Below are 50,469 nucleotides of genomic sequence, written 5' to 3' on the forward strand. Positions count from 1 at the left end.
CCCAGAGATGCTAAATGCACCAGTAAACTCCTGTGTGCTAACAAAACTTTATTGAGAGACACTGCAATGTGAATTTCACAGAATGTTCACATATCAAGAAATATTCTTCTTTAGATTTTTCCCCAACTAGATAAACACGTAAGAACCACTCTGAGGGCCGAGCGGTGGCGCACTCGGTAGAGTGCTGCGCTGGGAGCGCGGCGACGCTCCCGCCGCGGGTTCGGATCCTATATAGGAATGACCAGTGCACTCACTGGCTGAGTGCCGGTCATGAAAACACGACAAAAAAAAAAAAAAAAAAAAAAAAAAAAAAAGAACCACTCTGAGCTTGCAGCAGGCGGAAGCTTTCAGTCTGCACACGCCACGCCACACACCTCACTAGATGTGGTAACAATTTCAGGCCTGAGCCTCTCCGGGAGCCTCGCCCTCTCCTGGCTACGTCACCAGGCCCCGCCCCCGAGGGCGGAGCCTGCGCCTGCGCGGCCGGCCCTCGGGCGGGGGCGGGGCGGGCCGCGGCTCCCACTTCCAACATGGCGCACACTGGTGGCGGCAGCAGTGGGGGCGGCCCCGCAGGCCGGGGGCTGAGCGGCGCCCGCTGGGGTCGCTCGGGCTCCGCGGGCCACGAGAAGCTGCCAGTGCACGTGAGTGGCGCCCTTCCTTCGGGGACCCCGTCCTCAGGCCCCCACAGGCCGGCGCCCCTTACGCCGGCCCCGCCCGGCCCCGCCTCGGCCTCCGCTCTGCGCGGCCCCGGGACCCCCTATCCCCTCATTTGTCCCCTCGAGGGACCGGCTCGTCCCTGTCCCCCCCAGGGGCCCAGCCCCCCGCCCCCTCTTCCCGCGACCCCGGCCCACTGGGACCCGCCCTCCCCCCGTAGGTGGAGGATGCCCTCACTTACCTGGACCAGGTGAAGATCCGCTTCGGCAGCGACCCCGCTACCTACAACGGCTTCCTGGAGATCATGAAGGAGTTCAAAAGCCAGAGGTACCCGCGGGGCCCTACCTATCCCCGGGGACCCCCTGGGCCGGAGTCGGGTGGAGCGGAGTGAGACCCCCCCCCATTCCACCTATTTCCGTGCCCCGCATTCCACCTGCTTCCCCTCCGCCCCCCAGCTGGGTGACCTTGCACAGGTTGTCGAACCTCTGGGAACCTCAGCTCCTCCTAAAAAAAAAATGGAAATGATAGTACCCAAACTTGTGGAGCTGTCCTGGGGATTCCTGGAAGGAGGGCAGGGATAAGGGGTAGAGTCGGGTACACGCAGAGTAGGATCCTGTCTTTATTTCAGATGTTGATTTTTAAGTAAGTTTTGTTCATGAAAGGTTGGGGGGGATTGATTTTGGTATTTTTCTTAAGCACTGTGTAAACATGTTGTTTGTCTTGATGATTGAGTTTTTTAGCACCGTCCCCTCCCCCTTAAATTTTGCCCCCCTCTCCCCTTAAATTTTGTCCCCAAGGTGCCTCATTTGGCTCCTTATTAGTTCCAGGCCTGCTTGGAAGTAAGGTGCATAAACACTTAGTAAGGGACCTGGCACGTGGAAAGCGTTTAAAATATATGAGCTGTTTTTGTAAGCACAGAATCAGGAGGGTTGGGGATAGATGAGAAACCTCAGGGTCATGCTCTTGTTTTACAGGAGGCTCAGAGTGGGTAAGGTACTTGTTGAGACCCACCTCAGTGGCAGCGGTGGGTCTAGAACTGAGACCCTCAGACTTCGATTCTTGCAGTTCACACCCCTACCATGCTGCTGTCCCCTCTTAGGAACCATGGTGGGGCTGGCCTGATTCCTTCCAGGAGTGTGGTACTAAGGCCTGCACTGTTGACTGCAACCAGGAGGAAGATCCCATCTCTCCCCTCACGTTCTTATGTGTTTACCATACTTCCAGGGCCCCTGGTATTTATGCGCTGTAGTCAGTTGCTCAGATCAAAACCTGTGTCCCAGTCATCCCTAATTCATACAAAGTAAGAGAATTTATCACATTGCTTGGAGGGCTTTAGCCTCTTGCCATTTTTTGGAGTCTAGCACTTGCAGTCAGCTCTCCTGACATTTTTCAGAACCCGGTGCATGTGCTTGGAGTGTTTGGGTAGCTGTGCTGTGTAAATATTCTGTCATTCTCACCAGGATGGCACCGGGAGCCCAGGCCTAGCCGCTCTGGAAGTAGATCATTGTCAGCAGATATCACGCCAGTCACGTTTTAAGTTGCTTTGTTGTCAGCTGAGAAGCCTGTTATGTGGCCATACCAAGGGAGGTGGGAGTAGATTTCACTTTTAATTTGCTCTTCAAGACCCTTTTGCTCACTTGTGTTCTGTCTTCCAGCATCGATACTCCTGGAGTCATCAGACGTGTCTCTCAGCTCTTCCACGAACACCCTGACCTTATTGTTGGATTCAATGCTTTCCTTCCCCTTGGATACAGAATTGACATTCCAAAGAACGGCAAGTTAAACATACAGTCTCCTCTGATGAACCAGGTATGCTGCTGCAGTGGTTTGGGTGCTCTTGGCCTTAACACAGCAAACCCTGCTACCCAGGTGCTCAGGTTGGGCAGCATGTCTCGTTTATGGCATTGCCAGAAAGCTGTATAAGGTCCGTTCTTTTCCTAGACATGCTAATCGCTTCTAGCACAAATCAAAATAGATTGAAACACCTACACAGGCAGCGTTTGCAGCCCAAATTGATCTGTTTGGAAGACCTAAAAAAGAGTGGATGTCAGGGAGGCAATCCTTCTAACACAGTTATATGTTGAATCCAAGCAACCGCATAACAGGTGCAGAGGTCTGGGCTCGAGGCCTTCATAGTGAGTGTCCCAGGCAGGCTTACCCTTGTACTGGGCTTGTGCTCGTCTGCATCGGATCGCTCTTGGTGCCACCAGTGAAATAAGGTGGCTGAAATGCATGTGCAAAGAACTATTTTTATTGTTGCTGGGCTTCACTTAATTGCTGGTAGGGTCATTGGCTTAGCGCAGGCTTGTGGCTGTGGTTCCTTCTTTCTGGGTGACAGATGCTGTTTCCTCTGTCTCTGCAGTCCCTTCTTGTGTGAGCTCATCTGACCCTCAGAAAAGGGAAGCCTGTTTCAGCTTCACTTTTATAACCATCTTAATCTCCATCTCGGCAGGGTGGCTAGTTAGGGCATAATTCTTTGCTTGGGGGGCGCTGTCCAGTGTGTTGTGGGATGTTTAGCAACATCTCTGGCCTCCGCCCACCAGATTGTCACCCAGTCATGACAGCCAAAAATGTCTCCAGACATTAAGCGTCTCCTGGGGACAGAGTCAACCCTGTTGCAGAGCACTGGTGTAAGTGAACCAGCTCTCCCAACCTCCTGTGGTCCTTTCCCTGAGAATTTTAGCAGGGAGTATAGAATCTGCTGGAAGTATTTGGTAGGCGTCTCCTGCCATGGAGGAGATTGCGGAGTGTTGGATCAATTAGGGAATTGGGATTTGGAAAGAGAACAATGAGAGGTAATGTGGCAGTGACCGGTCCCCCCCACCCTGGGGTGGCTGGCATGGAAATTCTGCCTCTCCTCTGCAAGGCAAGTTCCACCACCACCACCTTGTCTCATTAAAGCAGAGGAGTGCATCAGTTTCAGAAGGGAACTTGGAAGCCAGTGGCCACTGAATTCCCACGAGGTTCCATTTCCCGTTTGCCAGTGGAGCCCCAGGATCCGGATGTAGGCCTTGGGCCGCCAGACCCTAAAAGCCTTGGCGAGATTAATCTCTGGGACAGTCCTGGCTGGGTTGAGAAACCAAGCTCATTTGCTGCAGCGACATCCTGGAGAGTGCTCTGTAGAGTCTGCATGCTGTGTGAGTGCTTCATGAATGCCCGCGTCCTTCCCAGCCTTGCTAAGAAGGAACAGGAGTCCGAAGACCTAAATTGTGCCCTCTGGGTGTGGAAATTGCCTTCAGCAATCCCCAACCATGGGAGTCACTTGGCTTTGACAGGAACTGCACTGTGGTTGGACTCAGAGCTGCTCTTCCCTTACACAGCTGGGAGCCCCTTCTGGTCCCCACACATTAGCAAGACCAGGGGCAATTCCATCTCCCCTCCTCCCAGGTGGCTCAGGGGACGAGGAAGGTCCACTGGCTTGCAGAAAGGCTTGCAAGGACTGTCGCTGAATAGCTGCTGCACAGGGCTTTGTGCTCTGGCTGCAGCCTGGAAGCAGCACATCTGGGCTCTCTTTGCTCAGCTGGAAGGTGGGCTCCCTGCAGGGCTCCCTTAAGCCCACTCAGTTTCCGGTACAGACAGACCTGTCAGGTTTCCAGTCCCACTTCTCCACAGTCCAGGCTGTTCCTTGTGTGGCTTCACGACAGGCACATGCAAGGTGTCCTTTCAGCTTCCTGGAGTCCTCTGAGAGGCCGTCACAGCCTGAAAACCTTACAAGGCTCCCCACACGCAAATGCCTTGGTGGGGGTTCTTATTGGATTTTCTAGCTTCAAGGCTTTGAAGTATAGCTTTGTTGTACAGCTTTGTTGTTGGATTTTTTTTTTTTTTCATTTTTTATTTTGTCACCAAGCTGCCAACTCCACACAAGGAAAAAGTGGTTCTCAGGTGCCCAGGAAGATAAATAAGAGATTCTTAGCCTCTGGGGTTCCTTTTGTGTGGGGTTTCTCAACCTCAGCACTATTGCCAGGCAGGGCTGGGTCATTCTGGTGAGGGGCTGTCCTGGGCATTGCAGGGTGCTGAACAGCGTCCCTGGCCACCACCCACCAGATGCCAGGAGCACCCTTCCCCCAGTGTGACAACCTAAAACATCTCCCAAAGATGCCACATGTCCTCTGGGGGCAGAATCACCCCAGTTGAGAACACAAGTCTAAAGGGGAATACAGACACTCCGTGATGTGTAACCAGCAAGGCTTGGGGCACTTGGAAGAAGGAACGTGCTCCTGCTGGGGCCTTGGCCTCCCAAGTCAGTGGCGTTTCGGATTTGGTCACCTCCACAGAGACACCCCCCTCCCCGCCAAGTCCACCCCAATGTCATTCTCACACCACTCTTGGTTATAGATTTCAAAATAACAAAGCCAGGAATGGAAGTTGAGATTCCATTGTTTTGTGTTGGTTTGTCCTCCCTCGTAGACAGTGAGTCCTTAAGGTGAGGACTCGTCCCTCTTGTCCAGGACTGTATCCATGTGCCAGGATGGTGCCAGGGGAGCAGCATGCGGGGGAGGAACAGGAACTGGAGGGTGGTGGGAAAGTGATGACTCGGTCCCTAGGTCCCTCTCAGGGCAGACCCTGCCTTTGGAGGCAGCAGCCGGCTTGGACAGAGAGAGAGGGACCTTCATGGTGCATCTTATGATATAAGTGGCCCCTTTGCATTCAGAGGGAGGCCCACCTTCGATTCTTGGCTCCTGACAGGTGAGTTCTAATGCTTGTGTCTTACTGACTCACAGAGCAGTCAGCGGCCACTTGCTGTGAGTCAGGCCCTGGGGTTTATTCAGAATCTCAGCTCTTGGGGTGCCTGTGCAGTGATGGGGGCCAGGGGTGGGGTGTCAGGGTGAGAAGTCTGGGGTGGTCCTGGGATGCCTGATTGTCTGGTAAAGGTGGCAGCCCCTGCTGAGGTGAGCAAGGCAGTGGGGGCTGCTCTGTGTTGTCACCCACTGGAGACATCTGCGTGGGTGGAGGCATCGGCCGTGCAGGACGGCTCACCAGTGTGTAGGAGGCATTGCTAACTGTGCCCAGACAAGGCCACCCAGGGCGGAGAGAGGGAGTGCAGGCAGAGAAAGAAAAGACTGGGCTTGTTCCAGAAGGTTTAGAGCAGGGTCCGCTTACTGTGGCCTGTGGCCCAAACTAGCTTGGCTTTGTGTGGCTGGTGGTTTTCACATTTTCCAAGGATTGCATTCATTTTTTTTTTTTTTTAATTGTGATGATATTCACTTAACATAAAGTACATCATCATGACCATTTTAAAATGTACTATTCAGTGATTTTTGGTATATTCACAATATTGTGCATCTGTCACCACCAATTCCAGAACACTTCCATCACCCCAAAACACTCTACCTCCTAATTCTCCCCTCCCCCAGCCCCTGACCACCACTAGTCTGCTGTCTATCTCCATGGATTTGCCTCTCTGGACATTTCATGTGAATGGAATCGCGCACTACGTGACCTTTTGTGTCTGGCTTGTTTCCCTTAGTGTAATGTGTTCAGGGTTTGTCCACGTGGTAGCGTGAGTCAGAGCTTCATTCCTTGTGATGGGTGAGTGATACCCCACTGTATGGATGGGCGCACTGTTTATCCATTCATCTGTTGATGGACGTTTGGGTCGTTTCCACCTTCTGGCTACTGGGAATAGTGCTTCTGCAGACACATATGTCCAAGGGTTTGTGTGCACACCTGTTTTCGGTTCGGGGTTGATGCTTGGGAGTGGGATCGCTGGCTTACGTGAGAGTTCTGTGTTGAACCTGCTGAGGGGCTGCCAGGCTATTTCACAGTTTGTGCTGAGCGTTGCTCTAGGGGGTGGCCCTCCATCTCATCACAGTGGCTCACTTCAGGGGACCTGCCGAGATATGGGAAGCTTCAGAATGCCACCCTGCAGTGGCGGGGGACTCAGGTGAGCTCACAGTCTCCTCTGAGGCACGCCTTGGCCCCAAGTCTGCTTCCCCCCACCCCGCCTGGTTCCTTCCAGCTCCTTCCACCACCAAGACTGTGTGCCACGAACAAGCACGAGTGCAGACCTCCATCAGCTTGAAAAGAGAGATCGCCAAGGGCGCCCCCAGAGAGCCTTACGGTGAATCCCACTGCCAAGGAGCAGTGGCGTCAAGAGTAGTGGCCGCTCCAGACCTTGCGTCTCTGCTCTCCTCAGCTTAGACTTTCTAGAGTTGTTTCTGTGCCCACTGTTCCATGCTGAACTGTGCCCCCAGTCCATATGTTGAAGCCCTGTACCCCCAGGACCTCAGAATGTGACTGTATTTGGAGATGGGGCCTTTAAAGTGGTAATTATGGTAAAACGAGGCCATTAGGGTGGGCCCTAATCCAGTCTGACTGTGTCCTTATGAGAAAGGATGAGGACAGGCACGCTCAGAGGAAAGTCTCTGTGGGGATGCAGTGAGGGGTCGTCACCTGCAAGCCCAGGAGAGAGGCCTTGGTGGGAGCCAAGCCTGTGGCAACTTGACCTCAGACTCCCAGCCTCCAGAACTGTAAGAAGTATTAATTTCTGTTGTTGAAGCCACCCAGTCTGTGGTAGTTTGTTATGGCAGCCTGGCTAACACACCCATCCAGGTGACAGTGTGTGATGACAGTTCAGCAGCAGGGGGCAGCAGTGCTCCTGGCTTGGCCTGCCCCGGTGGATTCTTCAGGCCAGAGACTGGTGCGAGGTGCATTGTCAGGCAATGGAAACAGTGGGCAGGTCTGTCTGTCCCTTCATCTGTTCACCCGATCATCCCCGACAGCAGATGAGGCCCACTGTGGTCCAAGGACTGTCCCAGGTGCTGGGGATACAGCCCTGAACAACATGATGTTCAGGCCATTTGCCATCTGGTCAGGGTGGACAGACCATGAAATAAGTAAAATTTGTCACACGTAGGGCAGTAATACGTGCCGTGGAGAAAGCTAGAACAAGAAAGGGACTCGGGTGCTGGGAGACAGAGTTGTTTTACTTTGATGCAAGATGGTTCTGGAAGACTCGCCGAGGATGTGGTGTCCCAGCAAAGACCTCGAGCCGAGCTGGAGGGATCCCGAGCTGCTGGAGAACCAGCCCCTGTGTGCCTGGGTCTGTGTGGGATAATTCCAGGTTAAAAACATAACATCACCTTCAGGGGGTGGTCCTGTCCCACCACGAGTTAGGATTCTGTAGCGTGGGCGAGAGACATTTGTTTTCTATTTTTATTTGTATTTACAGGAAAGTACTCAAATAGAGGGCAATGCTTGATGGGTGGTCAGGGCCCATCTCTTTCAAGTGACTGATGTCCCTTCTCCAATTGGCCAGGGCTTAGCACCCAAAGTCTCATGTCCCTCCCTGGCACCTGGGTCCCCATTATCTACGTCCTGACTTTCCCATTGCTGCTGACAGCAGGTGGTTTTGCACCTGAAAACAATCTTGCTGAAATGGGGCCACAGAAGGTGTGGGAAGCCGTCTTTCATACACAGCCCAAAACTTGGCTCTAAAAATGTTTAAACATCACTTTTTGTAAATTTCTCCCAAATACTAATTTCTCCAAATGTAAAGTGCTCCTTAAACTTGCCTGTTGTTTGAAGAGATTCAGAAGGGTCGGGCGGAGGTGAGCAGGTGAGACTCGCCCAGGAGTGCCCTCAGGGGTGCGCAGACACTCAGGCACCAAGGCACGAGCCGTCTGCACGTTCTGTGTGCCCGGCCCACTTGTATCCCTCCAGGCCCCCTGAAGTGACCTTTCTCTGCATCTCATTAAAAAAAACTTGGCTGTCTGCTGGGTTTTGTCTGCTCTCATGCAGACAGCGGCTGGACCTGGCATTTTTCACAGTCTGTCCCCATGTTGGTCCTGCGGTAACTCACTGTCTGTCGTTGTCAGGAGAATTCACACAACCACGGTGACTGTGCAGAGGACTTCAAGCAACAGATGCCGTATAAGGAGGACAAACCCCAGGTGCCCTTGGAGTCAGATTCCGTGGAATTCAACAACGCCATCAGCTACGTGAATAAGATTAAGACCCGCTTTCTAGACCACCCAGAAATCTACAGGTCGTTCCTAGAGATACTGCACACTTACCAGGTAAGGGGCCTCAAGTCTGACTTGTTTGTGGGTTTTTCTGGCATTTTCCTCCACCATCAGGTGCACTGGAGGTGTTCAGGTTTTCTTGTCTGAGTTCATGACATTTTGATTAGTGGGCTTTGGGGGTTTTTTTTTTTTTTTTTTTTTGGCATTAGTTTTTCTGTTTAATGTGGTAAAATATATATAACATAAAACTTACCATTTTAGCCATTTTTAAGTGCACAATTCAGTGGCATTAATTCAGAATGCATTAAGTGCTTCCACACTGCTGTGCAACCGTCATCATCGTCCATCTCCAGAACTAACTCACCTTCTCAAACTGAAAGTCCCCCCATTAAACACTCGCTCCCTATTTCCCTCCTCGCTGTAGCCCCTGGCAAACACCATTCTGTTTTCTGTCTCAATGAATTTGCCTATTCTAGGCACCTCCTATAAGTGGAATCACAAATATTTGTCTTTCTGTGTCTGGTTTATTTCACTGAGCATGATGTCCTCGAGGTTCATCCATGTTGCAGCATGTGTCAGGACTAACTACTTTTTTGGGCTGAATAATAATCCGTCATATGGATCTACCACATCTTTTTTATCCATTAATCCATCAGCTGACACTTAGATTGCTTCCAGCTTTTGGCTGTTGTGCATAATGCTGCTGTGAACGTGGATGTATAGGTGCTTGTTGGAGGTCCATTTAGTTTTGTTTTTATTTTGTTCCTTGACGCACCTCTGCACCCAGGATGCGCACATGAGGGGAATTCAAAAAGAACCTAAGAAGACAGTCTGCTTTTCACAAGGAGACTTCGTTATCTCTTAGGCAGTACAACTACAAGCACTTTATTTCTGCTGATTACAACTGGGTTCAGCACCAGGAACTGGGGTGACAAAGGGGAATGGTTATCACTGCTTGAGAGTTCAGTCCAGTGGTGGAAGAAACTTAGAGACAGACTGGGGTGGAAAAGAGGGGATGTGCATGGGAGAGGTGAGGCAGGGTTCATGGTTGCCAACCCCATCTGGGCTTAGGGAGGGGGTGGTCAGGATGAATCCTGACAAATCAGGCAGAGCCATTAGGCAGACAGGCACAGAAGAAGGGTGGACTTGGTGCCAGGAATGCCTGTGCAAAGGTCCAGGGGCAGAGCAGACAGCGCCAGGGCTTCTGCAGGGGACTTGGGAAACACAGGTGGGCCAATGGCAAGGGACACCTATGTCGTGTGCAGGACTCAGACATCATCCTCACCCCCACATGGAGTTCTTGATGCTTATTTTTTTAAGCAACAGAACCTACTTTTATAAATGAAGTCTACACAACTTTTATATGTCAAGTAAAGAAGTGAGATTCTTTTATCGGAAATGTTTGAGATCGGATCGATGGCATTTGCTTCCTATGAACTCAGTGAGGCCATTTTGCTTCCTGTGAACTCAGTGAGGCCATTTTGATGGACCAGATGTTTGCCATCCTTGTCATGGGTGACGTGCAGTCTCAGCATCCATCTGCAAGGTGCTGGTACAGCCTTCAGAATTCCTGCTTCCCACAGATGAGCAGTCATGGGTGGCAGCTGTGAGCATGTGATCTGTGGGGAGCGATGCTGCTTGTGATGGTGGGGTGTACAGCTCCCTTCCAGGCTTCACAGGGTGTCACATGGTCAGGCTACAAGGATCCTCAGAGAGCAGGCTGTGCAGTGTCTCTTCTGTTGAAGGGGAAGGGGGAGGCAAAGAAGTTAGAGGCTCATTTACCCGAAATTGCAGCAATGGGCTGTCAGGGACTTACTCAGAGAGCACAGGGGGTGGGGGAATGGATGACGCAGTGTCCCCCAACCCAAACACTGTAGTTGGTTGGAAATGCAGATACTTGGGCCTTCCCCCAGGGCTGCAATCTATCAGGTTCTGCCTGGCCCCCTCATTCTAAACAAGACTCCTGGTGACTCCAACGTGAGGCTGTTTCTTGAATTTTTATGTGAATTATCCTCATTTTAAATTGTTGGTTCAGATTTTTAAAAGACACTGACCAAGCAGCTCTGGGGTAAATTTGGTTGCGGGTTACTATTTTCGATTTCCGTGGGGCCTCCCTTCAGACCTGAGTTCCTTGCCTTCACCTCCCTGAACTTTGGGGTTCTTATCTGCAAAATGGCCATAATGCTTGCAGTGCCCACCGGCCCCTGGCCTAAATGAAGTTAATGGAGGTAGTTAATTCACGCACAGTGCCTGCCTCAGATCACCCCTGGGCGTCTGTTACCCATTGTAAAATTTTGTACATGTCCCATGTGTGCTCGGAGGAGCACAGTCAGTCCTGCCCTGACCCGACTTGGGTGTTCCTGTGAAGGACTCTGTTCTCCACAGAACAGCACAGTCAGACCACAGGGCTCATGGGAAAACAGGGTCTGGGCACAATGCTCAAGGACTTCCTCAGTGGCACCTAAGAAAGAACAGGTACCTGCTCAAAACGGTAGCGCCGTTGTGCACATGTTAAGTGGGTAAGAAGTACATGAACACTACAGCAAATACGGTACTGACCTTGGAAGAGACCTGAGGTTACCTTGTGGCCTTGGCTGTTGGAAGGTGGCAGCCTGTGATATACATGAAGGGCTGGGAGGAGGTCATCTGAAATTGGATGGGACATTGTAACCTCAGGCAGACACAGGGTGGCTGCTAGCACAGCCAGGCACTGGGGGGACCCATAGATGTTGGCGGGGGGTACAGGCGTGGTTTCATATGGCCGTGGTCAGCCAGGTGCAGTTTTCTGTGATTCACCCAGTGTTTCTCCTGGATAAATTAGTGCGTATTACGCAAGCACAAAAAGCACATTGTGCTCAAATTGTTTCCTAGAACACATCTCATGTTCAAGTAGATTTGCATGTTCAAAACAAGTGTTACAGCAGAACTGTCTCCACAGGATGAATGCCCAGAAGGTGTGTTCCTAAGTTGAGGGTGTACGCTCATGACATGTAAATAGATGTCACCAAATTTCCCTCTGCAAGGTGGCGCCCATTTTCCTTCCTGCCTTCTGTGTTTGAGAGCACCCGGTTCCATGTCCTCGTTAGAAATCACCAGCCCTTTTCATCTGTGTCCATCTGATGAGTGAGAGACGGCTGTTGTGCTGTTTGAAATTGTGTTCCTGGGCTGGCCAGTTAGCTCAGTTGATTAGAGTGTGGTGCTGATGACACCAAGGTCAAGGATTCAGATCCACATACTGGCCAGCCACGCCACCCATGTGCATGCACGCACATGCATTCCTTTAAATTTTGGTCAGTTTGGTCATTGTTTCATCTGTATTTACCTTCTGAGTCATGTGGCCTCTGCTCATTTTTTATTTGGCCTGCAAGCATCGGGTGACTTTTAGGAGGGGTGGTTGGTTTCTCTTTTCTTCCCTCCCGCACAGGTACTACAGGTGCCTCCCTTCCCTCGGAGCAGCGGCCGGGCAGGGCAGGGTGGTTCTTTCCATTTGGAGCCTTGAGCGGGAACATTAACAGCTGTGCCCTGTGCTCTGGGAGGGCCCTGGTGCTGCTGCCTCTTCCTTGCTCTGTGACATTCTCGGGTGTACAGTAGACAGGGACCTATTTCTATCGGCCAGCTTCAGTTTTGCTGGCCAGTTCCTGCCCTCCAACCTGGGTCCACTTGGTCTTCCTCTTACTGCTGTAAGCTCCATGTCAGGCTGTCTTCCTTCAACACCTTGTGTCTTGGTGACTGTGGCCCACGGGTCCCTTGGCCTGGAAGTTCCTCCCTCTGCTCTTCACCTCCTCCTTCATGGCCCCACGCCACCTCTGCACTCTGCCTTGCCCTTGGGAGGGCCTTCGGTTCACCTCTGACCCCGTACTTTCCTGGCCTGCCCCTGATTTCAGCCAGCCTCGCACCTCCCCACTCTCTCAGTTCGTGGACACAACACACCCCACCCCTTGTCCCTTCCACACTCCTGCCACAGGCTGTGTCTTGCAGTGGGATCCAGTTGCCAGCACCCAGGACTCTTGTTGACTCCACCAGCAGGTTCTCTTCCTCGTGAGTCATCCCTCTGTCTCCTCCACGGTGGGATGCCTGAACATCACAGGCCGGGTGCCTTGTTCCTTGGCTAACCACTCATCTTCTCTTTCCCGAAAACCAACAGAAGGAGCAGCTGAACACAAAAGGCCGGCCGTTCCGAGGCATGTCCGAAGAAGAGGTGTTCACCGAGGTTGCCAACCTCTTCCGGGGCCAGGAGGACCTGCTCTCCGAGTTTGGACAGTTCCTGCCTGAAGCCAAGCGGTCCCTGGTAAGTGCAGAGGGCTGTGGCCCAACCCTGGGAGCCTTAGCAAGGAGGCACGGCCTCAGCCAGCTCAGCCCCAGGGCTGGGCCAGACTCGTCCACCCTCCAGGATGCTCTGGGTTTCCCCCAGTAGCTACAGGGGGGTGTGCAGACACTCAGGGGGGTCCCCCTTATCGCTTGTGCATGTTAAGCTGGTGACACATCCTCAGAAATGCTTCTCTATACAGACAGTACCTGAGTCTCAAGGGATGGCTTGGGAATCAGAGCGTCTCCCCATGGAGACAATAAGACCCAGGTGCTGGGGCCTGGTGTTCTACCTCCTGGGCCTGCCCTCCAGAGCCTCTGCCAGGACCGCAGAGCCACCACCTGCCTGGAACCCTGGTCCTGTGGGAAGGTGCAGGAGGGGTTGGATGCACCACCTCTCCCTCTCTTGGATGTGACTCTGGTCTGGGGCTCCCAGCAGGTTGCATCTGGAGACCAGGGTGGGGGTGGCCTAGACTTGGCAGGGACCTTGGGTGGTAGAGAGCAGAGGTGGGTGAGAAGAGGCCTCGGGCAGGGAGGCTGGGGGCTCAACTGCACGATCAGACTTTCACCCCCAGCCATGGCCTGAAGCCTGCCGGGCTGTCTTCTCCTTCTCCTCCTCTGTTTTTTTTCTTATTATGCACATAAAGCTTTTTTCAGAAATTGAGGTGAAATTTATAATATAAAATTCACCATTTTAAAGTGAACAATGCAGTGGGGTTTAGTGCATTCATAATGTACAATCTTCATCACTAGCTAGTTCTAGAACATTCTCATCACCCCAAAAAGAAACCCCACCTCCATCAGCAGTCACTCCTTATTCCCCTCCTCCAGCCCATGACAACCACCAATCTGCTTTCTATTTCTATGGATTTGCCTGTTCTGGACATTTCATATCAATGGAATCATACACTCTGTGGCCTGTGTCTGGCTTCTTTCACTCAGTATCATGTTTTCAAGGTTCATCCATGTTGTATGTAGTATGTGTCAGTGCGTGATTCCTTTTTATGAAATATGAAATAATATTCCTGGGTATGTATATACTACATTTTGTTTATCCATTCATCCATCCATAGGCATTTGGGTTGTTTCTGCCTTTTGGCTGTTGTGAATAGTGCTGCCGGGAATATTCGTGTGCAAGGACAGTCATATGCTTCTTAATGACTTTTTGTTTGATGACAGACTGTGTGTATGAAGGTGTCTCCTGAGGTTACAGAGGCCATACCATGTACCTTATAGCCTAGATGTGTCATGGGCTATGGCCATCTAAGTTTGTGTAAGTACACTCCACGGTGTTCACACAAGGACAAAATCGCCTAACTACTGATCTCACAGAACATGTCCCATGTCATTGAACTGTGTTTGAACACCTGTTTTCAATTCTTTTTGGTAGGTACCTAGGAGGAGTGGAATTGCTGGGTCATATGGTCATTCTATGGTTATCTTTTTGAAGAACCTCAAAACTGTTTTCCACAGTAGCTGTACCATTTAACATTTCCTTCAGCAATGTACTGCCGTTCCAATTGGTCCACATCTTGCAACAGTTATTTTCTGTGTTTTTTGTTGTTTTTTTGCTTTTTTTTTTAATAGTTGTCGTAGTCTTGTGAAGTTATATCACACTGTGGTTTAGATCTGCATTTTCCTGGTGACTGATAATGTTGAGCATCCTTTCATGTGCTTATTGGCCGTTTGTATATCTTTGGAGAAATGTCTATTTAAGTCCTTTGCCAATCTTTTAATTTATTTTTTTGTTTGTTTTTTGAGTTGTAGGAATTCTTTATATATGCTGATACTAGACCTTATCAGATGTGTGATTTACTGATGTCCTCCTCCATTCTGCAGGTTGTCTTTTCACTTTCTTGTTAGTGTCCTCGGATGCACAAAAGCTTTTAATTTTGATGAGGTTCAGTTTCTCTGTTTTTCTTATGGTGCTCATACTTTTAGCGTCAAATCTAAGAAACCATTGCCAAATCAAAGTCACGAAGGTTTTCCCTCATGTTTTCTTCTAACAGTTTTATAGTTTTAGCTTTTCTGGTTTTATTTAGGTTATTGACCCATTTTGAGTTAATTTTGTACATGGTGTGAAGGGCAGATATAACTTCGTTCTTTTGCATATGGAGATACAGTTGTCTAGCACCATTTGTTGAAGAAACTCTTCTTTCCCCATTGAATGGTCTTGGCACCCTTGTTGAAAGTCCATCAACTATACTCGTATGGGTTTATCTGTGAATTCTCAGTTGTGATTCATTGGTCTCTGTGTTTATCCTTATGCCATTGCAACACTGTTTTGATTACTGTAGCTTTGTAGTAAGTTTAAAGTCCTCCAACTCTGTTCATTTTTGAGATTGTTTGGGCATTCAGGGCCCCTCGCATTCCCATATGAATTTAAAGATCAGCTTTTCCATTTCTGCAAAAAACAGCCTCTGGTAATTCAATAGGACTCGCGTTGAACCTTTAGATCTCCTTGGGGGGAATATTACCCTTTTTTTTTTTTTTGTCTTTTTCGTGACCAGTACTCAGCCAGTGAGCGCACTGGCCATTCCTATATAGGATCCGAATCCGCGGCGGGAGCGTCGCCGCGCTCCCAGCGCCGCACTCTCCCGAGTGCACCACGGGGTCGGCCTGGAATATTACTATTTTAACGATCTTAAGTCTTCCAGTCCATGAACATGAAACGTCTCTCTGTTTATTTATGTCGTCTTTAATTTCTTTCAGCACCATTCGTTAGTTTTTAGCGTACAGGTCTTGCACTTCCTTGGTTAAATTTATTCCTAAGTATTTCATTCTTTTTGATGCTATGGTAAACAGAACTGTTTTCTTAATTTCATTTGGATTGTTCGTTGTTAGTGCATAGAAACACCACTAATTTTTGTGTGTTGATCTTTGTGTCTTGCAACTTTGCTGGTCTTGTTTATCAGCTTTAATAGTTTTTGTGGACTCTGTAGGATTTTCTACATATCACATTATGTCAGTTGTGGGTAGAGAGCGTTTTCCTTTTTCCCTTTCCAGTGTGGGTGCCTTTTATTTCTTTGTCTCGCCTAATTGCTCTGGCTAGGACTTCCAGTATGACCCTTGAATAGCGGCATTGAGCATGGGCATCCTTGTCTTGTTCCTGATTGTAGAGGAAAAGCTTTCAGTGTTTCACCATTGCGCTTGATGTGAGCTGTGGGCTTGTCATAAACGACCTTTATCAGGCTGAAGAAGCTCCCTTTTGTTCCTAGTTCGTTGAGTGTAGTGTGTCCTCTTTCCTTCCTCTTTGTCCAGATGACCACCTGGGGTGTGATCACATGAGAGTCCCCCTCCACCCACTACATTCTGAATGACAACGTGAAGGGACAGGTGGGGCTGGGGGAAACAGGCCTTGAAGGGAGGGGCTCAGGTGGTAACAAGTGTCCAAGTTTGGATGTTGTCAAGACCCTTGGTTGATTCTGGCAGATTTCCAGTGCATTTTCCTGGGTTTTCCTTCCCTCCCTGCCTTCCCCCAACCCTTCCTTTCTTCCCTTGTCCTGGCCCAAGGTCTATTCCAGCCTGTCTAGGGCAATGGGCTGGGGCTCGTCCCTGTGTGTAACCATCTCTAGGACATGGAGCACCATCCTTGAGCAGGGATGCCATGAGGAAACACTTCGCAACTCAAAGGCAGAGAATCCTGTGCTCATCGTGGAGCTGTGCTTGAGGCTGGGAGCTGGAATCTAACTTTCCTCCTGCCTGGAGCCTCGGTGCCCTAGAGGGCCTGGGGCACAGCCCTGGCGCTTCAGGCGGCTTGAGCCAGCCTTGTCACCTCCCGGGCCTGGCTTCCTTCTCTCTTCCATGGGAACAACGGTGCCTCCTATTCATGTGGGGACTCTGCGAACTGTTTGTCCTTCAGATGCTTCCCACAGCACCGGGCACATGCTCAGCGCTCCAGAAAGGGCAGCTGCGGTTGTTCAGGCAAAGCAGCTTAAATTCGGGGGGCTGGTCATCTCGTCCCCTCCTCCTTGTATCCCCAGAGCCAGCTTGCTGCCTGAACTGCAGGGAGTATGTGATGGAGGGCCAATCAGAGTCCTTGTCTGGAATCCCTCTGGTGATAGGGAGCTCACCTCTTCAAGGTGCCCAAACAGGGCCTCTCAGCTGAGCCTGTGCCTCAGGGCCCCTCTCTCGCTTCTGGCTTTTTGTCTGCCTGTGCATCTCTCTCAAGTTCAGAATCTCTACTCGATTTTATCCTCCCCTTTCTCTTTGAAACTTCAGTGTCCCTCCTGCCTTCCTGCTCATCCGAGACCCTCCTGCCGTTGGCCCTGGGGCCACGCAGTCTCACCACCTCCTCCTACTTCACACCCTTCTTGTGTTGGCACAGCCCTGGGTTGCAGGCTTTGGGCCTCCAAGTCCCCTAGCAGCTCAAGCTGAGTGCTGTCACCCATGCCAGCAAGTCATGTCTACCCCCATCATACACTTGGTGGCTTGTCTTTGGGTCTCATCCTCTTGGATCCAGGTCCCACATGTCAGCTCTGACCTCAGCGTCGGCAGCTCCTCTCCTGAACACCCCATCCCTGCATGGAAGCGGGGGCACGTGGTATCCCTGGTTGGCCTTCCCCGAGCCATCACTGATGGTGCAGAGTGATTGGGGGTGGCCACCAGAGGTAGGGACGTTCTGGCCTCGTGGCCTCAGTGAAGGCCTGGCTGAATCCAGGGCCAGCTTTTGCTGCCCTGGAGGAGGTCAAGGGGATCAAGGCTTGGGGCTCAGGGCGTGCCCTTTCTCCACACCCCAGGGAGCCCTGGATTGATGCTCCCAGTTCTGCCTCGACACACGTGGTGGGTGTGGTGCCTGGAGCAAGGGCATGAGATTGTGCACCAGGCTCCTGCCTTGCCTTGTCACCCCTCAGCCTTTGGCTCTAACACCCCAGTATGACCGTGCTAATGAAGCTGGTTCTGAGACCCCTCTCTGGGGTCAGTACAACAGTTGGGGAGCTCCATCTGCTAGCGTTGGGGGTGCTGTGCACAGCAGACACTGACTGATAAAACTAGGAGTGCACTACTCACCCAAATTCTTTGCAGTTTTGCAGCAAAGTGACCTTAGTCCCATGAGTTTTCATCCTGGTGGGAGTTCTTCAGGCACTGTAAAGACTGGTCCTCTTGAGGGGCATTGAGTGGAGCCCCTGTCCTCAGATGGCTGTGGCTGCAGCACCCCCTGGTGGACACAACTCAGCATTTACGAAGTTGGTCCTTGACAAAGCTCACCCTAGAAAAATAAGCATTCCCTTAGAAAAGAGTCTGCTAGCAGTTTCATTAAATGGCATTTGTTATCAATTCAGAAAAGCTTTTTAGTGTATATTGGGTGATTATAATTTTTAAAAAATTAACACCACTACAAAATCTGTGTATAGAGTGAGGTAGGCCTTCATAGTCTTTATATTAATTTTTGGACATCTATTGAAACTACAGGAAAAAAGAAACCAAAAGTGAAATTTGGCATTGTTCTAATTAAAATTGACTCTTTGGCCTAGATCAGGGGTTGGCAAACTTTTTCTGTAAAGGGCCATATAGTAAATACTTAGGCTTTGCAGGACAGTTGGTCTCTGTTGCAAAGACTCAGTGTTTTCCCTAGTATCTGGAAAGCAGCCATGGACTGCATGTCAATGAATGGCAGTGGCTGTGTGCCAATAAAACTTAATAAAAATAGGCCCCGCATGCTTAATTTGACAACCCCGGGCCCATGTGGTCTTTGGGGTCCTCTAGCTCAATCATTCACAAATGGGGATATTTAACTGAAAAATGAGAATCACACGAACTGTTGAGGAAGATTGGTGATATTGACTTTGCCCTCCAGCTTGGGCGAGCAGCTGGTCTCCCCTTGAGGTCCCCAGTTCCCACTCAGAGCTTGTCATATTGTCACCCAGCTGCCTCTTTTAGGAGTCAGTGTTTGTACCTATTGAGGGATCTACAAAAAGAAATACCAGTGGAGATTGTAAAGTGGATGCCAATTTCTCCACCCGTGGTTCTCAGAATAGCTTTGACTCTTCAGATAATTATTCCCCAAATGGATTTAATTTCCCAAGGGACAAGTCTTGCCTGTGGTACTTTATTATTATTATTGTAAAAATCGTCTAAGCATTAGTGAGGGCATCAAATGTGAAAAGTAAATCTGCCCTTTTGACTCCATTCTCAGGCATTCTTCTCAGAGATAAGCACTTACATGCATCTTGTATATCTTTCCAGAAATTTCCTCTGCATGTACAAACAAATGCTTATCCTTTAAAAACTGTAACAAATGGTATCCTGTTTCTTCTGCCCTTTGGGTTTTTGGGGTTTTGGGGGTTTTGTTTTTTCTTTTTTGCTTCATGTATCAGGTATGTCTGTTTGTCACAGCTAACCAGAGCCAGCTCACCGTATCTGATGGCAGCTGGCTGTTTTGTTCAGATGCACCAGGGCTGGTTCATCTTGCCCACGCTTTGGGCTAACAACATGCCCTTTGTGTGGGGTCTCTGTGTCCAGGTCCTGTGGTGGTTTGGGAATGGGGAATGTGGTAGGGATGATTGCGGTGGTTCCACAAACACTGCAGAGCCTCTCCGGCCCTGCCCATGAGCTGCAGAACAGCTGTGGTCTGTCTGCCTTTCCCCTCCCTGCTCTGGCTTTCTGGTACATGCATACAGATACAAATCTTGGATAGATTGTTCCAGACCATTCTTCATTCTTCACAAATATCGCCGGCAACCTGTAGACACCATGCTTGGGGTGAGCATCCCTGGCCTCTTAGTTGATGGCTGGCGTAGAGCCTGGGAGGTGGGCCCCGAGCCAGCTACAAGCCCCCAAAGCAAGTGATAACGTCACCTCCAAGATGTAATTTGTCACTCATAGAAAAGAATTCAAAGACTGGCTCCAAGGTCCCCCACTAGTGGCCTGGCGAACATCAGCCGCTCCCTCTTGCTGCTAGTTGTGCATACTGCCCATCCCTCTGCCCAAAATGCTTTGCATTTCTGTGGCGCTGATATGCATGTGGTTAGACACCCCGATGAAAGATCCAACTCAGGTGTCTTCCCTCCTAAGCCTCCCCGGCCCCTCACTCTCCCTCCTTCATCCATTGTGGCCTGATGCAAGCCATGTCCCAGCTATACAGTGTTAAGTCCGCGATGATCTTGGTACCTGGGTCTCTTCCCCAGTAGATGTGAACATCTCACTGGAGTCACCTTGTACATGGACAGAGCCCCTGGCCCACGTCAAAGAACCAGCCTTGATGGACTGGTCACATTTCTCCAGCTCTAACCACCTACTGTGTCTGTGTCCTCAGTTCACAGGCAATGGGCCGTGCGAAATGAACAGCGTTCAGAAGAATGAGCACGAGAAGAGTCTGGAACACAGCAAAAAGCGCTCCCGGCCCTCGCTGCTCCGCCCTGTGTCTGTGCCAGCCAAGGTAACTGTCAGCCATGAGTGTCGACAGCCATGTGTGTGGACACCCACCAGCCTGGCCTTCCCTGTTGGTGGCCAGGGAGCAAAGGGCAGAGGCCTGAGCAACAGGCCCAGGGCAGGGGCCAAGGCTGAACCCTGTTCTGTCTCGAAGGCACCAGCAGTGGGACCTTGGAATGTCGGCTCCCCTCTGCAGTGGCCGTTCACTTCTCTTCCATGTCTCACAAGATCATTGTGAGAAGGAGGAAGAGGAAGACTGTTACCCCCTTCCGAGGTTGGAAGAAATGGGTTGTACTGTTCAGTCTGTTCCTTTCCCCATCAGGACCCTTTCTTGGGCAGGGCCGTCATGTACAATTGGGCAGGTCGGTCACTGCACAACTAAGGGTTGAGAGGGGCAGAGATACAGGCCCTGTCCTGCTCATCACCCTTGATGGTGGTTTTCTAATTCCGTCATTCCTTGTGCACTTACTAGTTGGCTCTCTACTATAAGGAAGAACTCTCTCTTCCTCCCCGTTTATTTTGTTACGTATATCAGTGACTCCAGGTTGTAATCCCTCACTGTCATTGTTCATCTTGAGGCCCAAACTGTCCCAGATGTGGCCAGTAGGCTCCTCTAGGCTGGCTCCTGTGTCCTCCCAACACGTCCCCACCGTTCTTCAGGTACTCTGGAGGTGGTTTTGGCTGTGTAGTAACATCCTGCATGCCACAGATGTAATAGCCAAGTTCAGGGCCGAGTCCAGCTTAAAGGCTAATGTCTTCACAGAGATTTAAAACCTGCCTCCTCCAGGGTCCTCCCAGTGCTGGCCCCTTCCTGTCCCCTTCTTGTCACTGTCTCGGCCTGCAGGACAAAACGGCAGTGGGAAAGGTTTCTGGTGTCATCGTATCTGGTGGTGTGCACCCTTTGCCATTCTGACTTTATGGTGTTTTGCCTGTTACCGAAAGCCCGAAACTGCTGAGATTTAGATCCCAGATTGGCAGGGATGGTTGTGTGGCCTTCACCCCTCCCTAGGTCACAGAGGCTGGGGGACCTCCCTAAACAAACATGCCCCCGCTTCACATGGGGGACAGGGAGTACCACACCAATGTACAAGTTGTCCCAGAGGCATCATCTTAGGGGTCTTGGGTGACTGGGAGGTTCCTGCCTGTCATCTCATTGGCAGTTCCATCAGGAGAGCTCAGTGTTAGCATCGTTATGACTGTGACTGATATGGATGGGGGGGGGCCACCCATGGGACACCCAGAACGTTAACCACACAGAATTTATCTCTGCAGAAGAAGATGAAACTCCGTGGTACCAAAGACCTGTCCATCGCAGCCGTGGGGAAGTACGGCACCCTGCAGGAGTTCTCCTTCTTTGACAAGGTGAGGGGAGCCTTTGGCTTCTGTCCTGGGGATGCCTCAACCGGCTGGCTGGGATGATGCTCCCTGGGCCTGCCCCTACTAAGGTGGGCCCTGCTCAGCTCAGAGCTGCAGGATGGGGCTACTGGGAAAGGAGCTGGAAAAGCTAGCCCCCAGCTGTCACCACGGAAGGGGGTGTGGGCCATCATGGAGCAGAGAGCATGTGGTTGTGTGGTGTGGTAGGCGGGCAGGAGGAAGCAGAGCAGGCTGGAAAGGCAGAGCGTGGGGTCCGAGCAGGGTTCAAGGACACACACATCTGCCACCCTTAGCTGTGCAGATTTTTCTGGCAGAGCAGTTGAGATGGCTGCATGCACGTGTCGTCAGAGCCCAAGCTGCGGATTGCTGCAGGGGTGGCATTTGCTTACGGCCCACAGCTGGTTCCTTTAGAGCACGCTGTGTTGACGACTCGTGTGTGCATCTAATATCTGAACTGGCCTGGGGGCTGAGGAGTGGGTGTTCTCAGTGGGCCCCTGACGAGCTCTCTCCACAGGTCCGCAGGGTGCTGAAAAGCCAGGAGGTGTACGAGAACTTCCTCCGCTGCATCGCGCTCTTCAACCAGGAGCTTGTGTCTGGCTCTGAGCTCCTCCAGCTCGTCAGCCCATTTCTAGGGTGAGTGACTGACTTCCCGGGGCTCCCTGGGTGTTTTTGTGTATTAATTGAAATTTTTTTTTTTTTTTTTGATGGCTGCTCAGTAAGTACAGGGATCAAACCCTGGAACTTGGTGTTATCAGCACCATGCTCTAACCAACTGAGCTAACCAGCCAGTACTTGAAATTGTCAGTGAGATCACTGTAGATTGACACACATTCATAAGAAGTGATACAGAGAGATCCTGGGTACTCTACGCCCACAGTAACATCTGTAGTCAGTATCACAGCCAAGATGTTGTCACTCAGGTGTCCCACTGGTCTTTCAGACTCCCTAGTTTACTTGTACCCATTTGTGTGTGTATTTTCATACTTTCCCACCATGGGAAAGTGTGTCCACCACAGTTAAGATACCGGATGGCTTTAGTACCACAAGGTCCCTGCCTTGACCTTAGGTACCCACACCCACCGCACACCCTGCCTCAACCCCAGCTCCTTTCAACCCCCCAGCTGTCCTCCATCTCTAAAATCTATATAACAAAAATGTTACATAAATGGAATCTTAGAGGACGTAGCCTTTTGAGATGGGCTTTTTTTCCACACCCAGCATAATTCCCTGGGATTCACCTGACAAATGCTTTAAAAAAATTCTAACATTCAGAAATGGTACTTCTGCTGCACAGAGAGAAGCCCTGTCAGCAGGTTGGGTCGGGTCTCGGGCAGCTTCTGCACTGCCAGCCAGGGCGGCTGCTGGGAGGGGGCTGCTGGACAGAGGGGACTAACGGGTGACTTCGCACGCTCCCTTCCATGCTCTGAGTGCTCTGTGAGTCCCGGGAGTCAGCTGGGGCCCAGCAGCGATCTGCAATGTGAGGACCTTGGCCAGTCTGAACCTCAGTTTCCTTGTTGTTAAATGGGGATCATTAACATACCTACCGGTGCAAGGTTTTTGAGAGCTCCAGGTAGGCTCTGCATGTACAGCTCTTAAAATAGTGTCCCCCAAAAAACAAGGAGAAAATACCATTTCTCAAGGCAGAAGTCATAAACTTGGCTCTCCCTAAAGAAAGGAAGTGCATGAGAGAAAAATACAAGATTTTTTTCCAAAGCGTCTCTCACATGGTGAGTATGTACTATACGTGATCATCCTGTTCAGCCCTTAAAACAACTCTGAGGACAGGTGCTGTGTGACTGCTTTTTCACTAAATGAAAGTTTTTAAAAACTTTTTTCTTTTTTTTGGCGGCTGGCCAGTACTGGGATCCAAATCCTTGACCTTAGTGTTACCAACACCACGCTGTACCTGGCTGGTGAGCTAACCATCCAGCCCCAAAACATTTTTCTAATGTAAAATGATACTCAGATCCAGGAAATCACGTGACAGGTGAATGGCTTAATGAAGCATTATTAGGCGTCAGACTCCTGTGTACCCACCACCCAGCTCACAAACAGACCTTCGCCAGTCCCCAGGAGTCCCTCCTCCTACCATCCCAGTCCCCACGCCCCTGGCCTCGAGAACATCCTGACTTTGGGAGTGATCACCTGCTGCGCTGATTACAGGGTGGCCACCCAGGTGGGCATCGTGAAGCGCACAGCTCAGTCTCGCCCTGCTCTTCAGTTCTGTTTTCTGATGCATCTTGTAGTGTTTCTTCATCTCTAGGCTCCCCTCCAATCTTAGTCCTTACCGTCCTGTGCTGACGACCCCAGGTCGCGGGTGGGTCTTGCCAGCTGCATGCTCATGGTCTAGTCCCACATGTCCTCTACCGTGTTCTCTGTGAAGTCAGCATTCCAGGTTCGTTCATTCATTTATTCATTTCTTAGGGGTCGCAAAGGAGAGGGTCTCAACAGTGTTTATCTCCTGTGGGGGTGCAGGATAGATGCTTAGTTTCTCCTTTGGTTATGGCATCGTAGTGTTGAGTTGCTTTCATGTCCTCTTCACAAGGGGACCAAGTAGGTCCTTTTCTCTTTCTCTTTTTCTTTTTTTTTTAGCATTGTGTGAATGCATGGACTTAAACGTATTTGATGTGTCTCTGTGCATTTCCTAGTCCTACTTTAAAGAAGAGGAAGCCAAGGTTCAGGCTGAATACCTGTTACTTATCCCGGGACAAGCACCTATAAGTGAGCTTGGTGTGCCGTTAGGTGGAGCCTGGGCTGCTCACCCTGAAGCCAACCCTTTGCTTGTCCTCTGCCTTCCGGGCCTGCCTGTGACTGTTGGCTCTTGTGTAAATGGGATCACACTGTCAGGCTGGGCTGCAGTGTCCTTTTTAAAAAAAACTCAGTATTTCTTGGATGTCTCTCAGTCTTAAATGTGAATCCATGTCATCATTTGTAGTGACAGCATCGTGTTCCCCTACCTGTATGTACCATGATTCTCTTAGTGGGGTCTCTAAGGATGAATGTAAGCGGCGTTGACAATACACTGTTTGGGCTGTGATATGGGTGGAGCCGAGATCATCAGAAGGTTTTTCCCTGGTGGTCTCGATAGCATGCACACAGTACAGTGATCCTTTCACTCGGTTTACTTCCCGGGCTGCTAAAGACATGTAAACGCTCTAAAGAACACCCCAGAGCAGGAGGGAATGTTGCTGGCTTTTTGTATGACTTGGAAGTGCCTCTGCTGAGCTCAGAATTTGTGCTCTCTGAGCCTGATTCCTGGCTGGGGTCAGGGCATTGCTGTTGAGGAGGTAGACTGCTGTAGTGGGTAGGGGTCTTCAGGGGGCCGCAGGCACAGCTGGTGTGCAGCATATGGGCCTGGGTTGGAATTGGGGCTCTGCTTCCTACCAGCAGAGTGAGCGCGCCAGTTTCTTCTTTTGTGAAGCTACCATAACTCCCTCCTGGGCTTGTCGGAATTAAAGGAGAGGAAGGAAGGAATATGAAACTCGAGGTGCTGGGCAGATGGGTGGTGCTCGGACAGGATCACCTGTTTCCATTTTGCCATTCCAGCAGGAGTGAGAGATTTGTGGAGGCGGGGAGGGTGTTGGGGGGATGGTCTGTATGGAGAAAAGCCCAGAATGAAGCGGGCCTCAGATCCCTCATCTTGAAACAATGCCCAGGTGGCTCAGGAGCATTCGCCTCCACAAGGCCTTTCCTTGCACGTGCGAGCTTCAGTGTGGTGGGCAACTGAGCACAGCGGTCCAGAGAGCTGCCACCTGCACTTGGTGATGTGCACAGCCGGATTTGGGGCAGGTTGGGTTAAGTGTTCCCTTCAGAGTAGTCATGATTCACGTTTTTCCCAGCAGTAACCTCAGGCATCCTCTGTACTGTTTTTGTTGATATCCTTCCTTCCTACGTTTCTGTTTGCTTGTGGGTTTTCCTCGTGAGCAGAGTTGGTGTGGAGTCCTTGCAGGTGGGGCTCAGCAGACGGCCATATCACCGAGGGGGACGTAGTTACCGAGGGAGCTGCCTGGCTAGGTCATGGCAGGATCACCGCACCAGCAGTCAAGTAACTACACTCTTTCTGGTAGGATTTGATACTGCTTTAAACAGAAATCCAGGTGACATTGGGGGTCAGTTATATTAAAATAGCCCTGTTGATAAGCATGGTCGTTACATCATGAGAATGAGTCCACAGAGGGGCTGACAGGGAGGAGTCTTCCTCATGAGGGAGGAAGACCCTGGATCGTCACTTGGCAGACTTGACCTGCAAAGAATCAGACGGTTTGTGTGGAAATTACTCACTTCTGCTCTTGTGCAAAAGCAGCCACAGGCAGCGTGTAATGAATGGATGTGACTGTGTGCCAATAAAACTTTATTTACAAAAACAGGCGGGCAGATAGGCCATAGTTTGCCAACCCCTGGCCAAATGCTCTGCCCCTTCCAGTCAAGGGACGTCACTGATCTCACCAAGCTCCAGCCACCACCGTCTGGAGCCCCAGCTTCTGCCTTTTAGGTCATCTTTTCAGTGTCTCAAAGCCTTCCTGCTAGTGCTGGGGGTCAGTAGCTGCAGCAAGGGGCCTGATTGGTGATGGGTGGGAGACAGATTCACTCATGATGACTTTATCCAAATCCAATTCTCAGTTCCACCTCTCAGCCCCCTCCCTGACATTGAACTCTGGTCATCCGTAACCGCGGGCGTCCACATAAAGCCATCCTGAAATCTCTTGATCCTTCTCAGAAGGCCCCAGGGATGCTGGCTTACCATTTCTCTTTATCTTTGAAGAAAATTTCCAGAACTCTTTGCACAGTTCAAATCCTTTCTGGGGGTGAAAGAGCTATCGTTCGCACCGCCCATGAGCGACAGATCCGGGGATGGAATAAGCCGGGAAATCGACTACGCATCTTGCAAGCGCATCGGCTCCAGCTACCGGGCACTCCCCAAGACCTACCAGCAGCCCAAGTGCAGTGGGAGGACGGCCATCTGCAAGGAGGTAGCGCTCTCTGGGCTCACGTGCTGGCACATGTGGCACACGCACCCCCCCCCACACACACACCTGGTGCCCCATGTTACAGCTGGAAGACCAAGTGCTCAGCCCCAGAATGTTAGATAACAGCTGGTGCCAGGATGTGGCCAAACGCACACAGCCTGAGCAGGGATGTCAGCTTGAGACCCTCCTGGGAGGTCTGGCAGACAGCACACGTTGACAGTGTGGAGACCAGCTTACTCCTCCATTGTTAGACTGAAGTTTATTGCTCTGTGATCCTGTTCCGTCCCAGTTTTGCTGACTTCATTGTGTTTCTGTTTAGGTTGCCCATAGGACATGTACTCGGGGTTCATGGACAGACAGTTGCTCATGTCCAGAATTCAAGAGAACCTGCTAGATTTTAGGGGTCAGCAGCTATGGTCCAGGGACCCTGGCCTGCTGCCTGTGTTTGTGGGTAAAGTTTTATCAGCATACAGCCACATCCGTTTGTTTTCATGCTGCCTGTGGCTGCTTTCTCCCCACAAAGGCAGAGCTGAGTATTCATCCCAGATGGCCTGCAAAACCTGAGATATTTGTCATCCGGCCCTTTATAGAAAAAGCCTGCAGACCCCTGGAATATAGTCAGCCCTCCATGTCTGTGGGTTTTCCTCATCCACAGATTCAACTAACCATGGATCAAAAATAGTAAAAATAAATAAGTAAAACAATTTTAAAACTTCAAATGGAAAAAATACAGTCTAACAATTATTTATGTATTATTTACATTGTGTTAGGTACTATGAGTAATCTAGAGATGATTTAAAATATACAGGAGGATATGTGTAGATTATATGCAAATACTATGCCGTTTTACATCGGGGACTGGAACATCCAAGGATTTTGGTATCCATGGGCGAGGGGGTGTTCCTAGAACCAATCCCCTGGAACACCGAGATGGAGTGTAGTATAATGTGTTCACTTGACCAAAGTCCTTTCCCACTAATGTTAATTTTACTATTTGTCTGATAAGGTAGTTGCCTGTAACATGGTCAGAATGGTATTACTTATCTTTGTGTCTTCTACGCTACTGGCCTCTGCTACGCCTCACGGCGTTTCCTCTCGGTGCAGGTGCTGAATGACACCTGGGTTTCCTTCCCCTCCTGGTCAGAAGACTCCACATTCGTCAGCTCCAAAAAGACGCCCTATGAGGAGCAGCTGCACCGCTGTGAGGATGAGCGCTTTGAGGTGCGCGTGCCAGCACTGCCAGGCCTTCCCCAGCTGCATGGTCGTGGCTGGGGTGGTGGGGAGGCACAGGCAGGCTGTGACCTCCCCTGGATGTGAGTCTGTCCACCTTCTCCATGGCGATGTACCCTGATCCTCCTTCACCTCCCGTCTATTTGCAGGAATGGGGATTCTAGCACTTTCCAGGAGGGGGTTCCCGAAAGGGTCCTGTTTCCACCAGTCCTGGGCTGGCTGCAGGATGGCACCTTTTTTTTCTTCCATTTAAAATTTTTTTAGGGCTGGATGGTTAGCTCACTTGGGAGAATGTGGTACTGGTAACACCAAGGTCAAGGGTTTGGATCATTAAAATTAATTTTTTCCATTGAAATTTTTATTGTGATTATGGTAGAGTCACATGCAGCATAAGATATAACATGAAGAGGTCCTGGGTCCCCTTCCCCCGCCTCCTCCAGAGGGTACTGACAGTGAAACAACCCACCAGTCTTACTCAGCTCTCCCCAGGTGTGCTCGTACTTGCGTGTGTGCATGTATGTGCGTGTGTGCTTGCGTGTGTGTGTCATTCTGTCCAGTTCTCTCACCTTTGCAGCTTTGCATACCCACTGACACAGTCAAGGTCCCTCACTGCCCCAATTTACAGCTGTACCCACCTCTCTCCCGTCTTCACCCTGCCCTTAACCCCTGGCAATGCCTGGCCCATCCTCCTCTGTCACTTTGTCATTTCAAGGTCACATCAGTGGGATTGCACAGTATGTAACCTTCTGGGATGGTTTTCCCCCTCCGGCATGGTGCCCTAGAGTGTCACGGGGGACTGTGTCGCCGAGCATAATGGTGTTTTTGATGCCATGCACGAGGGTCAGTCTGGGGAACATTTCTCTCTCCAAATGGCACCACTGTTCTGGCTGAAGGATGCTCATGCCATGGTGGGCAGCCCAAGGGTCTCAACTGTGGCACATCTCAGGACCTGGACTTCTGTCCCTGTTACCAGCCATGCTCACCTGGGGCCCCTGCACCCCCTGACGACTGACCCCTTTCCACCTTCCTTTCCATAGTTAGACGTCGTCCTGGAGACCAACCTGGCTACCATCCGGGTGCTGGAAAGCGTGCAGAAGAAACTCTCACGCATGGCACCCGAAGACCAGGAGAAGTTCCGGCTGGACGACTCCCTGGGGGGCACGTCAGAAGTGATCCAGCGGCGCGCCATCCACCGCATCTACGGCGACAAGGCCCCAGAGATCATCGAGAGCCTCAAGAAAAACCCCGTCACTGCTGTCCCAGTCGTCCTGAAAAGGTGTCCTCTGGCTGCGGCCATTCCACCCTGCCGTAGGGAGCCCCCAGGGAGCTCATTAATGCTGTTTGCCCACAGGTCTTGTTGGGAGGGGGGTCCCTGGCATGTTTTCTGTCTTCCCTCATCTCCCTGCTGCACTCCTGAGAGGAGAGCACTGTGAACGTTTGTCTGTGTCCTTCTAGGACTCTCTGCCATGCACACAATCATATCCGGACATGTAAATAGCTACTCTGAGACACAAATGGGACCGGTCTGTATTGTAGCTTGCTTTTCACTTAATAGCACATCTCAGGGACTTCCTGTACTAGCAAATAGGTATTTGTTAAGCAGCTCCCGTCGCACAGCTGGTGTGCTCGGCCCCAGGTTCCCGAGTTGAGGGAGGCAGGCACGGTCCCTTCTCTTGCAGGGCTCACATTCCAGTGAGGGAGCCTGGGGAGTGCTTGGGACCTGGGGGGGGTCTTTTCACCTTCCCTCTTTGACTCAGCACAGAGCCTGCTGCATAGACCACACAGGGAGCTGGCCGGCCTGAGTTTTGGCCATCCGTGGTCCAGTCCGGGAAGCAGACAGGCTTGCCCTGTACAGGGCTGGGTTGTCCCTGGCACTGAGCCCCTCCCACCCCTACAGGCTGAAAGCCAAGGAGGAGGAGTGGCGGGAGGCCCAGCAGGGCTTCAACAAGATCTGGCGGGAGCAGTATGAGAAGGCATACCTCAAGTCCCTCGACCACCAAGCTGTGAACTTCAAGCAGAACGACACCAAGGCCCTGCGCTCCAAGAGTCTGCTCAATGAGATCGAGAGCGTCTATGATGAGGTGAGGTGTCCGCGCCTAAGGTTAGGGCTGACCAGGTAGGTCCTGGTGCCTACAGGCAGGTTGCTGGGTCTCCATGTGTCTGTTTCACTGGTGGTTAGGTGGGGTTGCTGGCATTGCCCTTGCAGGGCTGTGTATGGGTGAGGGTTAATGTTCCTTTGGCACCCAGCCTGGTCTGGCACAGCAAGAGGATCTGTGACTCTGCTGTTGTCAGGAAAGGTTCCTCCCTCCCTCCCCATGGGAGTGGCTGGACTCTGGCTTAGGTGACCAGTTACAGCAGGTTTCGTCTCTTATCACTGACTATGACCGTGCCAGGTACTGTCAGTGCCCTCACAAGGAATAGCTCATCTGACCTTGCTCACAAACCTTCCTATGCAGTTCCATTATTCTCCTGATTTTACCATTGGAGAAACTGAGGCACAAGAGGTTGCCCCTGGCCAAGGCAGTTCTCAGGAGACCAGGGTTCGGGGTCGTCGGATCTGTCTGACCCTGGGGCTCTGCCTCCCGCCGGGTACTCTCGGCAGGCTTGGTCTGCTCAGGTTCATGTTCTGAACTACAGAATGGAGGCGAGCTGGGCCTTTCCAGAAACGTGTGTGGGAGTTCCCCACGTGCAGGAGCCTGAGGTGGGAAGCTTGGCAGGAAGGTGACGGCCGTTGGACATGGAAGCAGCCAGTTGTCAGGGAGGGCGGCCAGAGCTCCAAGGAGGTGCCAGGGAGGGGACACTGCTCCCTGGATGGTGGGCAGATCACCAAGGGAGCTGCATCGTCAGCTGAGTGCCCACCTGCTCCTCTCCTGTATTCCTCACCTAACTTTGCGCAGTGAGCAGTTGTACCTCTTCTCACGGTCAGAAGTCAAGGGCAGAGGAACCAGGCTGCTGGCCTGAGGTCTCCCAGCTTGTGGGTGACACACAGCCGGGCAGGCCGTCTCCACCCAGAGCTTGGATGACTTTGGAGACTGCCCAGGGTGCCAGCCCCAGAGGCTCCTCCCTCCTTCAGCCTCCTTCCCCTTGGGCTGCCCTCGCCCTGCAGGGGCCTATCCCACGGCTAGTCTGCCTTCCTCACTCCAGCCCTTGGGTGCCCAAGACCCCCTGTGAGATTGGTGGTATCTGCAAAGTAGAGGAGGATGATGTGGTCCTCAAGACCCACCCTTGTTGCTGCTGAGTTCCCCAGCTCCTTTCCTGGCTGTGGGGGGCCCAGGCGCTCAGTTGGCCCACACAGCCTGGCGGGTCCCTCCTTCCACAATGCAGTCAGCAAAGCACGGTGTGGATCACAGACGTTGGACCTCATTCCAAAAAGGACTCTAAAAGACTCTGGAGGGTGTTCGTGGCATAAATGAGACAGGGACCTAGGCAGCAGTAGGAAAGCTGCCCTGCAGACGAGGAGAAAGGAAATCTCGGGCTTCTGGAGAAAATCACATCTAACAAAGGAGTGCAACGTTTGATGAGAAGAAACATGACTTAACGTGCCCCAGAAAGCTGAGGCCCTGGCTGGGAGCCAGCATGGCAGCCCCTTTCATTCAGCAGATGTTGGAGGTGCCCCTCGGTGCGCCACCTAGGCTGGTGGCTGAGAGCTGAGGAAGACCTGGCATTACTCTCGGGAGCTCCCCACCTGCAAGGACAGCGTCCACATGCACCTTCCCCAAGAGCCTGGTGCCACCCAGAGAGGCACTGAGTCTGGGACAGACCGTTGGGGGTGGGGCTGGAGGAAGTAGTGATTGTCATTGGGTTTGGGGGAACAAGGGTCATTATCTGGAGATAAAAAAAAGACCCAGGAGAGGGGTGAGCCTGGGGACAAGGTTTTCTGGGGGAGAAAGCGCAGATGGGCATGTCCAAAGGCCCCACATACAGTGTGAGGCCGCTCGGCACCCCAAAGCATTGCAGGGAGGAGCATGGGGTGCCTGAGGGGCTGCAGGGTGGGGCCAGGGTCTTCTGAGTGCCTGGGACAACCTGGAGGGGCTTAGGCAGGGTGACCAAGTTCCTGTTGGCCACATTGCCCTGGACCCTGGGAGGAGAGTGGTTGGAGTGGGTTGGTGAATGGGAACGGGTGGGAGGCCTGGGCTGGTGACATGCTGGCAGGGACCCTGGAGGGCTGGAGTTGGGTGGGGAGTGGACAGAGGTGGGGGCTGTGGGGAGCTTGTGGTGATGGACTTGTACGGAGGGCCAAGGGAGGGGAGGGCTTTAGGTGTTAACAGTTGCAGGCCTTCTGGGGTGCAGCTGAGCACCTGTGAATGAAAGATGCTGTGTGTCCCCCTGACCCCAGAAGAGCTTGGTCTGGGCAGCCCCGGGTCAGCTGACATCAGGGGCCTGGGGGTGCTGTTCCCCCCGTTTCCCCTGGCCTCTAGGCGCTGCCATTGGTGGTGGGAGGTTGGCTTCATGGGAGGCTTCCCTGTGGAGAGCCACGGGCCCCATTCTGGTCCCAGAACTGGGCTGAACCCCAGACCTAAGAGTGACACTGTTAGGAACCCTTGCCAGCCCTTGGCCCACCATCTTGGATTCTCCCAGCTCTACCATCTGGGGTCCTGTGACTTGTGTCTGCCTAGCTTTTGGGTAGGGGACTGGGAATAAGGAGGCCATACAAGAGGTTGAGGCAAATGATCCATGTCCCCCAGACCCTGCTGTATCACCAACAGTGGTTGCCCCTCGCTGGGCAGTGCACGTCTGCACTGGTGGCCTGGCAGTTTGGGGACGGGTGAGGATCCTCTTGGCGCTGGGTTGTTTCCACCTAAAGCCGCCCCGTCCTCCCCACAGCACCAGGAACAGCACTCGGAGGGCCGGAGCGCGCCCTCCAGTGAGCCACACCTGATCTTCGTGTATGAGGACCGGCAGATCCTGGAGGATGCGGCGGCCCTGGTCAGCTACTACGTGAAGCGGCAGCCAGCCATCCAGAAGGAGGACCAGGGCACCATCCACCAGCTCCTGCACCAGTTCGTGCCCAGCCTCTTCTTCTCCCAGCACCTGGACCTGGGGGCGTCTGAGGAGTCAGCCGATGAGGACCGGGACAGCCCCCAGGGGCAGAGTGTGGACCCTGGCGAGCGCAAGAAGCCAGTGCCGGGGCCACAGAGCAGCCCCTCGGAAGAGAAGGGGGCCTTCGGGGATGCGCCGGCCACCGAGCAGCCACCGCCCCCGCCGGCACACAAGCCCCTGGACGATGTCTACAGCCTCTTCTTTGCCAACAACAACTGGTACTTCTTCCTGCGTCTGCACCAGACCCTGTGCTCGAGGCTCCTGAAGATCTACCGCCAGGCGCAGAAGCAGCTCCTGGAGTACCGGACCGAGAAGGAGAGGGAGAGGCTGCTCTGCGAGGGCCGCAGGGAGAAGGGCAGCGACCCCGCCATGGAGCTGCGACTCAAGCAGCCGAGTAAGGCTCCCACTGCAGCGCCCAGGGCTTGGGGTCAGAGCTTGTGACCAGAAATGTCCTGTTGCATTTCTTTCTGACTTTTCGTTATCCAGATTTGGGATTTTTTCTGGATTTGGGAATATTTGTATTGTACTTACTGGCTGAGCATCCCTAATCCGAAAATCTGAAGTGCCCCAGTGAGCGTTACCATTGAGTGTCATGTTGGTGCTTAAAAAGTTTCAGAGTTTGGAGCTTTTCGGATTTTGGATTTTTGGATTAGGGATGCTCAATCTGTAATTATGTTATTTCAGATGGGAATTGCAGATGGGAAGTTGCCCACAGAGTACAGAGGTTCCCCTGTGCCCTTATCAGCAGTGGTGGCTCCTGCTGTAGGTGTAACACCCTGTCAGGACCAGGGAGCCGGCATCACCCGATGCCGCCAGCACAGCTGTTTCTCAGCAGCCTTCCCTGGGCATGTAAAGCCACCATGGTCGAGCTCTGTGTCACTCTTATTGCCGTCCCTGGTCATTTGGCCAAGCCACGTGTGCAGATTAGGTGGCCTCAATGGAGGGTGGCAGCGAACGCTGGCTGCTTGTGTTCCCTGGCCATTCAGATTCATCCAGTGCTGGCCGTGTGCATGTCGGGTCCTCAGTGAAGGCCATGCAGGGGGGTTTTTCTTGGGGCTCTGCCGTGTTGTGGCTGGGCTTGTGTGGATTCTCTCCGTCCTCCCAGGTGAGGTGGAGCTGGAGGAGTATTACCCGGCCTTCCTGGACATGGTGCGGAGCCTACTAGAAGGGAGCATTGACCCCACGCAGTACGAAGACACACTGCGCGAGATGTTCACTATCCACGCCTACATAGGCTTCACCATGGACAAGCTGGTGCAGAACATCGCGCGGCAGGTGAGCAGGGCAGGCCTCGGCTGGGCTCGTCTGTCCCGCAGGCCTTTGGAAACCAGCCCTTTCTTTACTCCTGTCTGGGAGTGGGGTCCCATGATGGGCACAGCAAACCTTCCCTGTTGTTTTTTAATTGAGGTGAAAGTCCCATAACATAGAATCCACCATTTCGAAGTGAACAATTCTGTCCCGTTTAGCACATTCATGATGTTGTGCAACTACCCCTTCTGTCTAGTTCCAGAACATTCTTATCACCCCAGCGGAAAGCCTGTCAGCAGTCACTCCCCATCCCCCTCCTCCAGCCTTGGCAACCACTGATCTGCTCTCTGTCCCTATGGCTTTGCCTGTTCTGGACATGTTGTGTTAATGGAGTCACACCTGATGTGGCCCTTGGTGTCTGGCTCCTTTCACTCAGCAGCATATTGTCTAGGTTCATATGACCCCCCGTTCAGCATGGATCAGGACTTCTTCACTCCTTTTCGTGGCCAATTACTATTCCACTATGTGGATAGCCACGTTCTTGTTCACCCATGCATCTGCTGGTGACGTTTAGTGTTGCTGACTTGCAGAGGTGGTTGAAGTGCTGCTGTGACCGTTACGTATGACTTTGAGTCCCTGTTGACAAACCTTCCTTGAGGGTAAATTGACAGCATGTAAAGAACCTTAGCCCACTTCTCCTTGGGGTAAGGATGGTCAGTGTTGTTCATAAGCCTTGGTGATAGGAGGAGCCAGAATCTGGCCACAGCCAGATGGCAGCAAGAGGAAATTGGTCACATAAGTATCAACAGCAAAAGCCCCAGATGAGTGGGTTGTGGTCCCAGGACGTGGGTCCAGCTTGGTTGCTACTGGAATTGTAGTTCACCATGACTTTTGTTTCCTGATTATCAATTAAGGCTGTTCCTTGTAAAGCTGAAAAGAAGCTGGGGAAAAAAAGTGTCATTACTCTCCTACCCAGAGGTGGTTATGAGAAACATTTCAGGAAAGGCATTTCCTCCCAGGTTTAAAGATCTCTTATTGAAGTAGAGTACACGTATAGAAGGGTGCCCACATCCAAAGCAGGCGGCTCAGTGGGTTTCCACAAAAGGAACATCATGACCGGCACCCCGAATCCCCTCCCAGTGCCCTGCCCCCCCAGGCACCCACACCTAGATTTCTACACTGCGGTAGCTTCCTGGTTCTGAGCCACGTGTAAATGGCAGAACACGGTGTCTGGCTGCGTTACTCACTCTGTGACTCCTCTGTGTCAAGATGCTCCTGGCTCCATCGTCTTCACGCCTGCTGAGGATTCCAGGAACAAACCTACTTTTTGTCTGTGGATTTGTCCGCCTGTCTTCCCAAGGATGGAGGTGGGATGGTGTCCCTGTGGGCTGTTAGGAGCAGCACTGTGAGTCCCCTCATGGACTTCCATGCACATCTCAGCTGCTGCCCCCCAGGGTGGGGCGCAGGCAGCTGTGTCCAGCATTGATGGAAGCTTCTGGGTTTCTGGCTTGCTCCCACAGATGGCAGGCGAGGCTGCACTCTGTCTCCTCTCCATGTCAGCTGGGTGTTGGTGGGGTGTCATTGGGCCTCACGCTGCATTTTCTTGGTGGCTCATGAGGTTGAGGCCTTGTCCCTTTGTGGCTGTTTGGGTGTCCTTGCTTGTGTGGAGCCTGTATGTCCCTGTGTCTCTCGAGTCTGCCTGTTCCCGTTGGTGACTGGGAGGCTTTGTGTCTTTGGCCACAAGGTCATATCAAAGCCAAGAGCTGAGTCATGACACCTTCACTGCTTTGTCTCCGGCTACCTCCACTTTCCCTCTGTGTGCCAGGAACGCATCTCCATCCTTCCCCCTCTCCATTGGCAGTAGTGACCACTCCGGCCACGTGATGGAGACATTGGCACAGAGCAACCTGGAGAGAGCACATCTAGGGCTCTGCTCACAACAGCAACATAGGGGACACCAGGGGCTGAGCACTGTGTTCCTGGGGTGGGCATCCCCAATGAACACAGCTCCAGGGACAGCAGCCTCTTTTGTAGCACCAGGAGTTTGGGCCAGATCAGGCACTTTGTTTAATGTTTTAAAAATAAAATCCCCCTTTCCACTAACATATTTTCTAGAACCTGTTAAGAAGAAAAACAAAAAAAGCAACCAAAGTGGAGCTGTTTAGGTGGAGTCAAAGTCGGAGCCTCTCTCTGCCTCGCGGTGGCTACACCAAACCCCATCAGCCACTGGTCCTGTTCACGCTGACATTTGTCATCTGCCCTGCCGAGATCTGTCTGAACTCTGGTTTTTTTTGTTTTTTTGTTTTGTTCTGTTTACCTCAATTTTTTAAAATTAGCGTTTCTGTTTTTTAGTAGTAGCAGCCAGTATTTATTGGGTACTTGCTGTGTGTCAGGCATCACAAGACCAGTGCATGTCCAGATGTCACATATTTGTTCCACAAAGTGACACTTGGGGAAGACGCTTGTAGTAGCCCCCAAGGTGTGTGGTCACCTGTGTAGGGCCCGTGCATGGTGGGGGCCTAACTCACCAGGCCCCTGCTGTGTCCATTGCTTCCTTCTTTGTGAACGTAAGGATAAAAGGGATTCAGGTATGTTTACAGCTGAACATCTAGGGAGAAACAGCCACCTGCAGTCACACCACTTTTAGATGATTACTATTCTCATTTGCACATTTCTTCCATGTCTTTTCTGTGTGTTTCTCATACACAGGCAGGGTTTGCTGGTGTGTCCTGGTTCAGTGTAGTCTTGTGTGATCTGGTTTTAGTCTGGATTTGGTCTGGTCTGGCTTGGTGTGTTCTGGTTGTAGCCTGGTCTGGTCTGCCTTGGTCTGGTTGGGTTCTGGTCTGGTCTGGTCTGGTCTTGGCCTGGTCCACACACAGCACTGTGGTCACCCTGTGCAGCCCGTCAGGACCCTGGTCTTCATCCCCATATCATGGACTTCGCCATAGTGACATGTTTCTGGCCTTTGCCAACTTCCTCTTTGGGTGAGGCAGGGGCTCTGGCAGGAGGCGGGGTGGTGGCACCCACCTGCTCTCCCTCCCCACCAGCTGCACCACCTGGTGAGCGATGACGTCTGCCTGAAGGTGGTGGAGCTCTATCTGAATGAGAAGAAGCGTGGGGCCGCTGGCGGCAACCTGTCCTCCCGCTGCGTCCGCGCTGCCAGGGAGACCAGCTACCAGTGGAAGGCCGAGCGGCGCATGGCCGACGAGAACTGCTTCAAGGTGCGAGGCGGGCATCTTGGCCACGCACTGGGCTGGGGAGGGGGGTGGTGGAGGGATGGGCCGGGAGTGACGGCGTGGCCACTCGTGCTTGGCTCTGGAGTGGGCCTGGGCTGCACTTTGCTCTGCCTCTGGGTGGCCCAGGATGCCACGTGCTTTATTTACTGAGCCTCGAGACCTTAGGAGGCCACTGCAGAACTTGTGAGGTCCCTCAGTCCTACAAGGAAGCATCCGGGCCTTGCAGGATGGCAAAGGCAGGTTGCTGCTGTCCTTGTGAATTTGTCCTTTGCCAGCCCAGGCTGTTCCAGTGGCTTCAGGCTGTTTGTCTCCTTCCCCCTTCCCCAGGTGATGTTTCTCCAGCGCAAAGGGCAGGTGATCATGACCATCGAGCTCCTGGACACCGAGGAGGCCCAAACAGAAGACCCTGTGGAGGTCCAGGTGAGGAACTCAGCCCTACAGTCCACGCTGTGTGCATGCCACAGGCAGCGGCTCCCACTGCGAGAGACCCATGCACAAGCCAGCCAAGCGCAGACCACGCTGTGCAGTTGCACTCTCTAGGATGGGAGTCACCTCCCTCCCCACACCAGATGACTCCTCAGGAGCAAGCAGGGTGTGTCCCAGGGCAGGAGGCAGGATGAGAGCCAGGCCACCTTCCCCTGGGCCCTGGCTCCCTCTCCAGGGCATCCCCTCCGTGTGTGATCCCTGCACTCCCGGTGTCTCCACTCTGGGCTGGGGTGCTGATCCCTGATCACCAGGAGACTATCCACATGGCCCAGGCTCCAAGTCACACATTCTGCTGGGGCAGACGTTTCCACACCCAGATGACAGTTAAACACAGACTTGTAGGTGTCCCCACGGCAGGCACAAAGACACCTGGGGATCCTTGCCCGACCCTCATGACCCCCCTTCCTTCCTTTCGTCTGCAACTCGTGTGTCTTTCCCTCCCCATCACCTGTGGCAGGTCCAGTTGTGTGTGTTTACTAGCTTGGTGACTATATTCATTCCCTGGGGTGCCACAACAAATGGCCACAAACCAGTTGGCTTCAAATAATAGGAGGCCAGAAGTACCAAATCAAGATGTTGATGGGGCCATACTTCCTCCGTATTAGTCCATTTTTGTTGCCATAACAGAATACCTGGAACTGGGTGATTTATAAAGAAAAATGACATTTATTGCTTACAGTTTCTTAGGCTGAGAAGTCCAGGGAACACAGCTGGTGAGGGTCTTGGTGGTGGCAACAGTGAACCAGGGGTCTCATATTGCAAGTTGGTGGAAGCAGAGAGAGCAAGAGAGGCAGACTCTCTTCTCTCTCCTTTTAAAGCCCTCAGAACTATGCCCCTGACCACCATTATTAATCCATTCACTGCTGCACAGTCCTATGATCAATCACCTCTTCAAGACTCCACCTTTCAATCACCGTAATAGGATTTCCCACCCTCTTAACAGTTGCAGTGGGGGCTAAGTTTCTAATACATAAAACTTGGGGGGCACAGTTCAAGTTTCAGTGAGTTTTGGGGGGACATAATCCAGTCCACTACACCCTCTAACGCCTCTAGGGGAGGATCCTTCCTGGCCTACAGCTTCTGGGCTCCAGGAGTTCCTCTGCTTGTGGCCGCATCACTCCAATGCCTGCCTGTCTCTGTGTGGCCGTCTTGCTGTGCATGTGTGTTTTCCTTTCTCTCACAAGGACACCAGTCATTGGATTTAGGGCCCACCCTACTGCATGATGACCTCATCTTAACTAATCACATCTGCAAAGACTCTATTTCCAAATAAGGTCACTTTTACATGTACCAGAGGTTAGGACTTGGACATGTCTATCTGGGGGACAGCATTGATCCCATAGGATCAGCTCAGTCCAACTTCCCCGAGACATTCAGGTCTCAGCACCAAAAATCCCCATGTGCTGAGAACACCATCAGTCCAGGACAAACCAGGGTGGTTGGTCTCTCTATGTGCTCAGCTCTCCTTGGAGCCACTCTGTAGACAAATAAGTAAAATATACATCGGAAATACGAGTTCTGCTGCTGCCTTTTTGTCTTTAACCGAAGTGGCTGGGATCTGTGAAGCAGGAGCTAGAACAGCGTGTCTGCGCAGGAGCTTTCTATTTGGGAAAGCCAAAAGGTGGCCATATGTCTGGGGTGCCAGCCACTGGGTGCAAGCCTAGTGAGCCCCAAGCCCCCTACAACAGCCAGGACTCCCCCTGCCACCCACCCCCTCACAGCCTCCCCATCTCCCTCCCCGCCCCGGACTCTTGGGCCACAGGACTCTCCACACAGGAAACACTTTCAAAACAAATGAGTGTGGGGGCCTGCGTTCCCTACCCTTTCTAGAAGTTTCCAGGAAATGTGGTCTTATTTAGCTTGAGTCTGGAAGAGGCTTTGGCTTCAACAGGGTGGTGAGCAGATGAAAGGGACACTGCAGGCCATGCCAACGCCCCCCCCAAGCCTGGAACCCACCCTCTATGTGAGGAGGCCCCATCCCCTGGGACCCCCTGTGTGAAGTTATCACGTGACAGAGTAGTCATTACCCAGCCTGGGTGTATCCACCTAAGCATGAAGTGCTAATTCCGTGAGTGTCTGGACTGTGGCCTGGCTGTGCATGTCCCGCCATAGCTGGATCTGGTGGATTCCATCACAGATCAGGATCCTCAGCAGCTGCTTCCCTGCTCATGCTTTGGGGGTGGGGGCACGAATCTCCCAGGAGCCCCTGAGCTCTAGTTGTTGGGAAGTCACCAGCTGTGTCTCTTCTGCCTGCAGCACCTGGCTCGGTACGTGGAGCAGTACGTGGGGACGGAGGGCGCATCCAGCTCGCCCACTGAGGGCTTCCTCCTGAAACCTGTGTTCCTGCAGAGGTGAGAGGACCCCTTCAGCTCAGGCAGGGCTCTTTATGTAGTGCCCCCCCACTGCCAAGTTGACCATCTTTGAGGCTGGACAACTGTGTGTTCTCCATCTGGGAGCAGTTACTGCGCACCTGATGCGTACTGAGGAGTGGCCCTGCCCTCTTGAGGCTCTGGAGTGAGCAGTCATCCCAGGATGGGGCGGCGTGGGGGGGGGGCCCCACAACAGAGGCCCCTCCCCATAGTGGGGCTCCCCCAAAACCGCCAGCCAAGACCCCAGGGGGAGTGGGTGGCAGTGTGAGCACCTGGCCCTGGGCTTCCATGGCCTAGAGGGAGATGCTGCTGGAATTGGCAGGATCCAGAGGTGGGCGGGCCAAAGCCCCAAGCACCTGGGGCTGGGTTGGGCTGGCGGTGCCGGGTTTTCAGAGTTGGGTGGCAGTTCTTGTTGCTGCAGTTGGCGTCTCCCTGCCCTGGGAGGTTGCCCATCTTGCGATGTTCACGGGCCACAGGGTTTCCTAGTCTTCAGACTCTGCTTCCTGTTGGGCCTTAGGCACTGGAGGCTGAGAGCCAGTGCCCACCGCCTCCTCTCGCCCCCAGGAACCTCAAGAGGCTCCGCCGCCGGCAGTGTGCACAGGCGCGGGCCCTGCGCGGTGAGGCCAGGAGCTCCTGGAAGCGGCTCGTTGGTGTGGAGAGTGCCTGTGACGTGGACTGCCGCTTCAAGCTCGGCACCCACAAGATGGTGTTCGTCGTCAACTCCGAGGACTGCGTGTACCGCCGTGGGGCCCTCTGCCGGGCCAAGCAGGTGCCAGCCCCTGCCGCATCCTGGGGGGCCTGGGCTGCCTTGACTCCCCTCAGCTGGAGTCCTGGAGACCCTGGGTTCAGCCCTCACCGTCCAGGGGGTGCCTGAACTCCCCTGATGCCTCAACCTCCCAACCCCCCCCCCCCCACAGGTGCAGTCCCTGGTGCTGCTGCGCCACCACCAGCACTTTGAGGAGTGGCATGGCCGCTGGCTGGAGGACAACGTGACGGTGGAGGCAGCCAGCCTGGTGCAGGACTGGCTGATGGGTGAGGAGGACGAGGACATGGTGCCCTGCAAGACGCTCTGCGAGACAGCACACGTGCACGGCTTGCCTGTCACCCGCTACCGTGTGCAGTACAGTCGCCGCCCGGCTTCGCCCTGATGGGCATGGAGCTCCCACGTGCCCTCAGCCTCTGCAGGATGCTTTCATGAATGACCTGGGGGAGCCTCTGCCACCTGCCCTGCTGCTGTGGGACAATGCACTCCAGAGCAGGACACCGCCTGCCACTTGGCCCCTCAGCTTCATGGGGCCTGTCCTGTGCCAAACCCGAAACCCCTGGGGCACTTGACCCCTGGGGGGGCTCAGCCCCCACCTCAAGAGGGGGGATGGGTGCGCTGGCCAGGGAACAAGTGAGCACGACTACACACCTGCCCGGCCGTGTGCACCACTCTGCCAAGTTCCCAGGTGGGTGGCACCGCAGGTCCTCATGTTCCTACAGTGTCTTGGAAAAGTCACAGGTGATGACACATAACGTGTGCACTTGGGAGGGGGTTGGCAACCAAGAGACCCTGATGGGGAAGGAGGGGTCCTGGGTGGACCTGCTTGAAAAGCAAGTCCTTTCTGAGCATTCTGAGAGCTGCCAGAAACGTTGTCTGAAGGTTTGGGCATCTCAGTCACTTCAAAAGTGAGGAGAGCCCTTCAGGCACACCCTTGGGATCCCACCTTGACATCCAGACCTGGAGCAGGCGGATGGTGACTTGGAAGACCCCACTGTGCATAAAAGAGATGCCAAACCCCATGTCGATGTGGCAGCCGGACTCTGGGTCCAGGAGAATTGGCCCACATTCCCGTTGAACTCACGTGGCCCACCCTGGGAGGGCCCGTGGGTGTGGTCGTGTGCCCAAGGCGGATGTTCTACAAATACATATGTAGCACACGCACATATTTATTCCTTTGCGCTCTCTTAGTGGTTGTACTTTCTGCAGCAGCCAGTCCCGCAGCTTCTTGGGGCTGAGATCTCCTCATGGAACTTGGCGAGTCCACCCTGACACTGCTGTTCCTAAAGCCCCCACCCAAGCTGCATAGCACCTACCTACCCTGAGACCCACGTGGGGCCAGCCCAACTGCTCCATGGATCGTTTTTTTCCCTTTGTGAGGGGCTGAGTTGACTGTTCCTCAGAGGCATCCATGGCTTTTTGTGCCAAGAATCCCACGCAATTGGGGCTGGAGACCAGCCCTTTAAACCTCTTCCCCCGCAAGATCCTCTGGCAGCCTCTCACCTAGAGCCGGCCCCACAAACAGGTGGGACCCAAACAGCTCTTGTGCTGGATCCTATCCTCAGCCACAGCCCTCACCCTCCTGCAGCAGAGCTGTGCCAAACTCAAGGTTCTGAGAAGTGGAAAAGTTTCTGGAAGTTTCCCATGGAACTGGAGGCTCCCACACTTTTGATTCCAGCCCTGGGGGATTCTGAGGCCATCGCTCCTGCCCAGGGTTTCCTCCCCATGTTATCTCACATATAATGCAGACACTTTGTACTCATCCTTGTTTTCTAAGAAAGGAATTAATTTATCATCAGGATTCCTGAACCAGACCTTCCAGGCAGCCAGCAACCCTCGCCGAGCCCACAGCCCTGTCTGTGCCTCACCTCTCTCCAGTGGAGCCCTGCAGGCCTGGGGTGTGGCCAGAGACCCCTCTGAGTCCCTCCCCAAGGCGCCTGTCTCCCCACCAACCCCAACCCTGCATGCTTCTAGGGAGCATCTCTTCCATTTTTGAGGGATTCCTGTTCTGGGGCTTGCCCTTTCTCTGCAGCTGTTCTGAATGTAGTTTTCCTTTTCTATTTATTTGCACATTAAAGTTAAATGCTGATGTAAAGCCATGAGGTTCTGCCAGTATCTCCTGTGAGAATCAGTGACTCCTCGCCTGGACCCAGAGTGAGCGAGTGTCCGCATGTGCCCACCTGGCACCTGGAAGTCCCAAAGCACCGACAAGCCCTCCCTGCAGGGCAGCCCCTGGGATGGCAGAGCCTGGCCCTGCCCAGCCGCAACAGGGGAGTGTTTTCTAGAATATTCTTTCCCAACTCAGTATTCACATTCAGTAGAAATGAGATGTGTTGTGCATTAAAAGACACAGTGTCTTGTTCTGAGTTTCCTGTGCCCAGCCTGTGTGTCCCACTGCCCCTGGAACCCTACATACTGAGGGTTGCACCTGCCAAATGCACAAAACCACCCACTGTGCTCACCGCACCCCCACCCCCACCCCAGCCGGGCCCTGCCCTCCTCTCACTCCCCTCCTGGTCTTTGTCATCCCTATGTCTGCATCTTTGGGCCAGATCACACTCCCCTCCCCCACCCCGTACCTGCCTCCAGGTAGCAGGAGCCCACAGCTCTGTTCGCCTCCTGGCTGGTGCCCCTTGAGGCTTGCAGGGTGGAGCTGGCTGGCCCCTCAGCCGCGTCCCTTCTCTTTGCCTCCTCTCAGTGTGGGCTTGCCCGCCCTCTCCCAGGAGTTGACCCCAACCTCCATGAGTGGCTGCTGCTGCCTCCCAGGGACCCGTGTGCTCCCCGCACACCTGAGCTGCCCTAGCAGCATCCACCACACCCTGACCACCAGAGGGTTAGGGCCCCCGGGAGTTATGTGGACGAGGCTGGATGCTGTCCCCAATTTCCTTCTGCCTCGAGCCCAACCCTCGAGTTGGGGGTGTCCAGGGCCCTCTCTGGCCTTCCTTGGTCAGGCATGCTTGGAGGAGAGGCCATAGGGTGGCATCAGTGACCACTGCGGCTCCCAGGAAAGGTGCCGATGCCAGGAGGGCAGACAAAGAGCAGTTCTCTGCGGTGGCCTCTAGGATTCCAAACCCCAGTCAACACACCCCGAGGAGTCCCCTGCCCACAACTGGGCAGGGTCTGTAACCTCGATGAAGTGACACAACATGAGATTGGAGGAGGGGTCACCTGCTGGCCCCTAAAGTCATCATGCTGGGGAGGGGGCCATGTGGCAGGGAACGGCAGGTGGGACCTCAGAGCTACCACCACCAGGACCCAAATTCTGCCAACAGCCATGTGCGCTCAGAAGAGGACACCGAGCTGCAGCTGAGGACACAGCCAGTGATGCCTTGATTGCAGCCTCATGAGACCCTGGGCAGAGGAACCAGCCTGCCAGGCCTGGACCCCTGACCCACGGAAGTGTGAGGCCCTGAAGGTGTGTTCTGTATGCCCCTGCGTTTGTGCTTGTGCATTACACAGCAATGAAGGAACAGACCTGATTACAGCAGTCTTGGGGCCTGTGGCCCAGCACCTCCCTTCAAGTACCTACGCAGAGGTGGCCGAGGTTCCTGGGAGCCCATGTGCCTGTGCTAGCTGCAGTACCAGATGGGCCCCCCTCCTGCTCCCCAAGAGTGTAGTGAGGGGGCGGGCATGTGACGCTTGGAGGAAGCAGTGGGGGGATGGGGTCCTGGGGGGACCCGTGAACACTTACTCTGTTGCTAGTGGGATGTTTATCATGTTGGCTGTTTGCAATGTATCACTAGCACTTCACACCCGATGTCATCGTGGAGGATGAAACTGACTTCTAAAAACCAAGTCGACCACAGTCCAGCAATCGCTGCTCCTTGGCATTGAAAAGGAGGTGAGAACTTGTGTCCACACAGAAATCTGCACACAGTGTTCCCAGCAGCCTTATGCATAATTGCCAAAACAAGGAAGCAGCCAAGATGGCCTTGAGCAAGTGACAAGATCAACTGTGGTGCATCCAGACCGTTAATTACAATTCAGCACTGAAAAGAAATGCCTGATCAAGTCATGAGGAGACGAACCTTAAATGTACATTACTAAGTCAAAGAAACCAGTCTGGAAAGCTACATCCTGTGTGATTCCAACCATCTGGAAAAGACAGAACTATGGAGACGGTAAAAAGGTCAGTCAGCTCAGATGGTTGGAGCGTGGTACTGATAACACCAAGGTCTAGGGTTCGATCCCTATACCGGCCAGCTGCCAAAACCAAAAAATATCAGTGGCTGCCAGGGATTTGGAGGAGGGAGGGCTGAACAGGTGGAGCACAGAAGATTTTTAGGACAGTGAAGCTATTCTGTATCATTCTATGACAGTGGACACGTGTCATTCTACATTTGACCAAACCCAGAGGATGTAAACACCAAGAGTGAATAAATGCAGACTATGGACTCTGGGCGATCAGGACGTGTCAGTGGAGGTTCATCTTACACACAAGCACACCACCCTGGTGTGGGGTGTTGAGAACGGGCGAGACTGTGCATGTGTGGGGGCAGGGGGGACATGAGAACTCTATGTTCCGCTCAGTTTTGCTGCAAACCTGAAACTGCTCTAGAAAATAAAGTTTAAAAAAAAGAAAAGCAAGGCTGGCCAGTTAGCTCACTTGGGAGAGTAGTGCTGACACCACCAGCGTTGAGGGTTCGGATCCCCATACTGGCCAGCTGCTGAAAAAAATCAAGCAAGTTGACCTAAAATCGGTCTCCTGGGTGTGGGTAGGATGGGCTGGGTAGAGGCCGAGTTCTCGGGAACGTGCCTGCACCTTCCTGGCCTTCCCTTTCCTTCCCTTCCAGGAGCTTTTGGAATCTGGGCTGGGCTCCCAGGCCCCACTGGAGGTTGTCGAGCCCCTTCTCCGTGTGACCCTGTGAGTGGAGCCCCAGCCCACGATGGTGCCAGTGAGCATAGAGATTCCGATTTGGGGCCCCAAATCAGAAGTGCTGGGAATCCAGAGTTGGGGGACCAAACCCTGGTTCTCCCATGGCCATCCATCCATGCAACCCTGGGCATGACTGTTGGCCCCTGGTGAGAGGGGCCGTGGCACCTCCTCTTGGGCTGGTCACGTGGGTTAACGTCTGCAGGGTGATGCCCAGCGGGAACGAGGGCAGGTGGCGGCACATCTGTGGGTGCCCATCTGGCTTCTAATGTGTTCACTGACTTTGATGTTTCAGTGAAGACTGTGAGGCAGGAGAGGTAAGGGGGCATAGGGATAGCACCAAGGGCTTCCGGGGGTCCTGAAGAGCTGGAGGGTGAAGCCACTGACTGTGTCTGTTTGCCACTTTTCTTACCATTTAAAATAACTTTTTTCTAATTGTGGTAAAACACACGTAACCTTAAATTATCAAACATTTAAAAATGTACAGTTCAGTGATGTTAAGTACATGCATATTGATGAGCGACCGTCACCACCGTCTGTCTCCAGAACTCTTCTTCATCTTGCAAATCTGAAGCTCTGTCCCCATGAAACACTCTCTGTCCCCCTCCCCAGCCCCCAGCAATCGCCATTCTACTTTCTGTCTCTGTGAATGTGACAACTCTAGGGATCTCCTATAGGTGGAATCATACAGTGTCTGTCCTGTGTGACTGGCCTGTTTCACCGAGCATAACGTCCTCAAGCCATTTTAAGGCTAAGAGTCTGCCGTTTTTAAAATGAATTTTTATGAGAAGTAACACACAGTACAGGAGATTTCAACAGTGCAAAGGAGCCCACGGAGAAGAGCAGGGGCCCAGGTTCCACTCCCCCAAGGCAATGATGCCTGCAATCCTCTGGGAGGTGGCTGGGCATTGCTTGTCCCCAACTGGGATGGTACCATCATCACAGGCGCCCTGCACCTTCATCTGCCCCCCCCAACCTCCCCACCCTTGTGCTGGGACACTGTCATTTCACAGAGGGGCTGCTGATGGACACTCCCCGCTCCCCCCAGTGCTGCCGTGAACATCCCTGGACAGATGTCTTCCTGTGTGTGTCTGTCATAAGTTCCCAGACACGAAACCCTTGAGTGTAAGGGGGTGTGCATCACAATTTCAAAGGGTAATCACCACACCGTCCTGCCCTGGGGACACTGAGCCGCTGGGGTGTCCCCCAGACTCTCCTGCCCGGATTTCCTGATCTGCTCACACTCAAGGTGGCAAGGGGTCCTGGGCCTGGTTTTCCTGTATCCTTGGACACTGATGTTGGTGGAAACTGCACAGAAATGGGGGAGATGCCTCTGGCTGAGACCCTGCCCTGTCCAGAGCTCGGTTTCCACTCCAATGCTGGAGGCTGACCCTGTCTAGGACTCTGCTCAGTCACTTCCTGGCTGGTCCCAGCATCCTTGAGTGTGTGACTAGATTAGGGCTTGTCATGGCAGGAAGTGGCCACATCAGACCCCCTCCTCCATCTCTAGTTCATTTTATCTTCCTCCACTCTCCCTGGCCGGGTCCTCCTGCTCCCAGACACCCCCACTCCACCCCCATGGCCCAGTTCTGACTACACAGGGGCCAAGAACCCCCAGGATGGGCATCCCTTCAGGGCAGTACAGGTCGAAGTCTCTGGGGCAGGGAGGGGCACCTGCCCCCTGAGCCTGTCTCCTCCTCTGCACAGCTGGCCTCCATCTGCTAGTGCAGGGACGGGGCTGGAGGAGGGAGGGCCTCCTGGGAGCGTGGCTTAGGAGCTCTGGCCTGGCTGCCTCTCCCAGTAGTCACCCAGTGTCACACCTAGGGACCCACGCTGAGGGCAGGCCGGGACAGGAGCAGAGGGGCTTCCAGAACTGGGGATGGATGCCTCTGAGGGGGCAACAGCCGGAATCCCCTTGTTCCCCGAGGACAGCACATGGTCAGCCTGGGGACTCTGGCTGGGGACCTCAGCTATCCTCAGCAGACCCCAGACTGGCAAGGCTCCTGTCTCTGCTCCTCACTTGGTTCCTGCCCAGGGGCTGGTGCTAGGGCCGCTGTAGCAGGGGATGGCGATAAGGCTGGGCAGCCCACACAGAGGACCTGGGGTACTTTGGGGGGTGTCACTCACCTGTTCTAGCCTCCAAGCCAGGGAGGCAGGGCTCTTCTTCTGCAGCCAGAGATAAGAAATGGGGTCGGGGGGGTCAGGAAGGGCTGAGAGCCCCTGATGGGGGGAGGGGTATGACCTGGAGGGTGGGGCTGCCATGAAAACTGGGGCTGCAGACGTGACTGGCCAGCAGGAAGTGGCCACTTGGCCCACAGATGCTTCCTGGGCTGGACAGTTGATGGAGGTGGGGGCTGCTCCCCTGCCCATCTTGCCGGCCCATCACCAGAACTGCCAGGAGGTGCCTCAGCAGGACTGAGTGACCCAGAGCCTCCTCCGCCCACACTCCGGGCCTCCCATGGGCTCGCTGGTGGGCACCAGGCCCGGTGGGTGTGTGGGGGCAGGGGCTGTGCCTTCCTGGCTTATCTCACCAGGCACCGTCTGCCCCTCCGCTGGGGCTCCGGAAGACAGGGGTGGGGGTCTGGCGAGGCAGGAAGCCCACGGCCGCAGCCCAGAGCAGCCAAGCCCAGCCCCACAGCATGCGGGGGCTCCAGCTGCTGTGGCCCTTGGCGCTGGGGCTCAGCCTGGCGGTTGGCACCCAGACCTCCAGCGACTACGACGAGGGCGGGAGTGCGGGAGGCAGTGATGGTGAGTGAGCCCAGCCCTGCTCTGCAGGATGTAGGGAGAGGGACATTGGAGATGGAGCTGGGGCCCAGGGCCACTGAAGGGGAGAAAGGGAACATGGGAGGCCTTCAGACCCACCCCACCTTCCACCCTGACCCCGTGGGGGTTGGTGATTTCCTTCAGTGGCCGTGTGCAGCTCCATCCCACCAGCCCACCCTAACCTTCCAGCACCGAGTGCCAGATGACGGGCCCAGGGCCGACCCCAGAGCCTCCATCGCCCCTGCCCACCTGTCCCTCAAGGCCGGGGAAGTGGCAGGGGCTGGCTGACGCCACCTCTCTCCCCCAGAAAGCACACTGGGGCCCTGGAACAGGACCAAGGAGTCGAAGCCCCAGCTCCCACCCCACCCACGCAGCTTCCCTGGCCAGCCCTGCACCAACGACAGCGACACGCTGGAGCTCCCAGCCAGCTCACAGGTGCTGCTGCTGGGCTGGGTGCCCACGCGGCTGGTGCCTGCCCTGTATGGGCTGGTCCTGGTGGTGGGGCTGCCTGCCAATGGGCTGGCGCTGTGGGTGCTGGCTACACGGGTGCCGCGGCTGCCCTCCACGGTTCTGCTCATGAACCTGGCGGCCGCTGACCTGCTCCTGGCCCTGGTGCTGCCACCACGGGTGGCCTACCACCTGCGGGGCCAGCGCTGGCCCTTCGGCGAGGCCGCCTGCCGCTTGGCCACAGCCGGGCTCTATGGCCACATGTATGGCTCTGTGCTGCTGTTGGCTGCCATCAGCCTGGACCGCTACCTGGCCCTGGTGCATCCCCTGCGGGCCCGCGTCCTGCGTGGACGGCGCCTGGCTACTGGGCTCTGCACGGCCGCCTGGCTCATGGCAGTCGCCCTGGCGCTGCCCCTGGCCCTGCAGCGCCAGACCTTCCGGCTGTCAGGTTCCGACCACATGCTGTGCCACGATGCACTGCCCTTGCATGACCAGGCCACCTACTGGCGGCCGGCCTTCACCTGCCTGGCACTGCTGGGCTGCTTCTTGCCGCTGCTGGTCATGCTGCTCTGCTACGGGGCCACCCTGCACACGCTGGCAGCCAGTGGCCAGCGCTACAGCTACGCGCTGAGGCTGACCGCGCTGGTGCTGGCCTCGGCCGTGGGCTTCTTTATGCCCAGCAACGTGCTGCTGCTCCTGCACTACTCGAACCCCAGCCTGGATGCCTGGGGCGACCTCTACGGCGCCTATGTGCCCAGCCTGGCAGTCAGCACCCTCAACAGCTGCGTGGACCCCTTGGTCTACTACTACGTGTCGGCCGAGTTCAGGGACAAGGTGCGGGCCGGGCTCTGCTGCTGGGTGTCAGAAGCCACCAAGGCCTCCAAGGCTTCAGGGGAGAGAAGCAGCCCAGGCACTCGCACCTCAATCCTGTGAGGCCCCTCAGAAGGGGGGCAGACGGAAGAGGGGGCTACTGAGTTGAATAAGCCCTCCCCAAGTTCATGTTCTTTCAGGAACCTCAGAATGTGACCTTATTTGGAGATAGGGTCCTTACAACTGCAATTAGTTAAGATGAGACGGAGTAGGGCGGGTCCTGCATCCCAGATGAGCAGTATCCTTATAAGAGGACACAGAGACACGGAAAAGACCACGTGGTGATGGACTGATGCGGCCAAGCCAAGAAATGCCAAGGATTGCTGGAGTCACCTGAAGCCAGGAGAGAAGCCTGGGATGGATTCTCCCTCAGAGCCTCCAGAAGGAACCAGCCCTGCAGATACCTTGACTTTGGGCTTGTGGCCTCCAGGACTGTGAAGGAATAAAGTCCTATTGTCTTAAGCTACCTGGTTTGTGGTACTTTGTTACAGCAGCCCCAGGAGATTAAG

General features: G+C 53.6%; 2 protein-coding genes across 2 annotated transcripts; both read left to right on the forward strand.

Moving 5' to 3' along the window:
* The first annotated feature begins 520 nt into the window (after positions 1-520).
* Positions 521-43,489, forward strand: SIN3B (SIN3 transcription regulator family member B). Its single transcript, XM_063112043.1, has 19 exons — positions 521-641; positions 875-981; positions 2,310-2,463; positions 8,472-8,672; positions 12,763-12,906; positions 20,179-20,301; positions 21,567-21,656; positions 22,183-22,301; positions 26,431-26,638; positions 27,740-27,856; positions 28,903-29,141; positions 29,763-29,946; positions 32,690-33,299; positions 34,011-34,180; positions 37,201-37,374; positions 37,717-37,809; positions 40,132-40,226; positions 40,809-41,013; positions 41,162-43,489. Exons 1-19 carry the CDS (start codon positions 531-533, stop codon positions 41,390-41,392), a joined length of 3,375 nt encoding a protein of 1,124 aa, XP_062968113.1. The 5' UTR covers positions 521-530; the 3' UTR covers positions 41,393-43,489.
* Positions 43,490-48,519: 5,030 nt separating this feature from the next.
* F2RL3 (F2R like thrombin or trypsin receptor 3) lies at positions 48,520-50,023 on the forward strand. Its single transcript, XM_063110064.1, has 2 exons — positions 48,520-48,632; positions 48,976-50,023. Exons 1-2 carry the CDS (start codon positions 48,520-48,522, stop codon positions 50,021-50,023), a joined length of 1,161 nt encoding a protein of 386 aa, XP_062966134.1.
* The last annotated feature ends 446 nt before the right edge of the window (positions 50,024-50,469 follow it).

The sequence above is a fragment of the Cynocephalus volans genome, chromosome 10, assembly GCF_027409185.1.
Source record: "Cynocephalus volans isolate mCynVol1 chromosome 10, mCynVol1.pri, whole genome shotgun sequence".
Lineage (NCBI taxonomy): Eukaryota > Metazoa > Chordata > Mammalia > Dermoptera > Cynocephalidae > Cynocephalus > Cynocephalus volans.

Excerpts from the sequence above, each read along its gene's own strand:
- SIN3B (XM_063112043.1), top strand. The coding sequence starts at position 531 with ATGGCGCACACTGGTGGCGGCAGCAGTGGGGGCGGCCCCGCAGGCCGG. Across the intron at positions 982-2,309 it reads AAGGAGTTCAAAAGCCAGAG|CATCGATACTCCTGGAGTCA; the intron begins GTACCCGCGGGG and ends TCTGTCTTCCAG. Across the intron at positions 41,014-41,161 it reads CCCTCTGCCGGGCCAAGCAG|GTGCAGTCCCTGGTGCTGCT; the intron begins GTGCCAGCCCCT and ends CCCCCCCCACAG.
- F2RL3 (XM_063110064.1), top strand. The coding sequence starts at position 48,520 with ATGCGGGGGCTCCAGCTGCTGTGGCCCTTGGCGCTGGGGCTCAGCCTG. Across the intron at positions 48,633-48,975 it reads GCGGGAGGCAGTGATGGTGA|GACCAAGGAGTCGAAGCCCC; the intron begins GTGAGCCCAGCC and ends GCCCTGGAACAG.